The 72,089-nt window shown below is 42.1% G+C and overlaps 2 protein-coding genes and 2 pseudogenes across 3 annotated transcripts; 2 read left to right on the forward strand and 2 right to left on the reverse strand.

Moving 5' to 3' along the window:
- Positions 1-16,437: 16,437 nt before the first annotated feature.
- On the reverse strand, positions 16,438-22,479 carry LOC124859640 (annotated as a pseudogene).
- A 2,215-nt stretch (positions 22,480-24,694) lies between these two features.
- On the forward strand, positions 24,695-35,794 carry gtpbp2a (GTP binding protein 2a). Of its 2 annotated transcripts, none has more exons than XM_047351808.1 (12): positions 24,695-25,151; positions 26,997-27,023; positions 27,286-27,470; positions 27,693-27,801; positions 27,912-28,109; positions 28,231-28,405; positions 30,925-31,144; positions 31,298-31,433; positions 31,561-31,619; positions 31,693-31,864; positions 32,054-32,218; positions 33,415-35,794. In XM_047351808.1, exons 1-12 carry the CDS (start codon positions 24,951-24,953, stop codon positions 33,598-33,600), a joined length of 1,833 nt encoding a protein of 610 aa, XP_047207764.1. In that variant the 5' UTR covers positions 24,695-24,950; the 3' UTR covers positions 33,601-35,794. The 2 variants fall into 2 exon arrangements, with proteins under 2 accessions (XP_047207764.1, XP_047207765.1); XM_047351809.1 differs by having other exon boundaries at positions 25,037-25,151; positions 27,271-27,470.
- A 1,110-nt stretch (positions 35,795-36,904) lies between these two features.
- On the reverse strand, positions 36,905-44,503 carry polh (polymerase (DNA directed), eta). The gene is made up of 10 exons (XM_047350843.1): positions 44,198-44,503; positions 43,046-43,180; positions 42,706-42,953; positions 42,406-42,575; positions 42,220-42,323; positions 41,988-42,107; positions 38,609-38,732; positions 38,462-38,527; positions 38,172-38,344; positions 36,905-38,081 (listed from the first exon to the last, which is right to left on the reverse strand). Exons 1-10 carry the CDS (start codon positions 44,332-44,334, stop codon positions 37,187-37,189), a joined length of 2,172 nt encoding a protein of 723 aa, XP_047206799.1. The 5' UTR covers positions 44,335-44,503; the 3' UTR covers positions 36,905-37,186.
- Positions 44,504-47,833: 3,330 nt separating this feature from the next.
- LOC124859641 lies at positions 47,834-51,898 on the forward strand (annotated as a pseudogene).
- Positions 51,899-72,089: the final 20,191 nt, after the last annotated feature.

Here is a 72,089-nt window from a genome sequence, read left to right on the forward strand (position 1 = left end):
CTGTTCCAGGCACAATCTAGGCTTCTTTCGTAAAGAGTCCTTCTATAGTAAAACATATAATAATGCTGTATATCACTGTAAACAGAGTGACAGGGTTTAATCTATGACAGATAAAAGTTTCAACAGCAGTAATTCTTCTCTTTTTTACATGGTGTTTAAAGTGCCACAAGAGGTATATGTTTTCGTCAAATGTTTACTAAATGTGTATGAATGAGTTATCATACAAACTAACATTCAGATATGTGGTGCAACGCATAGTCTGAGCTGTGACATAACGTAAATGCATAGCCTGTAAATAATGGAACACAAGTAAACATTCCTAAAAGCAGAATAGAATACAATAGAATAGAATAGAATTATCCTTTATTATTATTCAGGTGTAGCAGGAACAAAGGGACATGCAAACGGAAACTGGCAGATTCACACAAAAGGAAAATTATATAAACAGAAAATAAGAATAAGAGACTGTACAGTCAGGGCAAAATGACAGCATAACAAAAATGTGCATTGCAAATAACATTGGGATGGAGTGTTTAGTGGTGGGTTCAGTTAACACTAATGATTTCATTTAACTCTTAATTTGTGTTTAATGGCTTTAATTTACATTTGTAATATGCATTTTGTGTTTACATTAAGTTAAGCCCAAAGTTATTTTTACCCATGGCAGATTTAAGTTTAAAGTAATATTTTTATTCACCAAGATGCTTTTTCTGATTATGTTTTGAAGTTTCATAGCCAAAGTTCCCACTTGAATCATATGAAGGGAGATAAATATTAGGGTTATGGAAAGAGTCTTCCAACCCCAAAAACTTGGAGCCTATCACCTAAGACAGATCGTCGGAATACCCGTGGAAACATGCAAAAAGTAGGTTATATATATATATATATATAACCTACCTATAGATATATATATATATATATATATATATATATATATATATATATATATATATATATATATATATATATATACGCAAACAGCTGACACATCTCTAGAACAACTGTTAAGAGGAGACAGTGTGAATCAGGTCTTCATGGTAAAATAGCTGCTAGGAAACCACTGCTGAGGACAGGCAACAAGCAGAAGAGACTTGTTTGGGCTAAAGAACACAAGGAATGGACATTAGACCAGTGGAAATCTGTGCTTTGGTCTGATGAGTCCAAGTTTGAGATCTTTGGTTATAACCACCATGTCTTTGTGCGGCGCAGAAGAGGTGAAGGGATGGACTCTACATGCCTGGTTCCCACCGTGAAGCATGGAGAAGGAGGTGTGATGGGGTGGGGGTGCTTTGCTGGTGACATTGTTGGGGGTTGATTCAAAATTGAAGGCATACTGAACCAGCATGGCTACCACAGCATCTTGCAGCGGCATGCTATTCCATCCGGTTTGCGTTTAGTTGGACCATCATTTATTTTTCAACAGGACAATGACCCCAAATACACCCCCAGGTTGTGTAAGGGCTATTTGACCAAGAAGGAGAGTGATGGGGTGCTGCGCCAGATGACCTGGCCTCCACAGTCACCGGACCTGAACCCAATCGAGATGGTTTGCAGTGAGCTGGACCGCAAAGTGAAGGCAAAAGGGCCAACAAATGCTAAGCATCTCTGGGAACTCCTTCAAGACTGTTGGAAAACCATTTCAGGTGACTACCTCTTGAAGCTCATCAACGAAATGCCAAGAGTGTGTGGAGCAGTAATCAAAGCAAAAGTTGGCTACTTTGAAGAACCTAGAATATAAGACATATTTTCAGTTGTTTCACACTTTTTTGTTCAGTATATAATTCCACATGTGTTAATTCATAGTTTTAATGCCTTCAGTGTGAAGCTACAATATTCATAGTCATGAAAATAAAGAAAACTCTTTGAATGAGAAGGTGTGTCCAAACGTTTGGTCTGCACTGTAGTTGCAAAGTCCCAAATTCTTCTGCAGATTATTAGGTTAGGTGGCTGGACCTGTGCTAGTTTCTCTCGATACCCTTCTGAGAGTCCCAAATCTGTTGCTACTTGGAACCCTAGGTAGTTCACCTGAAACTGTCCAAACTGGCATTTCGTGAGATTCAGCTTCAAACCTGCCGCTGTGATTCTCTAAACTACTGTTTGCACTCTCTCTAGGTGCCCCTCTTCTGTGTTGTCTGCGATGAACACATCATCTATATACACTGTAGCTCCTCGGTCACCCGAAACTTCCATTACAGCTGACTGGAACACATTAGGGGAGTTCTTGTACCCCTGAGGTAGCCTTTGCCACACATAACTCTTGCCTTTGTGAGTGAATGCTGTCTTGCCTTGTGATTGCTTTGTGAATCTAAGGGAGAAAAATCCATTTGCTAAGTCAATGCAGGACTTATATTTCTTGACTCCGAGTGTTTTCAGTGCTGCTTGGGGATTGATTAGGCTGGCTCGGTTTGCTATGGTTCTTCGATTGAGGGCCTTGATGTTAATTACTGGCCTCCAACCTCCTCCTGCCGATTCTGGTTTCTTTACTGCTTGAATGGGACTGTTAGTGATGGGATTTAGCTCTTCTCTGATGATCCCTAGAGCACTCAATTATTTTACTGTTTTATTCATTTCTTTGACGCACCTGGGTTCAGGGGGTAGTGCCGAACAGGTGGATGTACTCCCCCTTCTATGAGGTGCACATACTTCGGTCCCAAGTCTCCACAGTCGTTCTTGAACCAGGCGACATTTGCTGAGGTGATAATCTCCCGTAGCTTCTCTTTCCCAGACAGGGAGAAGTCACTTTCTTTCAGCTTCTGTTCAGTTACTTCTGGTACAATTACTGTTTTGTACCACTCTTGAGCCCCAGTTCCACTCTGAGTTGGCCCTATTTTTACTAACCTTGACTTTGGCTTGTCCAGCCTTTGTGGCAGGGAGCAACGCTCTTTCCTTGGTCTTTTTAGTTCTTTTATGTCTGTGATGGTGATGAGATGTAGGGAACTTTCACCCAAATGATTCCTTGCCAGGTCCCATACGGCATCTCTTCTATGGTCCTGTTGGCAAGTTGGGCTGTAAGGTATCCTGTCGTCTTTAGGCCTCTGCGAGTCATGGATACGTTTGTCGTACTCTTCTTTAGGGAGAAAGGTGCTTTTCTTCTGTGGGCCTTGTGAAGCCGGTGGTCCGTAAAATCTCTTTTGCATTCTTTCTCTTCTCTGAGGCAATGGTCTTTTAGGGGGGTTGGCTGGAGCTTTTAAATTGGTGGCCTTAGTTGGTAGTTTGGCACCTTGTCCTGTCTCTTTCTTTCTTCTTTCTTCATAAAACTGCTGCTCCAGATCATAAGAAATCACTGTTTGATCCATCTGTGGAACTGTTGTACCTTGCATTGGCATTTTGGCAAAGCCAATTTCTCCTCTCCTCCCCTTGGTTAATTCTCGGAAGGCCTTCACATATCTAGCTGGTGAGATTATTTGCTTAAGCACATGCCACACCAGTGCAAGGCGCTGACCTCCATCCATGCATAGCCTTGCTCTTCTGATCTGGGAGTCTTCATCCTCCATGTCTTCCAGCACCAACCTTTCATAATGACTCTGAGCTGTTCCTTGTTTGTCTAAGGGATGTGCTGTTACATGGCTCAGCCACAACTTCTTAGCTTTGTCACTTTCTGTAGCATTGGTTATCATTGGCCACACATCTTAGATATAATCTTCACTATCTTCTTCTGGTCTTTTCTCTCTGACTATGGCCTTGATCTTTTTGTACTCACGGAAAACATCAGTTTCTGGGCTGGATGCTGTGAGTTGTTCAGGCATTTTTCCTATGGGCTTCCTTGTGGAATGCGGTGCTTGCAGCAGTGAAGGCTCCTCTTCCTCTTTGTCTGCCGACAGCTCATCAACCTGTCGCTCGACCTCTTGTGCATACTTGTATGCTGCTTTCTTTAGTCTTCTTAACATCACATCATGCACAACTCCTACGTAAGCAGTTCTGAATTTGCTGGTCAGGGTGACAGGGTTGACAGGGTTGACAGGGTTGACAGGGTGTGGTAGGATGGCATCATTAAGCCCATTCCCCAACTGTGGCTTTTACCTTGAGTTCAACTTTATCTTCCAGGCGGTCAGCCCATACAGCCGGGATGTGATAGTCTCTCTGTCCGGCTTCAGGGATGTACGCTCAACGCCCATCATTTGCTTGAACAGGCCCCCATGTCAGGTCTCTGGCCATTCCTTCTGAGACCCAGTAGATGTCAACCACTTCCACTGCCCTCTTTTCTCCTCTTCTCTGTCACACTTTGAGTGGCTTGTGTGGGGTTGCCCGCTGAACTGGGATTGAAAACAGGGTTACATTTTCTTCGCTCTCTGCCCCAGAGGTCTCATCCTCTGATGGTTCCTCTTCTTCTGAGCCACTGAATTCACTGTCTTCTCTTTCAAGGTTCAAGGGCTCAATTTTGCCTGCATTTGGGAACTCCTTTTTGGCTGGACTTTGTTTTATCTTCTTTGCTTTTAAATCTCTTGTTGGAACCCACTCTGCTTTACCTGGGTCTTCCAGGCTGCAGTCGTCTAGACTACGTTACACAGCCTGCACAGAGGTTGAAGGGTTCAGCTCCGTCTTTCTTTGCTAATTTTGTTTTTTTCTCTAGGTGGGGAACAGGGTTGGTCTCACTCCTCTACTGATGTCGTTGTTCATCAGGGTGTGGTTTGATTTTGTTCCCCTGTTGTATGTCTGGGTGAGGGGGATCTTTCGGCTTCTTCTGATCCATTTTTTCTACTAATGCCATCTCTCGCTTTCTCCGACTTACCAACTCTCGCTTTCTCCGTCTCTCATGATGGCTAAGGGAAGTGATGATGACTATCTCGGTCAGAGAGGCGTCTGTCAGTAGATTCTTGATTACATGGTGTGCTGTTGCAACGGCCACTTTTTCTGCTGACTCCCATGGCAGGTCATGAGATCTCAGTCCATCTAGGGATATTGTCACTCATCTCAAGCCGTGGTTGATGGCAGCATTCAGTCCCTTTTCTAAGGCTACCCAGATTTTCTCTCTGTAATCTTGCAAATTTTCTCCCTTGTGGTAAGCGGGAATGGGGGAGTGGATGACAGCATAATAAGGAAGGTCAACCCCACTGGTCAGTTGCACTTTACTTGCTTTGTTTTGGCTTACTTGTCTTCTCAGCTCCCGAACCTCTCTCTTGTAATCTTCTCCAGCCTGGGTCCTTAATCTTTCCCTAAATTTAGTATTGTGGATTTTGAAGTTGCCATTTGTGAAATCTAGCAATCCATCTCCCTCAATGTCCCAGGGGTCTCCGATAACCTGGTAGAGTCGAGTCCCATTTAACAGGGAAATTCGTCTTGCAACTGGTGGCATCGGGTCAAGGACTCTTCTCATTGTGACTCTGTCTGACTTTTGAGTAACCTTTCTTGGCTCCTCTTCTTTTACATCTGTCTTTCTTGTCATTCTGCTTTGGTACTTGGTACAGTTCTCTTCGGACTCTTGTTCAAATTGAGAGGCAAGGTCTGTTACTGTTCTTTTTGTGGGGTCTTGCTCTCTGTGGCCTGTGGTATCGACCATACATTCGATGCTTGTGTCAAGCCGGTCGGCAGCCGCTGACAATAAGCCTACCTGTCTGACCGTCTCTTGCCATTCTTCTCTGACTCGTTTAAGTAATTGGAGGAGTTCTTCGCCTCTTGGTTTCACGATGAAGGGGGTGACAAGTGGGTTTCGGGTTGAGTTCATCTTTTCTTTGGTCTTGCTCTTGTTCTGACCTGTTGTCCTCTTCATCACTCTCTGTATCTGCTGTTAAGTCATAACTTGGTATGTATGAATCAGTTCTGTAGTTGGGTTTTTGTTCTTGTCTGCCATCTTCACTGTGCTCTTCAATTAAGCTTTCTTTGTCATCTTCCTGGATGGCTTGGATCTTTTCTTTGAATTGGATTATCTTTTTGATTTCTTGTTCATAATCTTTCAGTCTTGCAGTGGCACTGGCAGTGGGGTTTGTGAGGCACCTGTTCAATCCAGTCTCATTGTCAACCATCTTTACAATCGGGTCATAGTTTTCAGATGGACTGTACAATATATACATATACTATATATATATATATATATATATATATATATATATATATATATATATATATATATATATATATATATATATATATATATATATATATATATATATACATATATATACACCCCTCCTTGTACCGCCACTTTAACGTAATGTGGTGGAGGGGTTTGAGTACCCGAATGATCCTAGAGGCTATGTTGTCTGGGGCTTAAATGCCCCTGCTGGGTCTCCCATGGCAAACAGGCTCTAGGTGACAGGTCAGACAAAGAGCGGTTCAAGACACCCTCATGAGGACTAAACAAACGAGGCATGTGACGTTACCCAGTATGGCGGAGCCGGGGTCCCACCCTGGAGCCAGGCCTGTGGTCAGAGAGCGCCTGGTGGCTGGGTTGCTCCTTGCGGGACCCGGCCGGGCCAAGCCCAAAGGAGAGACGCAAGGCCATCCCCCAGTGGGCCCATCACCTGCAAGGGGAACCATGAGGGACCGGTGCAAAGAGGATTGGGTGGCAGACGAAGGGGGAGACCTACGCGGCCCAATCCCCGGATGCTTAGGCCGGCTCTAGGGACGCGGGATGTCACCTCGCTGGGGGGGAAGGAGCCTGAACTTGTGCGGGAGGTCGAGAGATATCAAATAGAAATAGTCGGGCTCACCTCCACGCACAGCGTGAGCACTGGGACCCATCTCCTCGAGAGGGGCTGGACTCTCTTCTACTCTGGAGTGGCCCACAGGGAGAGGCGTGGGCTGGGGGTGGGTTTGCTTGTTGTCCCCCAGCTCAGCCGTCTCGTGTTGTGGTTTACCCCAGTGGATGAGAGGGTCGCATCCTTGCGCCTTCGGATTCGGACGGGTCTCTGATTGTTGTTTTGGCCTACGGGCCGGGCGGTAGTGCGGAGTACCCGGTCTTCTTAGCACCCCTGACAGGGGTGCTGCATAGTGCCCCTCCCAGTGACTCCATTATTCTGCTGGGGGACTTCAACGCCCACGTGGGAAACGACAGTGACACCTGGAGAGGTGTGATCGGGACGCATGGCCTCCCCGATCTGAATCCAAGTGGTGTTTCATTATTGGACTTCTGTGCTAGTCATAATAATTGTCCATAATGAACACCATGTTCAAGCATAAGGGTGTCCATCAGTGCACTTGGCACCAGGACATTATCAGACATCCGACCGCATGTTTTAGATACTCGGGTGAAGAGAGGGGCTGAGCTTTCCACTGATCACCACCTGGTGGTGACATGGATCCGCTGGAAGAGGAGAAAGCCGGACAGACTTGGCAGGCACAAGCGCATAGTGAGGGTCTGCTGGGAACGTCTGGCTGAGGCCTCGGCCAGGGACGTATTCACCTCCCACCTCGAGGAGAGCTTTGACCAGATTCCGGGGGATGTTGGAGACATAGAGTCCGAGTGGACCATGTTCTCCGCATCTATTGTCGATGCTGCTGCCCGTAGCTGCGGCCATAAGGTCTTCGGTGCCTTGCCAGGTACCGTGAGGCCAAGCGTGCTGCTGCCCGGGCTGTGGCAGAGGCAAAAACCCGGGCCTGAGAGGAGAAGGCATGGAGAAGGACTACCAGTTGGCCTCGAAGCGATTCTGGCAAACCATCCGGCGCCTCAGGAGGGAGAAGCAGTGCTTCGCCAACACTGTTTGCAGTGGGAGTGGGATGCTGCTGACCTCGACTGGGGACATTATCGGGCGGTGGATGGAGTACTTCGAGGATCTCCTCAATCCTGTCATCACGCATTCCCCGGTGGAAACAGAGGCTGGGGACTTGGGGTTGGACTCTTTCATCACCCAGGCTGAAGTCACTGAGGTGGTTAAAAAGCTCCACGGAGGCAGGGCTTCGGGGGTGGATGAGATCCGCCCTGAGTACCTCAAGTCTCTGGATGTTGTAGGGCTGTCATGGTTGACACGCCTCTTCAACATTGCATGGCGGTCGAGAACAGTACCTCTGGAATGGCAGACTGGGGTGGTGGTCCCCCTTCATAAGAAAGGTGACCAGAGAGTGTGTTACAACTACAGGGGGATTACACTTCTCAGCCTCCCTGGTAAGGCCTACGCCAGGATATTGGAGAGGAGAGTCCGGCCGATAGTCAAACCTCGGCTTCAGGAGGAGCAGTGTGGTTTTCGTCCCGGCCGTGGAACCGTGTACCAGCTCTACACCCTCTACGGGGTACTCGAGGGTTCATGGGAGTTTGCCCAACCGGTCCACATGTGTTTTGTGGACCTGGAGAAAGCATTCGCCAAGGGCCAGAGGGGGTCTGGCTTGGGGACCAGTGGATTTCGTCTCTTCTTTTTGCGGATGACGTGGTCATGCTGGCCCCCTGTAGCCAAGACCTACAGCATCCACTGGGGCGGTTAGCAGCTGAGTGTGAAGCAGCTGGGATGAAGATCAGCTCCTCCAAGTCCGAGGCCATGGTTCTCGACCGGAAAAGGGTGGCTTGCCCTGTTCAGGTTGGACGGGAGTTCCTGCCTCATGTGGAGGAGTTCAAGTATGTCGGGTCTTGTTCACGAGTGAGGGAAGAATGGAGCGGGAGATTGACAGACGGATCGGTGTGGCTGCCGTAAAAATGGGGGCACTCTGCCGGTCCGTTGTGGTGAAGACAGAGCTGAGCCGAAAAGCAAAGCTCTCGATTTACCAGTCGGTCTACGTTCCTACCCTCACCTATGGCCATGAACTTTGGGTCATGACCGAAAGAACGAGATCCCGGATACAAGCGGCTGAAATGAGCTTCCTCCATAGGGTTGCCGGGCACTCCCTTAGAGATAGGGTGAGGAGCTCGGCCATCCGGGAGGGGCTCGGAGTAGAGCTGCTGCTCCTCCAAATCAAGAGCACCCAGTTGAGGTGGCTCGGGCATCCATATCGGATGCCTCCTGGATGCCTTCCTCGGGAGGTGTTCCAGGCACGTCCCACCGGGAGGAGGCCCAGGGGACGGCCCAAGACACGCTGGAGGGACTATGTCTCTCAGTTGGTGACATACCAGAGTTCAAAAGAGGGCAAATAGTTGGTGCACGTCTTGCTGGCGCATCTGTGACCAAGATAGCAAGTCTTTGTGATGTATCAAGAGCCACGGTATCCAGGGTAATGTCAGCATACCACCAAGAAGGACGAACCACATCCAACAGGATTAACTGTGGACGCAAGAGGAAGCTGTCTTAAAGGGATGTTCGGGTGCTAACCCGGATTGTATCCAAAAAACATAAAACCACGACTGCCCAAATCACGGCAGAATTAAATGTGCACCTCAACTCTCCTGTTTCCACCAGAACTGTCCGTCGGGAGCTCCACAGGGTCAATATACACGGCCGGGCTGTTATAGCCAAACCTTTGGTCACTCGTGCCAATGCCAAACGTTGGTTTCTATGGTGCAAGGAGGGCAAATCTTGGGCTGTGGACAATGTGAAACATGTATTGTTCTCTGATGAGTCCACCTTTACTGTTTTCCCCACATACGGGAGAGTTACGGTGTGGAGAAGCCCCAAAGAAGCGTACCACCCAGACTGTTGCATGCCCAGAGTGAAGCATGGGGGTGGATCAGTGATGGTTTGGGCTGCCATATCATGGCATTCCCTTGGCCCAATACTTGTGCTAGATGGGCGTGTCACTGCCAAGGACTACCGAACCATTCTTGAGGACCATGTGCATCCAATGGTTCAAACATTGTATCCTGAAGGCGGTGCACCAATACACACAGCAAGACTGGTGAAAGATTGGTTTGATGAACATGAAAGTGAAGTTGAATATCTCCCTTGGCCTGCACAGTCACCAGATCTAAATATTATTGAGCCACTTTGGGGTGTTTTGGAAGAGCGATTCAGAAAATGTTTTCCTCCACCAGTATCACGTAGTGACCTGGCCACTATCCTGCAAGAAGAATGGCTTAAAATCCCTCTGACCACTGTGCAGGACTTGTATCTGTCATTCCCAAGACGAATTGACGCTGTATTGGCCGCAAAAGGAGGCCCTACACCATACTAATAAATTATTGTGGTGTAAAACCAGGTGTTTCAGTTTCATTGTCCAACCCCTGTATATATATATAAATATATAAGTTTTTTGTTTCTTCTAAAGAAACTTTGTTACACCACACCACCGACACAATAGGGCATTGCATTTGATGTGATCTATCATATGCTCGAAAGTACTCTCAAACCAGTGCTTCTGTGTTTTTTTTATGTTTCTGCTGTGTCTTCTCAAACCCCCAGTCATTCATGTCAGTTGCCTGCACACACTGAGCCATGTTCTCATGGTGGTTTTTTGTTAAAATGGAGTCATTCCCTTCAATTATTGCCACAGACATGCTCAGTATTAAGATCACTGCAAAGTTTTCTACTCAGCATAATAATTTTTCCATCGTCACCGCATTTTTTCTGAAGGAGGGATTACGGCAAAGTCAGTGACTCTATACAATTGGGTGTGTTTCCTTTTTTCTGATTGGTGTATTAAACTGAATTTGACTGCATTTCTAACTGGGATCTAATTACAATGTCTGCAACTGATTTGATTATGTCTTTATGATTGGATTGAATTGACCATTTATATCTTTATATAATTTGAATCATTCGTTTGGTGACGTGCATTGAGATGACATTTGTTGTGAATCAGCGCTACATAAACTGAACTGAAATGGAAAATTTAAGTTGAAAATTCATCTTTGAAGAGTCATGTGTAAAAAGAACACATCTTGTCTTTCTTTAAAAAATATGTTTTGTTAGTTAGTAGTGCCTACATTTTATTTTATGACCATTTGAGTAAAAGTCAATCAAAATCTAATCAAAACAGTTAATGACCAAATATCTCATTGACTACATTGCATAGAGCTTTTTAATACCTAACAAGGTAGGCCTCATCATCATTAACTAGACACTGGATCAGTTCTTTTAAACTGGACTAGATTTTGTCTAGCCATCTTTATCTTCCAACATATTACTTTTTTACTTGCACCAGTTGAAAATTTTAGACTAATGCTTCAAATGACCCCATAGTACAAGTAATTCCGTGCATTGTTATTTAAGTCAAAAAAACTTTTAAGTTAAAGGAACTGATAAGGGATGCTAGAATATTCTAAATGAATTGTCTTTTGGCTCAAGGTTGCTCTACACAACAGGACCTGCTGTCTGAAAAACGCACACCCCAACCTCAGTCTGAATCTTTGTGTAACCTTGGTGACAGGCAAAACAAAAGGAGAGAGGAATTGGTTTTCTCCAATGGTGAAGGTGAGAACACAGTTCCAGGAAAGGAACAGTTTTATTTAAGTGTGACAGAAATGTAAGTAGTAAGAGATGAGGAAAGAGTTGTCAATATCCAGTCCGTCTGTAAATTGAACACTTTTTGCCCATGGCAATCCTGTTTCTGCAGCATCACTTAAGTAGAAGGCTTCAATGCAGATTGTGGCTACCTATAACAAACTTGAAGGTCTTTATATTCAATTCAATTCAAAAATACCTTAGTCATCCCAAAGGGAAATTAATAAATGAATTATCATTTATATTTTGTAACAACTGCAGGTTCTAAAACATCTTTACATCAGTACTGGGAGTGGGCAAACATCGAGTGAAACACTGATCTGTTTTGATGGCTGAGCTCACAAGAAATTAAATCAGTATTTTCTTTATGTGGTTGTGTGACTGAAAGCATTTGGGGAATTACACTTGCTTAAACAATTATATGAGTCAGAGATAAAACACGTACATGGAGAAAACACCACTAAAAGACACCTTTAATTAAATAACAGTGTACATACAGTGCTTTGCAAAGGTTTCCTGGAGTCCCTGGCCGGGTATGTGGACGGGTGGCTTTGGTGGCTGGGGCTTGTTAAGCTGAGGGTGTGGGAGCATGGGTGGGGCAAAATAAGGTCTGGGGTTGGGAGGGGGTTAAGGGATTATGGTTGTACCTGGGTCAACAGTGGGGTTTGGAGGCTGGATGCACCTGCCAGGGCTTGTAAGGTGCCTGAGGTGTTGGCTGGTCTCTAGGTCCTGGCTGTGGGCGTGCTTTGCTTGGCTGGACCAGGTTCTCCCAGACTGTTCCTGCCCAAAGAGGTTCTCGCTCTGTAAAGACTCCCTACGGTATCTTTGGGGATCTCTGGGGTAGGGTCTCCTGGCCTGGATCGGTGCTGTATTATGTGGGGTGATTTGTGCCAGCACCTTGGCGCCAACCCCCTCCTCCCTAATGTATGCAACATCACACATCAGTAGGGCTGCCTCCCTGGGTGTGGTGGGCTCCAGACTGGCTGCCTATAGCTCCTGAGGATGTGTCAGGACTGCTGTGGCACACTAAAGTGGGCCCTGGTGGGGATCCTCCTTCTTGACCTCCCAGGTGGGCTATCTCACCAGGTGGTATAGTAATGTGCCCTCCCTACCATGGGCCTTCCAAGTTCTGGCTGGCGAGGTGGGCTGGTGCCTGTCTGCCGTGATGGGAACTCTGGGGTCTCTGGGATGGGGCCTCTTTGTGCCTCTTTTTCCTGGGGGCTGATGCTCCTGTGCTTCACTGACAATCTACCTCTTTTCAGGGCATATGGCTGCCCTGGGTTCATGCCCTGTGTCTGTTTGCATGGGTCTGCGGTGGGTGTCCACCTGTCCTTTGCTGCTCCTGGGTGTTGTGTGTTGCAGGCCTTCTATCGTTCTCACTACTCTAACAACTGTGTACCTCGAGTTGCCAAACTTGCTCACATACACCTAATCAACACAGACACATGCCTTTCTACACCTACGCTCACACACACAAATAATCCAAATAGTTGAAGGTCATACAAACACAGGTTACTTTTACATCAATGTGGCCTGCCTGCTTTAATGCTGAATCCAGGCTTGATTTAATAAAGTCAATCATGCAATTAGGATTCCGTCTTAAGATATCCTTTTTGTAGAGCAAATCTGCACTGGCATATGAAGAGAACCGGTATGCCTGAAATGCCACGACAGGACAAGTGAAAAAAAAAGATTGACAAATACATTTTGAAGTGTAGACACCATTAATCAGGTGTCTCAAGCTTTAATGACAGATTCATGCCAACTGCGTGATTGATTGATAAATTTGTGCAGGCAGAGGGCTGGCATTTTCTGACTTTAACTCTTGTTAAAGTGCCTTGAAGACAAAACCTGTTTTGCTTTAGGTCACAAAATAGGTGCACAAAACAGAAACTCTTCCATTACATTTCAGAAAAGCAAAACAAAAGTCATTGTCCTGTCCTGAGTACATACCTTTTTTTCTCAGGAGAACAATGCTGCTTGTTTGCACACAAAAAATGAGCTCCTTCAAGCAAAAAAAAATACTTATCCTGAGTCGTCCTCCATCAGGGAAGATTCACATAATTAGATGGTCTTCTTTTCACTCCCTTCTATTCAGGTGAATTTCCAGTTCAATCTAAGATAGATGGTGCTTTTTTGTTTGTTCAGTCTAGACTCAGTGGATATTATGTCAGTTCCCTAGAGTGTTTTGCTTGTTTGTGAAATTATCCTTTGTTGTTTATCTCTAACAGAAGGCCAGAAAAAGAGATTTCAGGAGAATGAAGCAAAGGGCTCATGTTTTGTGCGTCTAAAATGTGCCTCAGATATGCTAACCAGACCAGCAGGTCTCTGCTGCTGGCAGTAGAGGTGTGAGTGTGACACGGGATGGAACAAAAGAGAGAGGGCAAAATTTACCATAGCTTGTGTGTTGCAGCTGCTCCTTTAAGCTCACACAGTAAATCCACCAACACACACATCCAAGCCTGGACATGCATCAATCTCCTATGTCAGAATATCCCTGCCTGTTAAGATGGAAGCACCCAAAAGCTACAGCTGTCTCCTGAAAGACTGACTTAACTTACTGTGATGTGTCTGTTTTTCATGAAAACTACACATGCACACTCAACCTCAATTTGCAATCAGCTGAAAAGATGCTGAGCTTTCTAACTCTTTTGGATTATTCAGAGCAATCAGTTCTTTGAATACTGTTCAATGATCCCAGTTTGTTGCATGGTGAGGCATTCGGCTTTCCTTCTCTTATGTTTTTTTTCTTTTTACCATATTCCTTGGACATGCCTTAGGTGTGCTTCTGCAGTGACATTTTGTGGGAGGACATTTAATGCAGTTTATTGATTTGAGCCGAAAGAGGACAGGAGAAGATCAATGCTACATTTGACAGCCCTGTTTCCTAAACTTATAAGCAGTCCTTTCCAAGAAAGCCTCAGGTAAGATTGGAAGAAACTAATGAGAATAAGCTGTCTGCCTTGACTTCAGAAACTAAAGCATTAAGTTACCACATAAAGTTTTGTGACATGACAAAGAAATAAAATTGTCTGTATAACACCCAATGAGTGGGGTTTTATTTAGATGTTATATTCAGCACCATATCTGGATTGGTGCTTTGACAGAGAAAAATAAGATACCAATCAAAAATGATTTATTCGTTCTTTGAAAAGAACCGTAACAGCAACAATATGTCAGGCTGCATTTAATCATGATTATTCTTTAGGAGCTCCATGTAGGTAGGCGGATGCATGTGTAGTAAATTGGCACTCAAACACGATAAGTAATCATCTTGGGAAAAGGATAATTATACATCTTAAATCCTTCTAAAATTGTGTAATTTTTATGTTTGATACAAAATATTTTAAAGGAAAAAAATGTTAGTCAAAAATATGAAGCAGCTTTTAAATGTTTTTTATGGGGCTCCTGTTTGATCTACAGTGGCTTCCAAAGGTATTCCCTGAATCTTTCCACATTTCATCACATTACAACCACACACTTCAATGTATTTTATTTGGACTACACATGATAGAACAACACAAAATTGTCCATAGTCACACAGTGGAAGAAAAATTATACAATTGTTTTACAAAAATGTTTAAAAATATATATACTGTGAATTTGTATTTAGGCCCCCTTGTAGGACCACCTTTCACTGCTATTACAGCTGCAGGTCTTTTGGAGTATGTCTTTACTAGCTTTGCATATCTATAGATTTTCTTTGTAAAATAGCTCAACCTCAAATGGACTGGATGGAAGGCATCTTTGGACATAATTTCCAAGTTGAATCTCATTTGTACATAGCCAAAAAAGTTCAAAGTCATCTGACCAGAGCAGCTTCTTCCACAAGTTTGCTGTGTCCCCTACATACAGACCTTTTTATGGTTTAGCTGAAAACAGATTTTATTCCTGCCACTCTTCCTTAAAGACCAGATTTGTGGAGTGCACAACTAATAGTCGTCCTGTCCACTGATGCTCCCACCTGAGCTCTGGATCTCTGCAGCTCCACCAGAGTTACCACAGGATTCTTGGCTACTTCTCTGATGAATGTTCTATTTCCCTGGCCTGTCAGTTTAGGTGGATCGTTATGTCTTGGTAGAATTGTAGTTGTGCCAATTCTCTTTCCCTTTTCAGGTGATGGATTAAACACTATAGTGTTCATGGTGCTGTTTAATCACTAATGATCACTAATCACTAATTTCATAGGTAAGATGTAATCTTTCAAATACTATTCACTGAATTCCTGTCAACAAACTATAGTAGTACGTAATGTAGAGAGTGGAGGAAATGTGTGAAGAATAAATAAGACCATCATAGCTACTAATTACTAATGATTAAAAATTATTCTTCCAACTTTATACCTACCCAGATTAAGTTCATGGGAAGAAAATAAACCAATAAAATGTCCTCAAAGTTTAAAGTTATTTATTTATATAGGCTGAAGTACTGCTTCACCTTCAGCTAACATTCTTTGATACCTCCTATAAAACAATTATTATGCACATATATATCCATAGGCATGTCACTCGACCACCTTGATATCAGATGTACATTTTCAAATCAGTATTTGTGCATTAGATTTTGTGTTGTCTGAATTTCTCATCTTATTGTTGTTTCTTACCTCATGCCTGTATGTGGTGCTTATAGTTATTGGAATAACTGTACATAAAGTATGTATATAAGCTTATTATTGGATTTAATTTATGAGTCAACTTTTATGTCTGTCTGGATGGCTGTGTAAGGATTTGGGGCCTTTCCTTTGTTCTTCACAGCAGTCATGGCATCTTCGTACCACACAATTATCATTAAGATAACAAGGTTGTATAATGATTAATACACATCTCTTGTAAAACCGTAATCTGAACCATCCAGTGTGATGGTATAATTATGCCATTTTGAATGTGGTAATATATGTACAGTGTGACAGAAATGAAAAATTGCCCAATTGCCATCCCTCAAAAGAAATCTGTTCTTTTACTCTTTTTCATTTGGACTGACATGAAATGTTAACTATTTTGAAAAATTTGTCAAATGTGTGTAGGCAGCAAGGGTAGAAGAGCCACAAAGAAAGAAGAGACTAAAGTATTCTAGCTAAATGCAAAACATCAGAATCCTTTGAACCATTATGCGATATACAGGTTTGACAGAGACACTATGCGCTCTTTATAAAAGACAGGATAATTAAAGGAAAACTCTAGAATACTCAGTCTGCTGTCCCCTAATCACAGTAGAAGTCCATATCCTGAAAAAGACAAAACATTAGATTAAGCGCCACAATATTCACTAAAATACGTTGGTAATATTCTAATAAAAAATAGATACTCACAGTGGTCTGCATCCAAATTGTGTCACCTGTAAACTTCTGGGTCTCCTTCACCATAGGTGCAGGGAACTATCCCATTCTACCCATCTGGTCCACATACCGCTCACTGTACAGGTCCTTCTCAAAATATTAGCATATTGTGATAAAGTTCATTATTTTCCATAATGTCATGATGAAAATTTAACATTCATATATTTTAGATTCATTGCACACTAACTGAAATATTTCAGGTCTTTTATTGTCTTAATACGGATGATTGTGGCATACAGCTCATGAAAACCCAAAATTCCTATCTCACAAAATTAGCATATTTCATCCGACCAATAAAAGAAAAGTGTTTTTAATACAAAAAACGTCAATCTTCAAATAATCATGTACAGTTATGCACTCAATACTTGGTCGGGAATCCTTTTGCAGAAATGACTGCTTCAATGCAGCGTGGCATGGAGGCAATCAGCCTGTGGCACTGCTGAGGTCTTATGGAGGCCCAGGATGCTTCGATAGCGGCCTTTAGCTCATGCAGAGTGTTGGGTCTTGAGTCTCTCAACGTTCTCTTCACAATATCCCACAGATTCTCTATGGGGTTCATGTCAGGAGAGTTGGCAGGCCAATTGAGCACAGTGATACCATGGTCAGTAAACCATTTACCAGTGGTTTTGGCACTGTGAGCAGGTGCCAGGTCGTGCTGAAAAATGAAATCTTCATCTCCATAAAGCTTTTCAGCAGATGGAAGCATGAAGTGCTCCAAAATCTCCTGATAGCTAGCTGCATTGACCCTGCCCTTGATAAAACACAGTGGACCAACACCAGCAGCTGACACGGCACCCCAGACCATCACTGACTGTGGGTACTTGACACTGGACTTCTGGCATTTTGGCATTTCCTTCTCCCCAGTCTTCCTCCAGACTCTGGCACCTTGATTTCCGAATGACATGCAGAATTTGCTTTCATCCGAAAAAAGTACTTTGGAGCACTGGGCAACAGTCCAGTCCTGCTTCTCTGTAGCCCAGGTCAGGCGCTTCTGCCGCTGTTTCTGGTTCAAAAGTGGCTTGACCTGGGGAATGCGGCACCTGTAGCCCATTTCCTGCACACGCCTGTGCACGGTGGCTCTGGATGTTTCTACTCCAGACTCAGTCCACTGCTTCCGCAGGTCCCCCAAGGTCTGGAATCGGCCCTTCTCCACAATCTTCCTCAGGGTCCGGTCACCTTTTCTCGTTGTGCAGCGTTTTCTGCCACACTTTTTCCTTCCCACAGACTTCCCACTGAGGTGCCTTGATACAGCACTCTGGGAACAGCCTATTCGTTCAGAAATGTCTTTCTGTGTCTTACCCTCTTGCTTGAGGGTGTCAATAGTGGCCTTCTGGACAGCAGTCAGGTCGGCAGTCTTACCCATGATTGGGGTTTTGAGTGATGAACCAGGCTGGGAGTTTTAAAGGCCTCAGGAATCTTTTGCAGGTGTTTAGAGTTAACTCGTTGATTCAGATGATTAGGTTCATAGCTCGTTTAGAGACCCTTTTAATGATATGCTAATTTTGTGAGATAGGAATTTTGGGTTTTCATGAGCTGTATGCCAAAATCATCTGTATTAAGACAATAAAAGACCTGAAATATTTCAGTTAGTGTGCAATGAATCTAAAATATATTAATGTTAAATTTTCATCATGACATTATGGAAAATAATGAACTTCATCACAATATGCTAATATTTTGAGAAGGACCTGTACACCTGCCAGCAAACACAATAGACTCTATTACAAATACATTGCTGTACATTCAGACGGACAAAAAAAACAAAAAACAAATATGTTAATTGAAATTTAGAACTTGTTACAAGAGATAATATAAAACGCGTTATATATTAAATCTTTGGTAACTAGAGGATTTAACTGTGCAGCTTGCTAAAATGTGAGTTCAATAACAAAGCACCTACATTTCCAGACCAGAATACTCCAGTGCCATCTGCTGGTATGCGTTTAGAATACACATAAACCATCTGACCCCTTTTAATATTGATGAATCTGCAGTCAGGAGCTATGAAGTCATCCAAAGCTTCGGCCACGGAAAGAACATCTTATAAAGCATAGACAGAACATAAGTTACATAAAGAATGGGTCATTCAATTATTGATTTAAACACAGTTTCAGGTTTCTACAGTTTTGCAAAACATTTTCTGACTTACATGAACATTCTGCATCAGTTTATCCATTAGGACAGCCATTGTGGTCTGGTGCAGCAGTCCAACAAAGAGCAAACTTATCAATGAAGAGCTCATGGTGTTGAAACAGGAATAACTACCTAGAGGTTTTGAGTTGGAATGTGGAGCTCGGGAAAACTGAAAAGGCTTAAAAATCCAAAAACACTTCCCTCATCCAAGAAGGAATGGCCTGAGCCCCTACATCACAGGATTTGTAACCAATCAGAGTTGATTTTCACAAATGCCAGAATTCATCTCACTCATGGGAACTGGCTGACCCTTTCTCAAATTTCCTTCTTTTTGCAGTAACAAGCAGTGACAGTTCATGTGAACACTCAAAAAATATGGTTTAAATGAATCTGAAAGTGAATTAGGAAACCTTTCAGTTTTGTTTTGCTACTGAAATGGCAGTACATGCAAAGCAGAATATAATACAGGTCAAACAACATGACAAACAGCAAAACACTGTAAACAAATTAAACGAATATTCTGTACACATCAAGAAATACACATGATCAATAATACCACAGATCATATCTTATTTACAGGCAAACAAATTAGCAATCTAATATAACGCGCTACAGTATATATACAGTAAATATAACATAATAAACATAAACAAATTGACAGCGAAACTCTCATATAATACAAAAGCTTTATTATTTTCTGTCGGGGTCTGGGAAACTTGTTGCCTGCTGCTTACTGTGCTTACTCACCAGATGGCACCGGAGCTCCTTGGAGGTGTGCACAGGTGTCGCTCATCATTAAGTAGGTCCTGAGGTTTAAAAGGAGTCAGCAGTCAGCACTTCGTTGCCTGAGAGTTTGCCAATAGTGGTAACTTACTGGCCAAGTTAAGCTTGCTTAAAACTCTTGAGTTTCTTTCTCCCAAGAACTTACCTTTTGTGTGTACTCTTCCTCAGGTCTTCCTGACCTCCAGGGTCCAGTCTTGGTGTCGTTCCTAGTGATGTCAAAATGAGGCTTTTTGAAGCATAGAATCTACAGGGGTTGAACAATGAAACTGAAACACCTGGTTTTAAACCACAATAATTTATTAGTATGGTGTAGGGCCTCCTTTTGCGGCCAATACAGCGTCAATTCGTCTTGGGAATGACATATACAAGTCCTGCACAGTGGTCAGAGGGATTTTAAGCCATTCTTCTTGCAGGATAGTGGCCAGGTCACTACGTGATACTGGTGGAGGAAAACGTTTCCTGACTCGCTCCTCCAAAACACCCCAAAGTGGCTCAATAATATTTAGATTTGGTGACTGTGCAGGCCATGGGAGATGTTCAACTTCACTTTCATGTTCATCAAACCAATCTTTCTCCATTCTTGCTGTATGTATTGGTGCATTGTCATCCTGATACATGGCAGCGCCTTCAGGATACAATGTTTGAACCATTGGATGCACATGGTCCTCAAGAATGGTTTGGTAGTCCTTGGCAGTGATGCGCCCATCTAGCACAAGTATTGGGCCACGGGAATGTCATGATATGGCAGCCCAAATCATCACTGATCCACCCCCATGCTTCACTCTGAGCATGCGATAGTCTGGGTGGAACGCTTCTTTGGGGCTTCTCCACACCGTAACTCTCCCGGATGTGGGGAAAACAGTAAAGGTGGACTCATCAGAGAACAATACATGTTTCACATTGTCCACAGCCCAAGATTTGTGCTCCTTGCACCATTGAAACCGACGTTGGGCATTGGCATGAGTGACCAAAGGTTTGGCTATAGCAGCCCGGCCGTGTATATTGACCATGTGGTTCATCCTTCTTGGTGGTATGCTGACATTACCCTGGATACCGTGGCTCTTGATACATCACAAAGACTTGCTGTCTTCGTCACAGATGCGCCAGCAAGACGTGCACCAACAATTTGTCCTCTTTTGAACTCTGGTATGTCACCCATAATGTTGTGTGCATTTCAATATTTTGAGTAAAACTGTGCTCTTACCCTGCTAATTGAACCTTCACACTCTGCTCTTACTGGTTCAATGTGCAATCAATGAAGACTGGCTACCAGGCTGGTCCAATTTAGCCATGAAACCTCCCACACTAAAATGACAGGTGTTTCAGTTTCATTGTCCAACCCCTGTACTTTGAACCAATGTGTCATAAAGTGTTTCACTACCCGAAGGTTCATTCAATTCCCTTGGGTGACATCTACTGGTAGTAGTGATTATTGCACCAAATAAAGCCCTGCGAATGTGATGCACCTCTTGTGTAAATAATTGCACTTATGTATGTATATATACGTGTTGTACAAATGTGTTTTTAGTAACCCATTAAAGATTCTGAGTAATTAGCTCATAAAAAAATTTAAAAAATAATAATTTAAAAACAATATGAACTGTAGGGGATTACATATGAAAAATAGCCATTAGGCTAATTCTGGCTTCTTTAACTTGAATTGTCATTTGTTTTATAAAATTCCACTGTCCCATTTTAAATAAATAAATAAATAAATAAATGAAGTGAAAATTATTCATTTGTCATTCATATTTACTTTGGGAGTGTGCTTGGTGTACTGAGTGTTGTTGGACATTTTGCTTGGTGTAATAAAGAGGGTGCTTGTGTTACTTCAGGTGTTTTTATTCAAGTAATTTCTGCACAGTAGAAGGGCTCAAACGGTTTCTTTTTTTTAGACAATTTCTCCAGCTTTGGAAAATACTCTTTCACGGGGAACAGAGGAGTCTGGTGTGACTAGGAACTGTTTGGCTGGGTGGTATAGGTTTGGAGACAGAGAAAGGCTGGGAGACCTTCACCATGAAGTCCACAAGAGCTTCATCAAGCTCTTGCTTCCTGGATCCTAAAAAAAAATTAAGAAGATAATAAAGAAAAGTAACTTAATTTTAACTTACAAACATTTAACTGTGATTCTTTCTAATTCTGCCTGTATATCTATGTTATGATGACCTTGATTGGTGGCAGGAGGCTGAATGTTCTCGTGTTTGGCTGTATAATGCCTCAGCATTGATGACGTATTATTAATATACGTCAGCAGCTGCGGGCAAAGCAAACACTGCACCTGTAAAACCAAGATAACAACCCGTTACAGCACCTCTTGCATAACATGATCCCCTGACTATAACACTACTGCATAGTATAAGCTATAGGCTTTCTAATAAACACTTTGAATGTACATTACCTTATTACATGGCACCAAATCGAAATATTCCCACTTGGGAATGCTTCCTAGATGGTTGCTCCATGACAGAATAATCCACCAAAACTCAGAATATCCAAAAACGAGAGCTGTTCGTAACGTATAATACGTGTAGAATGGGGATGTGAACCGGGCCTTGAGAGCATCTTAAATACACTGAATCGCGCCAGATGTTTGAAACTCCACCAGTCAACTCGAAGCAGTCAGCTGACTCGGTCTGAATGAAGCAGTGAAGTGGTTCACACGTCATTGGGGACGTCACATGAAGCAAGCAAACCTAGTCCACTGAGTACAGAATCCACCACCAAGTGCACTCACCTCACTCTGGCGTCGTCTATCCTGGAAAGGCAATACAAGCTTGTGTTCCTCCAAACCATTCATCTGAGGATTTCAAGTCCTACCTGCACAACAGATATCCACCAACCTCCCAGGCTCCGCTTCATCTTTCCCCCCCTCTGAGGACTTCCTTCAGCTCCACTCTGTAAGCAAACAAGATCTTCAAACTTCTAAATTCACCTCTGAATCCCTCATCCACTTACCCGTTCTCCCTCTCCATACAGCTGGTGTGCTTCCATTCCCGGGTCCATTACCTGAAGTTATCTGTTAAAGGAAAATAAACTGTTAAAACTTTTCCTGTCTCCTGAGTGTTATCTGCATGTGGGTCAAAGCAGTTAAATTTACCATGACATTTTCAGCTTTTAAATGACAAACATTCAAACACAAAGAAACCAAAGGTAAATTCCAGATCATTAAATATTGTGTTTTAAAATTTCACATACCTTCTCAGTTTTATGGCAATGAAAATAATAAATTTTTTGTTCTACTTATTAAACGTTCTCTATGGCTGTGAAATCGCTTGGAATAAAAGTGTTTGTCATTCAATTCTGTATACTTGCACATTTTAACCAACTCTGTAAAATTAAGAATTTTTACTTTTTTTTTTAAGAAAAAGACTGCCTTGCATAAGTGTCTGCTGTAAGACAACATGAATTACTAATCCAACCTGTTATTCAGTTAAATGTTTAGGTATCTGTCACTTAAGAACTGCTACCTAATGATGCCAACATGTTTTAGTCTCAAGGATAGAAGGCCATAGAAGCCATCAGGTTTGACAAATCCAGGCTTTCTACGACCGAGGTTCGGGTCGGTGACTAATGTGTCCTTAAAAGCCCTAGCAGTGACCTACTCTGACCTATCAGGGTTATTGTTCTTGCAGCATCTTAAAAATCTGATACTTCTCATCAGACTTCTTGAGTACAACCCCACACACTCCCTCCCCGTCCTCAACAACACCGCCTATTTTGAAACCCTTCTGGTTCCTAGTAACCACCATTTCTCGGGACTAGAGATGGTCCTCACATAGACACTTTTCGGAAGAAGGCCCAGCAGATGGTGTACTTCATGCAGCAACTCAAGAAGTAAAACCTTCTGCAGTAGCTGCTGCCGGTCATCTTCTACACTGTCAGTTATTTAGTTCGTCCTGTCCACACCCATTAATGTGTGGTTTGACTCATCCACAAAACAGGACAGGTCCAAACAGTAACAAAGAATCAGGACTGAACCTCCCTCCATCAAGAACATGTACAGGTCTACTGTTTAGACCACTAAACAGTTTGTATCCACCTAGTGGATACCATTAGGTGGATGCTATAGAGCTCTATTTGCAAAAAGGAGTGTGAGATTAAAAAGTAGGGTGAGATTAATACAATGCATATTTACACTAGTTCAATGTTATCTTCCTCTTTTGTAAAAAACATCTTATATACACAAATTTACAAGAAAAAAAACTTTTTATTTGCCAACAATTATTTTTATGTATTGATATTTAAATTGTCTTTATTGAGATCAAAGTGGAACTGAAGCCAAAATCCTTGTTTGCATGCACAAACTTGGCAAATAAAGCTGATTCAGATTTTTCATGACTGAAGAAGGCTTTTTGGGGGACAGATGAGACACCTTGAAGAAACAAAAAGAAAATTCAGTTAAGTTCTGTCATTATCATTGAGTTCTGAAGGCAATTGTTTTTTGTTTTTGTTTTTTTCAATTTATTTTTCAAAATAAAAGGGACTGACAACAAATTCCCGCTATGCTTTGCATATTTTTATTGGTAAAAAAAAATACAAATCACAAATCACTTCCCTCCCCTCTACAATTATTTGTTCCTGTTTAAAAACCAAATAAAATACATTCAAGTTAAATGTGAAAATACTCGACAGATACAAATACTAAAGAAATGCACTTTATAAGTCCCAGTACTGGTTCCCAATAAAATTGTTCTTTATGGGGCTTTAATTCGACTTCACAGTAACCCTAATCCTATAAACATATTTCTTAAAACCCTTTTAATATATTTTGAATGTAAAATGTTCTTATTCTTTATGCTCTATTCTTCAAGTGGGTCGTAATTATTTTCATTTACAGAGAGTTGAGTGTATGAGGAAGCATTACATCATTAACAAATATTTTCCCCCTATGAAGTACATAAAAAGAAATGAGGCATATTTCATAGAGTTTACACATTTACTTCTTGTTGTGAACATATAATATGATTTGTCTTTGCCATTTATTACTAAAGAAAACCTTTAACTTTCGTAATCTTTTGTAAACAAAACATACTTTCCTATGTAGTCTGACGCAAAGCCTCGTAAATCGGTGTAAGTATGCGGGAATGTTTTGCGAATCTTTGTAGTTACCCGGGTGGAGTTTAAACCCATGTAAAGTACCGTGGAAGTTGAACCGCTCACTCGCGCTTTGCTGTTCAACAAATCAGGCGCACCCCTCTACTTTTCGTACTGTGACGTAGGTAACTGAAACTTAAAAGGTTACAGCACTTTTAGGGTCGGGGCTGGTGTTATTGTTCGAGCTGAAGAGTTTGGGGGAAGCCGAGGCTTTGTTAATTTTGTGGGGGATGTAAGCTATAATTGGAAGCATGATTTGGTAAAAAATTAGGCGCACACATGCTTGACCTGGATGTTACTTTTGATATTATAGCAACACATTTAGACAGGCTGAGGTAAGCTAGCAAGCTCGGTCCCAAAAGAAGCCGATGGATGCGCGGGTATTGGAGTTATTTGGGTCAACAAGCGGGCACGGCTCCGGTGGATCTCAGGGATCTGCGTCTAACCACAAGCCGGGAAATGGCAACGGGGTTATCTCGAAAAAGGCTGGTGCAAAGAACAAGAAAGCAAGAGCTCGATTCCCTCGAAACTTCAAACCAAGCAATAACACCCCATATCTACCCCCAGAGGTAATACTGATATTACTCTCTAAAGTACAGCTAAATCAGTCGAAATAATGTCATACGAGAAACACGAGAAAAGTCGAGTAAAACGGGAAACTGATGTCTCCTAGCTTGCACTGCACAAAGGGTTTTCGTTGTGTTTCCTGTCGCTGGGGCTAGCTTTTCTATCCGAAACTACAGTGACACGTAGCTGGTCGACAAAAGAAAGTGTATGAGGGGGTTATGTTGGGTTAAACTGGGCAATTTTTCACTCATTGTTTATTATATAGTACAATTGTATTGAACAATTACCTTTCATTATTTAGCAGGGAGCCAGATATGCTAATTAGACTTGATCATTTCTTAGTGGGCTGGCTAGCCTAAAACACGAACAGCTGTGTTTGTAAATACAGGGGAGGCGGGCGGGTACGAAGCTGCATCGACATTCATTCGTGGTGGAAGTAAGCTGTAATTTATTCAGAAAAAAAATAACACTTTTTAGTTTGCAGTAACGTTACTAAAAAGAAACAAATACAAAAAAACAAACAAATGGGGATTGAAATATCTATAAGATGAGATAGACTTTATTTATCTCACAATGGAGAAATTAACTTGTTACAGCAGCTCTTAGTAGCACACAAGTAGGGTGCAGATAGTTAGGAAAATGTGTAGTCAAAGAAGAACAAGATAAATGTGCAAAAACAATGTTTGTAATACTCGTACTCGTCGTCTTCCGCTTTATCCTTGACCGGGTCGCGGGGGCAGCAGAGACGCCCAGACGTCCCTCTCTCCAGACACCTCCTCCAGTTCCTCCAGGTGGAGCCCAAGGCGTTCCCAGGCCAGCCGAGAGACATAGTCCCTCCAGCGTGTCCTGGGCCGTCCCCTGGGCCTCCTCCCGGTGGGACGTGCCTGGAACACCTCCCGAGGAAGGCGTCCAGGAGGCATCCAGTATAGATGCCCGAGCCTCCTGAACCAGCTCCTCTCGATGTGGAGGAGCAGCGGCTCTACTCCGAGAGCTCCCATCTCTAAGGGAGTGCCCGGCAACCCTACGGAGGAAGCGCATTTCAGTCGCTTGTATCCGTGATTTCGTTCTTTCGGTCATGACCCAAAGTTCATGGCCATAGGTGAAGGTAGGGCTGGGATGAAGATCAGCTCCTCCAAGTCCGAGGCCATGGTACTCGACCGGAAAAGGGTGGATTGTCTTCTTCAGGTTGGAGGGGAGTTCCTGCCTCAAGTGGAGGAGTTTAAGTATCTCGGGGTCTTGTTCATGAGTGAAGGAAGAATGGAGCGAGAGATCGATAGACAGATCGGTGCGGCTGCCGCAGTAATGGGGGCGCTGTGCTGGTCTGTTGTAGTAAAGAGAGCTGAGCCGAAAAGGAAAGCTCTCGATTTACCTGTCGGTCTACGTTCCTACCCTCACCTATGGCCATGTTTGTAATAACAATGTGTAATAACAAGGAGTGAACAAATATCGAGTTGGAAGACATGGCTTAAAGTCACTGCCAACAGGTTATTCCGGAAATAACAACTTTTTTGCTATCTCCATTTCATCCATTAACACCTATTTTAATTGTTCTCAGGGCTTCAGCCTCAGATCCCTGAATATAACCAGCTCTGTATTGCAGTAATCATAAAGTATTGTTTGTCCCAAAAATAGTTGCCCTTTACTTTAATTGTTAGGATTTAGACATTGTTCCTAATAAAATAGAAGAGGGATGAATAATAAAGGTAACTGGACTTGGTGGCCAATGTCAGCCTATTCACAGCACAGCATTTAATGCTCATTCAGTCAGATTGGTTTTATTTTTATCCTCTGTCTGACACCTTTTGTTCCACTTCTGTCTCTCTCTGTTTTACTATCCTGTCTCTCAGGCTGAAGAGGGAAATATAGAGTACAAGGTAAGCAAGAACCTTGTCTAATGTTTGGTTTTCTTAAAAAAAACAAAAAAAAACTAAGTAGGTCACTAAATACTGTTAAAGAAACACACGTGTGCATCAGTCACTTAATTGACAGTATGGTGTCAACGTTTGCTTTTGTCCTACTCTAAGCCTACTTGTTTTTATTATTTAGTTTGTTTGTAACTATTATTTAACTATTATGTAACTTTTGACGGATTGCTTTTAAGTCCAACAATAATTTCTAAAGCTTTTGTCCTTCTAGCTAAAGCTGCTAAACCCCACACAAAACCGCTTTGAGCACCTGGCAACACAAATGAAATGGCGCCTGCAGGAGGGTCGTGGCGAAGCCGTCTATCAAATAGGTGTGGAGGACAATGGCATGCTGGTGGGACTGTCAGAAGAGGACATGAGGGCGTCACTGAAGACACTCCATAGGCTGGCCGAGAAGTGAGTCCAGGAACCCTGTTTTATATTTCTATGTTTCTTTTATTATGCTTGCATTATCAGATTTGTTTGTTTATGCTTTGTTTTATGTCAAAGGCAGTAATATTACTGCCTTTGACATAAACCAAAATTTTCTTTGTAGAATAAAATCCATGTAATACTTGTGTGATATGACATTTCAATACAATTCTGTTTCTGCAATACATTTATTTATGTTTTTAATAGAGTGGGTGCTGACATCGCAGTTCTTAGAGAACGGGAGTTAGATTGTGACTCCGATGTTCCTCGGAAGATTGCTGAAGTTCTCATAAGAAAGGTGCCAGATGACCAGCAGGTTAGTTCAGTTCCTAAAAATACATGCTGTTTTTCAACTTTTTAATTTTTTTTAATTCTCTGGCTTTTTCTTTTTAAATGATTGTTATCATTGCTTTTCTTTCTTTGCAGTTCTTAGACCTACGAGTGGCAGTCCTGGGTAACGTGGACTCTGGTAAGTCCACTCTGTTGGGTGTTTTAACACAGGGCGAGCTGGACAATGGACGGGGAAGAGCGAGACTCAACCTCTTCAGGCACCTGCATGAAATCCAGACTGGGCGCACCTCAAGTATCAGCTTTGAGATCCTTGGCTTCAACAGCAAGGGAGAGGTGAGAAACGATTCCATTGCAAGAGCATTAATACTGTCTGCATTAGTTAGGTAATCAAACTAATACTTTATAGGCTGCAGTATCATTAATGATAATCACATCCTTCTTCACTTTTTCCTAGGTTGTAAATTACAGCGAGTCTCGGACTGCAGAGGAGATCTGTGAGAGTGCCTCTAAAATGATCACGTTCATAGATCTGGCCGGTCACCACAAGTACTTGAAAACTACCATTTTTGGCCTCACCAGCTACTGTCCAGATTTTGCTATGCTGGTTGTTAGTGCAAACACCGGCATTGGTACGTTAATGTTCATTTCGTGCAAACTTTATAAACATTCGATTCTCCTAGATTCTAAAATGTATGTTGGTCTTGACCTTTACAAATAACCCACGTAAAGAGTGGGTCTATTACATGGTAGCAACACACATTTCCATCATGACACATCTAAATATAGCTGTACTCTCCACATTCAGAGGTGTTACTCATGACACTGCAGATATGTAGTAACTGGGCTTACATAACGTACCCACCTTCCAATGGTCTTCTCTGCTTTCACCCTCCTCACCTTTGCCAGGCACTACTAGTCCCAAAATATCTCCAACAGCATCCATTTTATAAAAGCTATTTGACACACAGGATATAGCTCTGTGCCTGATCTGATCCTAAAGTTGGCTCCTGCAAACAAATCAGTTAAAATCCAGATATATTTTTAATATCCTTAGAACAAGCCTACATTTATAAGACTGCAGTACTTTATAAACAGCTTGTGTTATCTGTAAATTATTAAGCTTTTACTAAGCAATTAGACTTGGAGCAAGAAGTTCATATCCAGGAAAGAAGCACTCTGAAACCTGAGCTTCAATGCTGATTAAGCAGACAAGAAAGTTATCTTTGTTGGTGTATACTGTCTGTTGACTTCTGTTGCTGTGAAAGAAAACACATTTAAATATAGTTTAAATGTGACACAGATGAGAAAATCTAGAAACGTTCTGTTTGTCCAGTTAGGAAGCAGTTTTCTAAAGAACAAATAGCATTAGGTTGTTAATAAACCTGTAGTGTGTTCCTTTTGCAAATGGTAAAGATCATATATGAAAGCTGAGCATCTGAGGGAAACAGATCATAGCCTGCTTGAGCTATCCTTCACCTTGTTACTATAAAGTCTTTTGTTTTGTTTTGTAAAAAAACTCGATCAAGATGCAAATTGAATCCCCTCTCCAATCAACCGTCCACTCTGGCCGGGTGCGGGTTGCAAATTTTGTGACTCGATGCAATCAACTTGACTTAATTCGATAGGTAAATGTTTACCAGTTGCCATTATAACCTGAATTTGACTGCACTGCGGTGTAAGAAAGATCAACTTGGAACATATGTAAGTGAAAATGAATCTGCCTATTTGATCAGGTAGGTTTATGTTGATCTAATTATATGTTTCCGCATATGAGTTGGACCTGCGTGTCCTACAAAGTGCCATGATATGACATTTGTCTTTAATTAATTGAATTTAAACAAATTAAATTAAAAGAATAATCAGAATAAATGGCCCACAGCAATAGAGGTTTTATATTGGATTAAAATAGCTTGATAAAATGCTTGTATTCTGCTGTTTAGCTGTTTGCTTTTGCATAGTTTAAGTCCTTAAACTATGCGGTGTACTTCTGGTTCTCTGTAAATTTGGCAAAGGGACTGCCACCAAACCAATGTACTTTTTCTAAATTATTTCAAATTTTCAAAGTACATTAAATATTCCTAAAAACTCTCAACGGTATAATTTTATTCTGATAAATATATATATATCAACTGTTTTAACATACTTGTAGATTGTATGTCCTCAAAAATGTTATGTATAGGGAAAGAGCAAACTGATTTATTCATATGTGAGATTAGAACTAAATTCCCCGTTCCGTTAACCATTTTATATGCAGTTTACTTTTCATAATTGTTGCACTGTATGTGTTGCTGTGAAACGGGAAACTTGGGCAAGAATGAGGTCAGGAATGAGCACCATCTGAGTTACGCCGTAGACAGGACGGTGTGCAAACCGAGACCTACAGCTTTAATTATGAAACAGAGTAATGGATCCTTGTAAAGCATTGGGATCACGTTGGGTTATGGGTCGGAAGCCCAAAAGCCAAACACAAGCAATCATCTTTACTTTCAGGAATGGTTTAATGTTTTGTCTGTAAACTTTAGCTGCAGCCAGAATTAAATTAAAGGATAAAGAACAGTCTGTATTTGTGCTGCATGTGCTAATGTTAGGAGTCAAACTGTTTTTTAAACAGTTTAACTGCTGTTGAGCTGACAAGAGATCTGGGTGTTTTAATTGGCTGTTGGCTTGTACATATATCCTCTGGAACAGAATTCTCGAGTGCTTTGGTAACATGGAACAAGCCGGGACCTATATCTGATCTGTGAAAAAACCTACTATGCACATTACTTTAGAGTAAATTTCTGCTTTGTTTATACTTAAATGCAACTCGCCAGCATTAACCAAGCCAGCCACTGCCATCTCAGTTACAAGTTACTTTAAACGTAAGACGTCCTACTGTAAAGACTGTAAATTTGGGTCATTGTTTAGTATATATTCCTGGAATTCCTTTTTGATAGTTTTCTCTGATGTAAAAAAGAGATACTTAATTGGAAATTCTTCCTGGCCTCATATATGCCTTCCCTTGATCATTTTCGACTTGTTTAAAGCAGCTTGCTCTTCAGATATTGATCAAATAAACATTCCCCGAAACAGCTAAAAGCTTCTTTATTGACCTGAAATCAAACAACTATTTAACCACTGTGTCCCACTTCTTCTCATTATGTTTCAGCTGGTACGACTAGAGAACATTTGGGTCTCGCCATGGCCCTGAAGGTGCCCATCTTCATCGTTATCAGCAAAGTGGACCTCTGCACCCGAGCCACTGTGGAGCGCACAGTGCGGCAGCTGGAGCGCGTCCTGAAACAACCAGGTTGCAATAAAGTGCCCATGGTTGTTAGCAGTACAGACGATGCAGTCACAGCAGCGCAGCAGTTTGCGCAGTCGCCCAAGTATGACTCAAATTCTTTACTGTCAGTGCATGAACCTATATGTTTTCCTTTGCTATCAGACCTGCTTTTCCTCTGTAGTTCATAGTACTACTTACAACAGATGTTGGAATATAAAGCTTTAATTAATTTTGATGCTTGTCTTCTCCTTAACAGCATCACACCAATCTTCACCTTATCCAGCGTGACTGGTGAGAGCTTAGACATGCTCAAGGTCTTCTTTAACATCATCCCTCCTCTCAGCAACAGCAAGGAGCAGGAAGAGCTTATGCAACAGCTCACTGAGTTTCAAGTAAGTCTGACATAAAGTCTGTTGTTGCAAGTGTATTTACCAGCTGGCTTTGATGCAGACTCCTCCTGGTGCAATGTAATTACACGGATAGTTTTGATTTGATTCATGGCTGTGTGCTTTTTTTCAGGTCGACGAGATCTACACAGTTCCAGAAGTGGGGACGGTGGTAGGAGGTACTCTGTACAGGTCAGTTTGGGAAAATGAAACACACAAAACTTCCTGAGCACAAAATCTGACCGTTTTCCCTCTGGTCATGCAGCGGTATTTGTCGTGAGGGGGATCATCTTGTGGTAGGGCCCACCGAATTAGGCCAGTTCCACAAACTGACTGTCGGCAGCATCCAAAGGAACCGCTCGGCATGCAGGGTACTCAGGGCAGGCCAGGCTGCAACGCTTGCTCTGGGAAACTTTGACCGCTCGCTATTGCGCAAGGTTGGGACTCTACCTACTTTTCTATGTTGTTATTATTGTGTGATTTGTTTAACAGGCATCTGTCTTGTTTGATTTTTCCACAAACAATACTGTTTGTTCAGCTGGTTAATTTACATCAATTTGTGTCAGTTGCTTCAATAAATACAGTGTCATCATGTGACACATTTAAGTTTTGGCTATGTCTTATAGGGTATGGTCATGGTGAGTCCAGAGATGGATCCTACCATCTGTTGGATGTTTGAGGCTGAGATCGTCCTGCTTTTCCATGCCAAGACCTTTCACAAGGGCTTCCAGGTCACTGTGCACATCGGCAATGTGAGACAGACCGCCACAGTGGAAGCTGTGTATGGCAAGGTTAGTTCATCCACTGAGCTACTCTGAAAATTTTTAGTGTTTTAATAAGTGTTTGGATAGCAATCAAAAACCATATTTACAGTTTTTTTTTTTATCAATGATTGCCTGCATACTTATTTGTGCAAAGTGTTTTTTATTTACACCCCTGGCAGAATGAGTTTTAAAGTTATGTTTAAATTTTACTAACATGTTGGCAGAGGTGATGGCAGGGAGACCTTCTGATCCTAAAGACTAGGATCTTATCACCAAAGATATTCATGTTTAACCTTTTTTATCTTTTGAGAGATGTTCATCCAGTTTCCTATTGGAAACAAACTTTTTGGTTGAATGAAAATAGTTTTAAATCTTAATCTCCCAGTGGTGAAAATAATTTTAGCAGCACTGTAAACGTGTACACTTGAACCTTCTGAAGATAGAAATAAAGCTGTAATGAAAAGTGTGAAGGGCTACACGGTGGCACAGTTGGTAGCACTGTTGCCTTGCAGCAAGAAGGTCCTGGGTTCGATTCCCGGCCTGGGGTCTTTCTGCATGGAGTTTGCATGTTCTCCCCATGCATGCGTGAGTTATCACTGGGTACTCCGGCTTCCTCCCACAGTCCAAAAACATGCCTGTTAGGTTAATTGGTCACTCTAAATTTCCCTTAGGTGTATGAATGAGTGTGTGTATGGTTGTATGTGTGTTTCCCTGCGATGGACTGGCGACCCGTCCAGGGTGTACCCCGCCTCTCGCCCATAGACTGCTGGAGATAGGCACCAGCTCCCCCGTGACCCACTATGGAAGGAGTGGTATAGAAAATGACTGACTGACTGAAAATGCGACATAATAAAATAATCTGGAAACGTTTTTGAGTCTTGCAGCAGCCAGATTTGTATATTTGTATAACTGATTGTTCTGGAGTTGCATTGAAGGTTCTCAAAGGTTTTTTTTATTTATTTCAGAGCTGCTTTGTATGTGGGAATGTCCCCACTTTGTTTATGAGTATAGACATAGCTCACACTTTTTATATTGGTAATTTTCTGTTTAAATATGATTATTGCATGTATAAAAGACAATTCGGAAAGCTACATTTAATTTCTAATAGTTAAGTGCACATAAAACAACACAGTTTGATGGATTTGTACTGTAATGATCTAGCACCCCTGTTAATAATGCTCTTTGCTGTGATTATTTCCTTCTACTACATCACTGCACTACAGGAAGAGTTGAGGACAGGGGAGAAAGCAGTGGTTCTCTTCAAGTTCATCAAGCACCCGGAATATCTGAAGGTGGGGGCTAAGGTGCTCTTCAGGGAGGGCGTGACCAAAGGTATTGGTCATGTCACCAATTTACAACCCATTTCCCATCATCACCAACATTTTCATGGGCAAGATGAGAAAGCCTGAAGTTTTTCAGGCAACCACAGCTTTGAAAACTCCGTCGCAGCCCAAAAAACAAGGAGCTTTATTAACTACATCCCACCTCCCAAAGACCACTGGGAACTCTCCCAGCACAGTAAACATCTGCTGCAGAATCTTGTTTTTGTCAACTTTTTCCAAAGCCTCCTTGTTTTATCTTCTTCAAAATTTTAAATTTCTGATCATTTTATTCCTATACTGGTATTCTGGTTCAAATTAGTTGCATTTCTTGGCACTGATATAAGGAACTTCCAGAAGCCCAACACCACATCCCACTGAAACATCTCAATAATGTTGAGGGGAAAAAAAGAGAAACAGAAACGATTTCACATCTGTGTTAAAGAGCAGCTAATAAAGTTTACTCCAAAATGCCCTCCACACACATATACACACACTGTTCTGCATTGAACTTAAAAAGCCAGCAATGATAGCTGTGTGGTAGATAACTCTTTGCTAAGAATGAGCTGCTTTAACATTAATGTTTAATTGTAAAAGAAGGCATCATCATCATCAGTGACCAACAGAAACTGATCTTTTACCAGCATAGTGCCTGATAAACCTCTGATCATAGAAAATACTCAAAAGGTGTTTTATAAACCAAAACTGCCTTGGAGATCCAGCTTTTGGGGGGAAAACTGTATTTAGACTGCAAAGATAGCTTCCAACTGCCAACTCTGACCTACAAACTATCGGCTGTCAAAGAGAGCTGGAGTAATTTAAAATGATGAATCTAGATTAAGATAAAATGTTAAATGAAAGAAAAAAAATAAGATGGAGTCAGAGGAATTTAAAGTTTAAAACTCAGAACTACCATTGTTTTATAGGTGTTTGCTTGTACTTTGCTTTTGCATACTACAGAATTAATGTGTTATGCTGGATGGCCGATCAGATGGATCTGAATCATCAGCAATAGCATCATAAAAAAACACGTTGACCTGGCTAGGAAATAAAAGCATTTAGGGTTGAGGAAGGGAGGATTTACAGCTGCGTTACAAAAACATGAGAGACACAGTTTCAAAGATGTTTATAAAGTCTAAACATCCCCAACAACTTCTTTCTTACTCCCAGTTAGTCAGACCATATCCTGTTAGTAGACTTATTTAAGGGTAAAAGCAGACAGTATATTTGTGTCAGGCACAGCTCATCAGAGTGAAGATGCTGCTGATGAAGAGGGCATTTAAAGAATATGAAGAGGCTATATGCAGGAATCTGGTTGAGGTTGCGTATCAGTTTGTAAAGATTGCTTGGGTTGTCTAGGTTTATCTGGTGATATTTGTTTGTTAGAATCTGTTTTTATTCACAAGTAATGCCTCACGATAGCATGGTGAGATTGTTAGAATCTTGCCAGCTATCTCTCAAGTGCTTTAGTTACTCAGGGCAGCACAGACCTTATAGTAGTGACAGCGTTCCGTTTTTACAGAACCTTTCTGAGGTTTCTGTTGCTGATTGGGGGAGTCGGTGATCTGAGGAAAGCCAGAGAAATTTCTTTTTCCCAAAGATTATGTGCTGTTCATTAGTGCGTGAAACCGGCTCCTGATGCAACTTTCTTTCAAAGCAATGATCTTGGAGGTACTTGAAGTCATCTCTTTAGTTATGTTACTCATGTCACAATCTTGCAAGGGTTTCAAATACAGTGCCTAGTGGAGCTACTGCCTAAGTAGCCCTCCAACACACCCCACAGTTTTACAACTGGAGGGATTTTATTATTTTTGTTTTTGGCTGGTGCTACAACCAGAAAGTTTCTGATATTTCTGACAACTTTAAAAGTGAATGTTATTCAACATTGTTTTGTGTTGCATGTTGGGCCTGGTTTCTACTCACATCTTTGTTTCGTAGCACAGATATTGTAAACGTACCATTTATGTGCAAAGAGGAGAAAATTTAATAACAAATTTCAACCAAATTGTTTATAGCATTAACAAAGAGTTCAGGTAATAGTTTGTTTTTAATACATCACAGTTTTGATATTATGGATTTCTAGTAGTTGAAGATTTTGCAGTTTTTAATCGTTGCTGTCTTTTAACACCAGCACATTTTGGTTCTCTTTTAAAATCAAGTACAAGATCTGTTTTTTCTTTTAATTGACTTTAAAATATTTTGATAATTATCTGGGTGAAATGCAATTGTTATGTACAGATCCAATTCATTGTGTTCATAAATAAAAACTATATTACCTCCTGAACATGTTTGTAGTTTTTTATTTTGAACTAAGGATTTCTCATTGTTTTCAGTTATATCATCATACTCTATATGTTGGTTTTATGTCTGTGTCATAAACCCATGACTCATTGGAAATGTGAATTGGTGGTCACTGTTTTGACTGGGTTCCTCATTCTGATGCAAGACAGAAAAAAAACGTCACACCCTTGATCATTTTCTCACTTTTTTTTCACACTAAAAACATAAACGTTAATGTATTTTAGTGCGATTTTATGCAATAGACTTTAAAAGTAGCATGTACTTATTCAATTTATTTATATAACGCCAATTCACAACACATGTTGTCTCAAGGCACTTCACAAAAGTGAGGTACACACATTCCAATTAATCCTAACCATTGAACAGTGCAGTCAGATTCAGTTATTTATTCAAATTGGATAAAACGTTTTTCTATCTAAGGAAACCCAGCAGATTGCATCCAGTCAGTGACTTGCAGCATTCACTTCTCCTGGATGAGCATGTAGAGACAGTGGACAGTCACTGGCGCTGACTTTGCAGCAATCCCTCATACTGAGCATGCATGTAGCGACAGTGGAGAGGAAAAACTCCCTTTAACAGGAAGAAACCTCCAGCAGAACCAGGCTCAGTATGAGCGGCCATCTGCCACGACCGACTGGGGGTTTGAGAGAACAGAGCAGAGACACAAAGAGAACAAAGAAGCACTGATCCAGGAGTACTTTCTATGGGAAGGAAAAGTAAATGTTAATGGATGTAGCTCCTTTAGTTGTTTCACCTAGAAAGAAAGAACAGATAAACTCTGAGCAAGTTTTCAAGGTTAGTTTATGAAAGAGCACAGAGTTTGTTACAGTTAAGCTCAGTCAATCGCCATGTCTAGGAGAGAGAAAGGGTTAAACACTAAAAGACAGGGCTATGTGGATCATCGGTAGAGGGTGAGCATTAAGTTGTTGCCAGCAGAAGCTTGGACAATGGCTCCCTCCAGAAAGGTGTCACAGGTAGACACAGAGCCAGGCCAGGTTCATTTTTACTGCTGACATATTTACAGTTGTGTCTGAATACCTCACCAGCAGTTTCATTTGAATTTCAATTTCAGTTGCATAAAAAAGAAAGTCACTTCAAGTTAGACTCCTGCTTTAATGTCCCAGTATTACAACACAATGCAGTGCACTGCTATGACGTTTTAGAAGCAACTTTAATTGTTGAAAGTTTATAAAAAATAAGCTTATTAAAATAAAATTAACATGATTCAGAATAAATTATATCTTTACTCTGCAGTTGTTTCTTTGAAGTACAATTTACAAGGTCATTCTGCTAGGTTGCTTTTTCATACATGTGTTCTGTTAGATTAATTAAAACAGATGAATGTTTTTACTGCAGTCAAAATACATTTGTGTCATCAGTTCTTTTTGAAAAACGAATCCAGAGTACCCATACTTCCTCCTTGGGAGCGCTGTCTTTTCGGAGCAGGGCCTGACTGGCCTCTTGTATTTGTTTTGCCCCGTGATGACAGCGTTGTGCATCCCGCTCTAGGAGTCGGAGAAGCATTCGAGGAAGAAGAGGTGTTGGAACTGGAAGTGACGGCTGCTGAATTTATAGATGAAGACAGTGATTTTTGGAGATCCAGGGCAAAGTGATAATCGTTGTGTTCCGGCATTTCCCAGACCGGTACTTCTTTACCACAGCGTCCGCAGGTTATCAGGTCTTCTACAGGTACACTGGGAGGTTGCCAGTCGTGTTCTGGTTCACTCTCTGGATCCATCCTTTCATCTTTACATCGTGGCTGATGAGGTTCATACTTTGCAACAGCAGCAGAATCTTTACAGCGATCTCCATCTATGATTTCAGGTTCTGATTCAGACGTGGTCATCGGTAAGGCTGAAGGTTTTGAGCTCTTTTCAAGGCTTTTCTTTTGAAAGAAAGAGGAGATGCCAGAGCGGGGACTCTCTGAGATGATTTTAAAGTTAAAAGGACCATCAGTGGAAAATTGCTCATTCAAGATGGAAGATGAAGAGATTTCATCTGAGCTTGCACAGTCATCTCGCTCTTCTTCATCCTTTAGAACCTGTTTTTGTTTCCCAGATGCTTTTTGAAAGAAGGACTGTATAGTTCCAGGTTGACTGCACAGAGACCCATTTTTTAGATCTGATGGTGGCTGAGTGGGGCTCCGAGTTGCAGAGACAAGGGTCTGTGTTGAGGTGACATCACTGGACAGAAAGCCAGTGATCCCCCCAGTGGATGGAGCGTCACTGAATTTGCTAGCTGAGAGGTGTAGCAGGGTGAGAGGCGGAGTCCTGAGGACATGGAAAACAGACGGTCTAAATCACACAGCATTCCTTCAAGCAGTACTTTAAATATCACACGGCACCACTGCTCTTAATTACCATGCGGCTTGGTGGTTTCCTGCTGTGTTGAGACTCTTGATAATGGCAAAGCTGTCACTGGATATTTTGGTCGCCTCGTAGCGTACTAACGCACAACATCGAGAGAAGCTGCTTGGCCTCTTGTCACCAAGCTGGCGAACGCCGACTGTCAACAGCTTTGCCACTCGACCGTTCTGTATGACAGTGAGAAAACACTGATGTGAAATGAGCTGGAAGCTGTGGAATAAAAATAGGAAAACAGCACTGTTTCAATGCAAAAAAATTAGAAACCTGATTCTGGTTTTTCTTACCACATCTCTGTCTTTGGTCAACCTCTCCTCCAGCTCAAGGGCCAGTTGATGAAGCCAGTACTGCACCTTAAAACAAATAGAAATTGGATTTTGAAATATTTGAAGTATGATTCTGCAAAACAGAAGGCAGAGACTGATGGCCTGTACCTGCTCTTTCGTAGCCAGTGATGTTTTACCAGGGAAGTTCTTACTGCAGCCAATGGATTTGGGAAGCTGTCTGGGTTTCACAGCTTCAAACTCAATCCCCCGACACAAGTCATACAGCCACTGGCTACACAGCAGAAACATTACAGAAGTCTCATTGTTATAAAGGAACATTTCAAATTCTCAAAAAAAGTACCACAAAGTAATTTAGTGCAACTTGTGAAAAGTAATGTAGCCAATATCCAGACTATTTAGTTAAAATTGTTTATTTAAAAAAATATTTTAATGTAATTATTTAATTATGCATTCACCCTTTAAAATAATCAAGTTGTAAAAAATATCTCTTATTTCCAGTTGGGTGTTGTTTGAAATCAAGCTGACTTAATTAATCTGTTACAAATTTTGTTTGCTCCAGGATAAAACAGCATTTCTGCTTTGCTGCTAAAGTGCCCCCTTTCATTCTGTCTATAAACAAGGAATGCCTTGAAGGCTATGGGCAACAGGAAGCGGGGTCCAAATGTAGATATTAAAGTGCATGTGACATTGAATTTTCATGATAAATCCAATTACATTTATGGAAAGGAAACACTGATGCAATATTTTAAAAAGTAAATCATGCCACTGAAATGAAAAGTTGTTGAAATACAGGTCCTTCTCAAAATATTAGCATATTGTGATAAAGTTCATTATTTTCCATAATGTAATGATGAAAATTTAACATTCATATATTTTGGATTCATTGCACACTAACTGAAATATTTCAGGTCTTTTATTGTCTTAATACGGATGATTTTGGCATACAGCTCATGAAAACCCAAAATTCCTATCTCACAAAATTAGCATATCATTAAAAGGGTCTCTAAACGAGCTATGAACCTAATCATCTGAATCAACGAGTTAACTCTGAACACCTGCAAAAGATTCCTGAGGCCTTTAAAACTCCCAGCCTGGTTCATCACTCAAAACCCCAATCATGGGTAAGACTGCCGACCTGACTGCTGTCCAGAAGGCCACTATTGACACCCTCAAGCAAGAGGGTAAGATACAGAAAGAAATTTCTGAACAAATAGGCTGTTCCCAGAGTGCTGTATCAAGGCACCTCAGTGGGAAGTCTGTGGGAAGGAAAACGTGGGGCAGAAAACGCTGCACAATGAGAAGAGGTGACCGGACCCTGAGGAAGATTGTGGAGAAGGGCCGATTCCAGACCTTGGGGGACCTGCGGAAGCAGTGGACTGAGTCTGGAGTAGAAACATCCAGAGCCACCGTGCACAGGCGTGTGCAGGAAATGGGCTACAGGTGCCACATTCCCCAGGTCAAGCCACTTTTGAACCAGAAACAGCGGCAGAAGCGCCTGACCTGGGCTACAGAGAAGCAGCACTGGACTGTTGCTCAGTGGTCCAAAGTACTTTTTTGGGATGAAAGCAAATTCTGCATGTCATTCGGAAATCAAGGTGCCAGAGTCTGGAGGAAGACTGGGGAGAAGGAAATGCCAAAATGCCAGAAGTCCAGTGTCAAGTACCCACAGTCAGTGATGGTCTGGGGTGCCGTGTCAGCTGCTGGTGTTGGTCCACTGTGTTTTATCAAGGGCAGGGTCAATGCAGCTAGCTATCAGGAGATTTTGGAGCACTTCATGCTTCCATCTGCTGAAAAGCTTTATGGAGATGAAGATTTCATTTTTCAGCACGACCTGGCACCTGCTAACAGTGCCAAAACCACTGGTAAATGGTTTACTGACCATGGTATCACTGTGCTCAATTGGCCTGCCAACTCTCCTGACCTGAACCCCATAGAGAATCTGTGGGATATTGTGAAGAGAACGTTGAGAGACTCAAGACCCAACACTCTGGATGAGTTAAAGGCCGCTATCGAAGCATCCTGGGCCTCCATAAGACCTCAGCAGTGCCACAGGCTGATTGCCTCCATGCCACGCCGCATTGAAGTAGTCATTTCTGCAAAAGGATTCCCGACCAAGTATTGAGTGCACAACTGTACATGATTATTTGAAAGTTGACGTTTTTTGTATTAAAAACACTTTTCTTTTATTGGTCGGATGAAATATGCAAATTTTGTGAGATAGGAATTTTGGGTTTTCATGAGCTGTATGCCAAAATCATCTGTATTAAGACAATAAAAGACCTGATATATTTCAGTTAGTCTGCAATGAATCTAAAATATATGAATGTTAAATTTTCATCATTACATTATGGAAAATAATGAACTTTATCACAATATGCTAATATTTTGAGAAGGACCTGTATATGGTCATAAATTTCACTAAAAAGGCATTTCCAGACTATTCCTTTGCGATTTTGTGGCGCTCTTTTATGACATCAGAGGGAAACCCTGCAGGAGGAGACAGTCAGCTGTCATCAGACGGCAGAGCATAAGTGCTGCGGCGCGCAGACGGCCGTCTAATTCGACCATCTAATTCTATTTTTGCCGGATGCCGGAGCGCAGCCTGAGTCAATATGCGTGAATCATACCTCACCACCAGGAAACACAACCAGCACAACATCCAGATTTTCAAAAATAGTTCAGTTGTTTTGGACTTGCTAATGCATTTATTACTGGCTTTTATTGCGTGATCTGCATATGGTTCTTGGAGCTCCTCTGGGCTTCGCAGCGGACCGGACCGGAGCAGACACAGTGAATGACCGGAGACCTCTGACGTCACTTCCTGGCCACTTTAGACTTGCAAAATTTAACAACGAAATACGCCTATTTTGTCACACAATTGTCTTCGATGCCAATATGATGTCAACTGCTGCCCAATTTCTTAAATATTAAGATATTTCTTTTCAATATTTGCTTTTGAGTGAAGAGCGTGTCACAGGCACTTTAAGTCTATTTCACTTTCCAAGGTATGTCACTCTGCTAAACTCTAGAGCTGCATCTGAAGGCAGGAAAATCTAGTGCATCAAAGACATAACAGCACAGATACTCTGCACAGAGGGTTTGTTTGGACAGAGGCCTTTCAGTAGAAAATCAAGACAGAATAAATTTGGACTTTGTATTGAAATGGATGTGTAACATCAATGCATCATTTTAGTCAAAACGTCACAAAGTGAGATGGAGGCAGGGCCTAAACTAGCAGTTCTACAATGTGACTATAAATACTTACTTTTGACATAATTATGATATAGAATTTTGGTGTAAGACAACATTTGCATTCTGTTTACACAACAAACTAATTGTCCTACAATTCTTACTGAACCCCAGATCTATACCAGTTTTTGATAAATAAGGCTTGATGTACCCAAGAAATGCGATGCTCTTTTATTTAAATGACGTTTTCTCTCAGGTGATTAATAAAAAGGTCATTTAACTGATTTCCTCAAGGTTTGTTTTTTTGTAAACATTTTATGGTACCGTCTTTCCTTACCCTGTTTTTTCTCCAAAGTGCTGCCCCAGCTGAGCTTGAGAGAACTGAGTTAGATCTCCCATGTTGGCAACTCCCAGAGTTTCTGTTATTGATGCACCCATCTTGCCCCCCAGGTTACGACTGCACAGGGCAAATAAGTCAAATGGGAGTGCATGATTTTATTAGTCACATGTTGCACTTCTGCATCAGAACATCTGTGTAATTTGTAGGGGACAGTGATAATGAAACTCACATCTTGCTGATAGGCAGCGTGCTGAACAGTTCAGCCACAGAGTCCAAAGGCAGAACAGTTTGTCTGTTCGGTTTGTTCAGACCGCAGGCCAGCTTGGCCAACACCTTGAACAGTGGAAACTTAAATATTATGACGGCAACAAAAGTCTGTGGTCTTGCATCCGAATAATGTGAAGTTTGATCCCACCTTGTTGTGTGATATCCCTGCTGAGCAGCGGAAGCCTGTGTGTTTCTCCACAGCTGCTCTCATTTCTTCAACAATGAGCGCACCGACAGTTAGCTGCATCTCTGCAGAGTTCTGCTCTCCTATGGATGAGGACGCCAACCACTGCTGGACCCCTATGGACCTTCTCTGCTCTGAGAAAAAAAAAAAGGTAACAGGGATAACATTTATCTAAATTTAGAAATTTAAGAGTGTCACTTTCCGACATCATTTTAATTTATCCTGAGGTATAATAGTACAATGAGTAAGTAATCCATAGTTTACCTTTATCCAAGATGGAATCATCAACTTGGCTGGAATCGTCATCTGCAGATGGTTCCTGTCCACTTTGTGGATAGCCCTGAATGTAGGTAGTCCTAAGAAGGCATGGGTTGATCTGTTGATCAGGCATGTTTTTCCACCGCTGCTGGACAGCTGCTGTCAGATCCATGTAGGCCTCATCAATGCTGGCTCTCTCAATCACAGCAAAACGAGACATCACCTCAATCACTTCCACACTTGCTTCTCTGTAACTACAAACATTAGTTAGTAGGACGATCAAAAATAAACTATTTATCCAACCACCAGAATATGGAAGGTCGCTGAGCATATTAGCAGCACTTACTGGGTTAGATCCGCCTTCCCACGAGACTCTCGCACTCTGGCCACCTGGAGATCTGGGCACAGCTTTTTTGCATCATCCACCCACATGTTTCTGGTGACACCGTGGGCCCTCGCCTCATAGCTCACAGCTATGATGCTATTAAATAAAGACATATCACTCAGGACCACAAGTTTAATGCATGATTAAAAAGCGGAACAACACGTCGACTGTAAAATCAAGTGTTGTATCTGTGGGCGCAAGGGGCGGAGAAGTTCCCAACACAGAGACACCAGTTTAAATGGTCAATGCAACTCAGTACAAGTAAGGTATGTTGAAATGCAATGTCATACAAGTCCACCCACATCACAGTCTTCTCATGGATCAACGATCTAAACCAGAATCAGTGGATAATCAGACTAAATGCAGGACGTTATTTCTAATTTGAAACAAGCACAGCCCGTTATACCAAAAATGGGTCAGAAGGATGCTCCTAACTCCACTACTTTCAACAGCCACCTCAGTTTTACTATTTATAAATAATAAAATTGGGGTGGCAGCTATAGATCATCAATATACGGTATATGATACTGTGTATATTATTTTTAGAGTAGTTTATTTAAGGTATATTATCTAATATACAATGTAATTTACTTTTATTAACTTGTAGGGTAAAATTTACCATAATTGCTCAGCTCTGTCAGTAAATACATAATGACGGCCCTGAGTTTGCTCAGGGGTTCCCAAACATTTCAGCCTATGACCCCCAAAATAATAGTACCAGAGACTGGCGACCCCCTAAAAATACATATCATTATTTCACTCAATATTTCTTTATTTAAATAAGAAATGTAGTTTCATAATTTATATTAAATTTTTTAATAATGTATTAAATAAAGAAAAGGTACAATTAAATGATCTATTAGGTCACTTAATCATACAATTTATTTATGTGATGGTTTATTTATTTAGTTTATGATGTATTTAATTTTGTTTCTTTTGGCCTTCCATTCCTGACATTATAATGATTCTGAAAATCATCTCACGACCCCCGGGAGGTCTCGAACCCTACTTTGGGAACCCCTGAGTTAGCTAACAAATGTTAGGATGACTTCCGGGGTCTGGATAAGCAGTTGCGTTGTTCACCAAAACTGTTTCTCTGTGTCAGAAACTCACCTGCCTCCTTTCCACGTCTTGTACTGAGCCACAACGCATGGAGTGTTCCTCAGAGCTGGATTCAGTCGCTGCTCCACCTGGACGTAAAAACAGTCCATGTCGACCAACGCCACCACTCTCTCCTTCCCGTAGTCCATCTAGAACCGGGAGGGTCCGTCCCCTGAAAACAAGGGAACGAGTCTGATAACGTAGATGGACCAGTACCAGGTCCACGGAGATCCTTATGTTAACTGAAACTAAGCAAGGCGCCCAAATAGAGATGGTCTTGTCGCTTTGTACTTCGCGCACAAAATTGCAGTTACATAATAACGTCATCAACACGCGACATAGGCGGCTACGTTAACTGATTGGATTGGACTACAAATACAGCAACAACAAAAAAAATCTCCACTGCTAATGTACAAATAAACTGTATTCCAGCATGAATGAGGTATTTTAATAAGGCAATGGTATTAGGACAAAATAGAAAGGTGTGAGACGAGCTCTGACATTATTGAACAGCAAAACTCTGCACACACATGGAATGAATTCACACCATTTCTTAAAATACAAGAATGTATTAACAAAAATAAGTCAACTCAAAGTCAAACATATTTCAATCAACAAACTCTTTACTATGCTAAAACAATCCAACTAAACTACGAAGCAGAATTAAAGAATAGAGAAGACTGATGGGTTATGTATAATATAAACAAGTTGATTAAAGATGGTTGAAATCATGACCAAAAGAGTGATGCAACATTACCATGCAATGTTATTTATGTTTGACAACCAAGGATTATCTTGAAGAATCTGTAAATGAAGTTAAGTTAGTCTTGGAACTAACTTATGCAATAATCAGCAAACGTTTAGACAACCATTCACAATGCAAGATCAGATAAAATATTTTAATAAAATAATGTTTTAAAGAATGATCGGCTGAATAAAACCAACCTTCTGGATGACCAACTCTCAACGGTGTCTAATTAGCTGCCTTTATTTATTGAAATAATATTTGAAGAAATATTATTAAGAGAGTATTTTGGAAACGAGCCAAATCTTTCAGGAGAAATGGGGCTTAATGGTATTTACTTAGTTATCAAATCTAGTAAATGATGTTTAGGGACTATTATTTACTGGATTGAAGACTAGACCTTTTTGGGTAAATATTATTTAGTGTCACGGTTTACTTGATATAGGATCCCAGAATGCAGACGAGCAGGCATCGTGATGGTAAGTGAAAAAAAGGTTTAATTACAAAAACTCACACTCAGCAGGAGGCAGGAACAAAACAAACGGGCAGGCAAGACAGGCATGGCATGATCAAAAAAACAAGACTTGGTTTGAAAACAAGACATGAGCATGAGAGATGCTTCCGCAACGACTAACAGAACAGGTGTGAATATATGACGTGAAAACCAGGTGGAGCAAGGAGACAGATTAACTTGAAGCAGGTGAACCGAATAAACTTAATTAACAGAACAAAACGTGACTGGAGCAAAACAGAGACTCTTGAACACAAACTAGAAAAACATGAAGCAAAAGCATAACCAGATCCGAAAACCAAACTTGTCAAAACATGAACAAGACGACAAAACAAAAAGCATGACCAGGAAAATAAACAGAAACATGATTTAAAACTTGAACAGTGAAAAACATAAGGAAAAAACCCGAAACCAAAAACCAAACAACCCCAAATCATGACAATTTAACACCAGAATCAAACACACACCTTTTAAAAATAATAATAAAAGGGTTAAAATGCATAAGCGCGTTATGAGCAATCTTCTGTGTTTAAAATCACCCTTCAAGTAAAGTTTGACTAAACTTAAAAACACACAAACACAGAACACAAACAGGGCACGTGTGCTGTGGATAGCCTGCTAGCACTAAGATAGCTGAGTTTCACACACACAAAACCAAACTTCATAGAATGAAAACGTTCAGCCTAACTGTTATTCTGCCCAAACCTAACCTCTGACCATGGTGAGGAAATGTTGTCCAAGGGGCGAAATTTTAAGAAACGTCCACAGTAGCTACGCGGGGGTTGGAAAGTGCGTTCGCTCTGTGAACAAAAGGGTTAGCTCTGGAGCTGTAGTTGGGCAGCCCGTCCTGTCTGCTGACCACACGGGTTAACACAATGATGCGGTCTCTGCGGTCTTCCTTCCAGACTGGGAGACCGCGTCTTTGCAGGGGCTTCTCTCGAACACCGTTTGCTTCTGCAGGGCTCGGAGAGAAAGTCAGCAATGCTTATACCTAAATTTCCCCTCTTTATGAATGAAATCACTGGGTACACAAACAGTGCTTCACTCATACTGAACTTGTGCATATGATTGCGTGATCTTATGAAGCTCATCAACAGAATAACAAGAGTGTGCGGAGCAGTAATCAAAGCAAAAGGTGGCTACTTTGAAGAACCTAGAATATAAGACATATTTTCAGTTGTTTCATAATTCCACATGTGTTAATTCATAGTTTTGATGCCTTCATTGTGAATCTACAATATTCATAGTCATGAAAATAAAGAAAACTCTTTGAATGAGAAGGTGTGTCCAAACGTTTGGTCTGTACTGTACTTAAAATAGAGAACTTGGTGAAAAACCAGACACATTTTCCACTCTAAGGTTAAAGATGTTGCCTGTGGAGTTAGGTATTGACAAACTGAAGAAGAGTATAAACTGAGTGTAATTTAGATACAGTGGTGTGAACAAGTGTTTGCCCCCTTCCTGATTTCTTATTTTTTTATGTTTGTTAAACGTAAGTGTTTCAGATCATCAAACAGTCAAAGACAACTCAAGTAAAAAAAATGCTGTTTTTGAATGAAGGTTTTTATTATTAAGGGAGAAAAAATCCAAACCTACATGGCCCTGTATGAAAAAGTGATTAATTCCTGAACGTATTAACTGGTTGGGCCCTTAGCAGCAACAACTGCAATCAAGCATTTGTGATAACTTGCAATGAGTTTTTTACAGCGCCGTGGAGGGATTTTAGCCTACTCATCTTTGCAGAATTGTTGTAATTCACCACATTTGTCAGAGATCCAGTGGTTGTCTGTCTGTGTGCTCTTATCCTCCCGTTCCTGGTTGCTAAATTTTACAGAGGGTTTGCTGAGCTCCTGCTGTAACAAATCATCCTCATCAGTCTCAGCGCTGGAGCATAAGAGGAGCTAGCTGCCAGTCATTCGACGCCTGAGTGTCAAACATGGTGGTATCTGTAGCAGGCCGTGTCTTGTTAAACATATTTCCTTGTCTTCTCCAAGTCCTGGTCTGACCTGACTTTCTGCTCCCTTCTTCAATGTTAACTCTTGGTTTCTCCTTGGCTCCTTCACCTCCGTGAAGTACAAGACTCCCTGCTTAAGCTTTCTGGTTTATTAACCTCCCGGATCTCAGCTCCGATGACTGGTAACCTTAAGGCTTCTCTTACTTGGTCCTATTACTACCTGCCTGCCCTCCATCAAACATCTGCACACCAACATCTCCCACGGAAAAACCCCACTAGACTAGAAAAAGAAATTATGAAGGGGCAAACACTTTTTCATACTATTATATGCATAGTGAAGATGTGGCAGTTAACTTGGAAGTGATGCTTTGATATCTTATAAGACATTTCAAAAACAAGGAAGTGGTGGCTCAATGTTACTGAACCAGTGGATGTTATTGCTGTCCTCACATCAAAATGGCTGTTTCTCTGCATTTTCTTCTTATTCTTACTCTGATAACAGGTCAGTGCTTTAAGATTACTCTTTGTTTATAATATGTACACATTATCTTTGTGAGCCTAAGCTCTGGCCATATTGGTTTCAGTTATCATTTGGAATAAATTAGAAGTGTTTAACTTTTTATATTTCAGAGTTATCTGTCATAATTCTATTTAGTGGTGGACCAAAAGGCAGACAAGCACAGAGAAAAGCAGAGAGGTGGTCGAAAACTCCTTTAATTTAAAGTGAGTCCACTTACATGCAGGCAAAGTACTGGATGACAGGATAATCCTGATTACAAGGCATCTTCAAAACAGAACTTAACAGGATCCGCAGCAAGAACAAAATCCAAAGAGACATAACGACACCGCGTGGAACAAAGGACGAAGGCAAACTTAAATACAGACAAAGGTGGACAAGAAACAATAGGGCAGGTAATCAGAGGAACAGGGAACAGGTGACACAAGGAGGCTGGGAGGCAGAGGGAGCAGGTGAAACAGATTAACCAATAAGGAGAAACACAGACCCAAGCAGAACAGGAGACTACGGTAAAATAACCAAAACATAAGAAATCTAGAATAACCAGAAGATAGAGGAAAACAGAGGAATCTGGAAGGAACAGGAAAAAACAGAAACCTAAGGCCTAAGAAAAAGGGGACCGTAAAGAAACCCTGACTACAAAAGCAAACACTGAAAGAACAAACTGAGAATGAAGCAGGAGAAAAGATGACTAGAATAAAAGTAAACAGTAACTAAAGCTAACCTGTTAAAGGAGGAATTGGAGAATAAAGATAAACAGAAGAAACAGAGCTAAGAGGGACAACGAATGTAAAGGGAACAGAAACTGAGTAAATAACAGCTAAAAGAAGAAAACTAATGATGAGAGGAGAACAGACAGGGAGGCAAAAGGAAACCAGAATTGTCAGAACACAAAGTGATGAACAAGAATACAAAACTTCAAACAAGAGCATCTAGTAAAACAAAAACACCAAACCACAAACAAAGTCCAAAATCTCACATCTTGACATTATCTATAATTTGACATCCTAGAAGATCACTACAATTCACAGGTAACTATTTCTGCTTTACAGAAACATATTGCTGTAGATAGATAAAATAGCTTATTTTCTTGCAGAGTCTAAAAGTGTAAACACAGTCAGTAAGTATCGTGAAGACTGGAGCTTCAGTTCCCATCCTCTACCAAAATATTCTACTAGTTTTTAGTATTACGTGCCCTGAGCAACTCAATACTTTATGTTTCATAAATATTATCAATATGACATGCAAAACAGACTCTTTCATAGTATCTTTCTCCCCCAGGAACTGAAAGTGCTGGTACAATCAGTAAGGTATCAATGAAGGCTGGAGCTTCAGTCTCCATCCCCTGTCCTTATAGCTCACAACACAGAAATAATGTGAAATATTTATGTGAAGGATATTATTGGAATTCCTGCTCATATGCTATTAAAACAAACTCACAACATGAATCAGAGAAGTATTCAATTTCTGATGAATTCAAAGAATCTTCAATGTTACTATAAAACGGCTGACAGTTATAAACACTTATTACTGGTGTGCTGTGGAGATCAAGAGTGGACCTGATGACGGACAGTACTTTCATCTGTCAGTCACCAAAGGTAAGCGCTATTTCTAAACACTCAATTCAATATCCTGTAAAATAATAAGAATAATGAAAATATAATAAAACCAAAATGTTCATGATCTTTTCCTATTACTATTCAAAACAAATAAGAACTTTTTAAAGTGTGAAGGCTGCCAAATTGTGTGTTTGTATTTATTTGTTATCAAGGTACACCCAGTCTATTTGTGGATGATCAGAAGGTGACAGGATTTATTGGAGAAAGCATGACCATAAACTGTCACTCCAGAACCTCCGGAATAATAAAGTGGTGTAAACTGCACAGCACATGTGTGGCCGATGTGTCTGGATTAATAGATGGAACAACAGTAACCATCAACATGAAATAAACTAATGTATTCAGTGTGACTATGAGTGGACTGAGGCCAGAGAGCAGTGGTTGGTATTATTGTACCAAAGGAGACTTTCAGATGCCAGTTCACCTAACTGTGACTACCAAACCCACTGGTAAGTGATCACAGATTGTAACTTGAACTGGGGTTGCCCAAGTACATCAGCTAAATATATATGTCAGCTAATATTAAGTGTTGGACCACTTGTTGCTGAATATTGGACTACTTGCACAGACACCAGGCCTCCTGATGCTTGCGGCCATTTTGTATCCCGGACAGTCCGCGCCTCCATATCCCGTCGAGCATCACGACTGTTATGACGGGGCGTCTCAAGTCTGACGTCACAAGACGCTATATAGGAAGGCGGACATTTTAAAACTCGCTTTCCAGCTGGCAATCTTGACGGGGTCGCCACGCAACTGGAGCGTCCTTGGAAGTAACAGAAATCCCACGTGGAGTTTCCAGTTATTTATTTCTCTCGTTGGCCAACGAACAATTCATAACTGAGGTTTTTGGACTAAGAAGACCAGGAATTTCACTTTGCCGATCGAAGACGTGAGTTAACACGTAACTAAAATACGGAGTTCGAGGAAACGAATCGCCATCGTGTTTCATCCCTAGTCGACTGCTGATGGTCAGATCCTATTTTTCCTTTTCGTCAAGAAGACCAAAGGACGGGACTGACCGCTCTCTTGGTGTAACTGCGGACGCGCAACAACACTCAGCCCCCCTTTTTCCTCCCACTCGCTGCCCCGAAGGAAGCTTCAACAAGTAAAACCCATCTTTTATTTAATCTTTTATTTCTTTATTAGAAGGCCTGGGCAGGGTCAGAGGTTGTAGAAGCGATCAGAATCGCTGGTTAGGATCTCATGTGTTCTGAATGATATGTGCATGTAACCTTGCTTATTGAAACTTTGATGTGTTATTTTGATATCAGGATCCGTCGCGGTCCTAGAGCTGCTTGTGTTTACTATCTGAGAGTCAACGCGGGTGCGTTGTAAGACTGGACTGTTAAACGACCTCATGGTAAAATTCTCCATTTCCCCTTTGTCTTCAATCTCACTGTGCTAGCTTGACGCCAAAAGTTAGAATCCTTTGTGCTCAGGAGTTGGGGGGAAGTTTTATGATCAGGAGATCATAAAGGACAGTCGGAGCTGCGCTCCAACCCCCCACCACTCGCCACCACACCACCTTTCATATTCTCATTATCCTTCTTCTGTTTTGCCATAAACTGCTGGTTGATTCAATACATACCCACTGCCGTTTGTTGAATTTTGCTTATTTAGATGTGTTACCCTTGTGTTTGTAGAATTTTGCATGTTGAGTAGGTGAAAATTAATAAATATTCACATAGATGAAGAGAGAGCGTTTTGTGTTCATTGTGTGCGAAAGTGATTCATCAGTCAAAATAAGGTTAACACGTTTCGACAGAAACGGTCGATTAAACAGTGACATCTCCGGCAATAGTTATTAATTATTATGGAGTATTTAACGGTTGTAATTGTCAAAGGTGTTGAGCCGCGATTACAACACCAGAAACATCTCTGGTCTCGATTCATAAATGAGGATTTTGGTTAAGAAATTGATTTTGTCAAATTATGATTTTTAATTATAATTATTGATCAAGATTAATCAATCAATAATCATAAACCCAACATAAGCTTCTTGTCTTCTCATGATTATTCAACAAAGTAGATAACAGTAACTAATGGCAGATGTCAATCTTTACCTTGTGTGTCCTGGTAACTCACAATAACGTATAAATAATTATATTAATTAATTCATGTTTAAAACAGCTTACATTTGAGTCATTCGTTAACAGTTGGTCCAATTGTAGTAACATGCCAAGTGAGACCAGACTTTTGAACTTTCATATTACTGGAATGTAACATTTATGAATTATTTATGCTGTTCGTGTTTGACTTGTAGCTGCCCCAACTACTGTTACAGGAGCGAGAGAAAATGCAACAGAAGGGCAAAACCAGAACACTGCACAAGATAAGTCAGTACTCTTCAAAGTGCTGCACCATTAGGCACAGTGGTCATTGGGTGTTTGATAACATGTGTCTTAGTTGTAGATATCATCAGTGTCTGCGGATGAGGACATATTAAAATGTGTGTTTCAGATCTTTTCCTGTTACAATAAGCCTCAACATCCTTCTGCGTTCGCTGATCTTCATTGTTATTGTTGCTTTATCATTCCTGTTTATACTGAGGACAAGTAAGTGTAACCGGACATCTGTTTCCACTTGGTTTGTAATTATTAAATTCAGACTATTTAGGTGTCAAAATGCATAACAGCAATATAATGTTTTACAGAACGTCCCAAAATCCAGGATTCAACAGCCTCAAAATTGGTTAGTGATATTAAAACAAGTGGATAATAATGGCAACATTAATATGATTAATTATCTACTTAAAAAATATTTCTTTTTTATAACAAGCTCGTGTCTATGATTAAATTGTCATTTCACAATATTCTGTTTTGTACCGTGTGCTAACTAACAACTGATGTATTTTTTAAGCTTGATCTTTTATACTGATTTTAAAATTTGCTAATTTACAGAATGAAGAGGAACTAATATTTAGACGTCAAGGCAGCTCAGGGAAAGTGATGTAAAATATTTGAACAATTACAGTTAGTTTTACCGTTAGTTTAGAAAGAGATTACTGTAAACCAGACCATTACGAGGTGAGCTGCCATTACCCAGCCTCCTATGGTTGGGTAAGAACGCAGAAGTCGGTGACTGATTTGCACTTTTCAAATCCATACTGAAGTAAAGGGCTGCTTCACTGTTTTTTTTAAGAATCTGAACCACATTTGATGATCCCAAGTTTAAAATCCAAAACACTTTGAAGTATAGTTGGTAGAGTGGCTGCACAGAGTTCAGGCGGGCGACCAGGAGGTCGTCCCCAGCAGGCACAGAGTTCAGGCAGGCGACCAGGAGGTCGTCCCCAGCAGGCACAGAGATCAGGCGGGCGAACCGACCTGCCCCAAAGACGTGGAGGCCGACAGAAGCGTAGAGACCGTGGCGGCCTGCAATGGGAAACTGCAGGTAGATCAGGAGGCCGACTGAGCAGAGTAGAGGACTTCCCAGAAACTCTGTGGAACTCCGGAGGCGTGGAGCCTGGGGAACCCTCAGAGGCTGAAGCAGAGCCTGGCGAACCCTCAGAGGCTGAAGCAGAGCCTGGTGAACCCTCAGCTCTGGGTTCAAAAGCCAGAACGAGGACAAAACGTTCCTTAAACCCCTGCAGACTAGGAACAGGAGCTGAGGCGTCAACGGGATCCTCAGTGACGTGAGCAGGAGCTGAGGCGTCGGCCGGACCCTCAGTGACGTGAGCAGGAGCTGAGGCATCGGCGACACCCTGAGTGACGTGAGCAGGGGCTGAGGCGTCGCCGAGACCCTCAGTGACGTGAGCAGGGGCTGAGGTGCCCCTGAGACTCTGAGTGACGTGAACAGGGGCTGAGGCGTCGCCGAGACCCTCAGTGATGTGAGCAGGGGCTGAGGTGTCCCTGAGACTCTAAGTGACGTGAGCAGGGGCTGAGGTGTCCCTGAGACCCTGAGTGACGTGAGCAGGGGCTGAGGCGTCGCTGAGACCCTCAGTGGCGTGAGCAGGTGGTGAGGCGTTGCTGAGACCCTCAGTGGCGTGAGCAGAGGCGTCGCCGAGACCCTCAGTGGCGTGAGCAGAGGCGTCGCCGAGACCCTCAGTGGCGTGAGCAGAGGCTGAGGCGTCGCCGAGACCCTCAGTGGCGTGAGCAGAGGCTGAGGCGTCGCCGAGACCCTCAGTGGCGTGAGCAGAGGCTGAGGCGTCGCCGAGACTCTCAGTGGCGTGAGCAGAGGCGTCGCCGAGACCCTCAGTGGCCTGAGCAGAGGCGTCGCCGGGGCCCCCGATGACTTGAGCCGGGGCATCCCTCTTACAACGTCCTCTGGTGTGGAGGGAGTTGAGGCTGACTTAGGGTCAGGTGTCATCCCAGGCTGTGGTGTGTCTGGCCTGGAGTCAGGCTGAAGACCTGGCTGTGGACCTGACGTGGGCTGCTCTGCAGCAGCAGCAGCAACAGCTCCCTGGAGTCCTGGCGTGGGCTGCTCTGCAGCAGCAGCAGCTCCATGGAGCCCTGGCGTGGGCTGCTCTGCAGCAGCAGCAGCTTCATGGAGCCCTGGCGTGGCCTGCTCTGCAGCAGCAGCTCCCTGGAGTCCTGACGTGGGCTGCTCTGCAGCAGCAGCAGCTCCCTGGTGTCCTGGCGTGGGCTGCTCTGCAGCAGCAGCAGCAACAGCTCCTTGGAGTCCTGACGTGGGCTGCTCTGCAGCAGCAGCAGCAACAGCTCCCTGGAGTCCTGGCGTGGGCTGCTCTGCAGCAGCAGCAGCTCCCTGGAGTCCTGACGTGGGCTGCTCTGCAGCAGCAGCAGCTTCATGGAGCCCTGGCGTGGCCTGCTCTGCAGCAGCAGCTCCCTGGAGTCCTGACGTGGGCTGCTCTGCAGCAGCAGCAGCTCCCTGGTGTCCTGGCGTGGGCTGCTCTGCAGCAGCAGCAGCAACAGCTCCTTGGAGTCCTGGCGTGGGCTGCTCTGCAGCAGCAGCAGCTCCCTGGAGTCCTGACGTGGGCTGCTCTGCAGCAGCAGCAGCTTCATGGAGCCCTGGCGTGGCCTGCTCTGCAGCAGCAGCTCCCTGGAGTCCTGACGTGGGCTGCTCTGCAGCAGCAGCAGCTCCCTGGTGTCCTGGCGTGGGCTGCTCTGCAGCAGCAGCACTCCTGTGGCTTGGTGTGGATGAAGGAGGATGGCAGTAAAACAACCTTACTGCCGTTTCATACTCCATCTCTATCTGCCTTATCCTCTCCATCAGCTCAGGAGAGGAATACAGGTGGATCTTTATTTTGCTTGCAGTGAACCTCAAGCGCTGCTCCAGCTCGGCAGGTGTTGCCCCAGAACACCGGGCTGGAGCGAGCGCAGACGGCATGGGTGGAGGCGTTATGGCAGACCGTGCTATGGCAGACCGTGCTATGGCAGACCGTGCTATGGCAGACGAAGATGCGGGCTCACTTGCTGCAGCCCTCACGTAGGCTGGCTGAGAAACCACCTCCTCGCCAGCCGACCGGTTTGGAACCGCTGCATGCCAGCGTTTCTTGTGGCGGGAGGAGGACGTGGGCCTCACTGCCGGACCAGAGTGCACAACCAGGGGAGCAGGCGGAGAATGGCGACGAAGGGGACCTGTCCCTGGAACTGGAATCGCCAACCTGGATCCATCATAAGCCGACTGCGGCACTGAGAGCCCCGCAGAACGGCGCAACAACTTCTCCGCCTCCCGAGAAAGGAAAGTAAGGAGGTCAATGGAGCTAGCCTGAGGCTCCTCCGCAAGGTCCGTTGTTGGCGGAAACATTCTGTTACGGTTTACTTGATATTGGACCCCACAATGCAGACGAGCAGGCAGCGTGATGGTAAGTGAAAAAAGGTTTAATAACAAAAACTCACACTCAGCAGGAGGCAGGAACAAAACAAACGGGCAGGCAAGACAGGCATGGCATGATCAAAAAAACAAGACTTGGTTTGAAAACAAGACATGAGCATGAGAGATGCTTCCGCGACGACTAACAGAACAGGTGTGAATATATGACGTGAAAACCAGGCGGAGCAAGGAGACAGATTAATTTGAAGCAGGTGAACCGAATGAACTTAATTAACAGAACAAAACGTTACTGGAGCAAAACAGACTCTTGAACACAAACTAGAAAAACATGAAGCAAAAGCATAACCAGATCCGAAAACTAAACTTGACAAAACATGAACAAGACGACAAAACAAAAGCATGACCAGGAAAATAAACAGAAACGTGATTCAAAACTTGAACAGTGAAAAACATAAGGAAAAAACCCGAAACCAAAAACCATACAACCCCAAATCATGACAATTATTGAGCCACTTTGGGGTGTTTTGGAGGAGCGAGTCAGGAAACGTTTTCCTCCACCAGTATCACGTAATGACCTGGCCACTATCCTGCAAGAAGAATGGCTTAAAATCCCTCTGACCACTGTGCAGGACTTGTATATGTCATTCCCGAGACGAATTGACGCTTTATTGGCCGCAAAAGGAGGCCCTACACCATACTAATAAATTATTGTGGTCTAAAACCAGGTGTTTCAGTTTCATTGTCCAACCCCTGTATATCGTCATCACAAATCTGTGTGTGCAAAATTCATAGCACAATGGACTGTCTGGAGTGCAATAATTAACTAATATATTCCACGTGTTATGAACTTGCTTTTTACCTGCTAATTTACTATTTAGCCTTCTGGACAGTGTCTCACAACACCGGGTGCTCACACGGGACACAAATGCAAAAGGTCACAGGGTGATGGAAGCACAGATAAAAAGAAGCTTTTCTAATCCCATGAAGCCCTAATAGTTGAGTCCTGTATAATATTTGTTTTTTTTAGAAATTACAAGATCCATTTCAAACACATCAATACTTTTGTAATCTTTCTGATAAGTTAAATAATATTATTATTATGTTATTTTGTTTCTAACAGAATAAAGGTAATCTGAGGAGTGGGTGTGTGTTTTCTTATGTGTGGGGATTGAGATACAGAAGGTTAGGCTCCCCAAGGTTGGCATTCATGTGAAAACTGGCTCTGGTTACAATTTTCAACAAAATGTTGTTTTCATTAAAGATGCATTTGTGAGTATATCACTGTGAAACTGTTGAGAAAATAACCTGAATCACGTGGTGAAAAGAGCAACTCTGGAAAAAATAACACAACACATTGTGGTCAATGACCGTGCCTTCAGAGGCGATCGACGAAGCTAGAGAAATACAAAAGATTTAGCAATCCTTGCTGGTTCATATAAGCAATTGGGACAAAAAGCCAAATTATATTTGCAACCATTCGCAGCTTCAACCCCAGGACCAACAGAACCAAAAGTCCAGCACATCACAACACATGCCCCCTCCCACATCTTTTATTGAAGGGACATAAAAATGTATATACCTTGAGTTATTTGCTTTTCGGAGAGACTGTCCTATTTTTCATATTGTAAATTGCTTGTATTTGCTGCTGTCAGTAAGATAAAAAAGGAGTGGTTACCTGTGTTCTCGCCCATCTGCTGGAGATAGGCACCAGCTTCCCCTTGTCCCACTATGGAATTAGCGGTAGAAAATGACTGACTGACTGACTGACTTACCTGTGTGCTTGCATTTTGATTTTCTATTTTATCTGAGCATACACAGGTGGGAGCAGTCAATACTGCAACCCAACCATTTGTCATTGACATGTATGTACATTGGTGGCTCATTTTTAAGTAAAGGTCACCCAAATATTTCCTTTTTCATTTTATTTATTTGTATAGCCCTTTCAAAACTGCTGACTAGGCAACCAAAGTGCTTTCCAAAGCATACATAAAGGGGAAAAACATATCATAAAAGGAAAGGTAAAAAACGACCAACAGAAACAGCAATTAAATAATACAAATGCTGATGTGGATAGATGGGAGATAAACCATTTGAAGCCATAAAAACAAACAGCAGAAGCTTACAACCTATTCTAAAATAGACATAAAGCCAGTACAAAGAAAATAAAACAGGAGTGATGTGCTCTCATTTGGTGGTACCTGTAAGAAGCTGGGTAGCTGCATTCTGGATTAGTTGCAGGTGATCGAGTGACTGACACCAACATAGATGGCAGATAAAAGCGTGTATGGCCTTCTCAATATCTGAGTGGTTTAAAAAAGGCTTAACTTTAGCCAAAAGACGTAAATGATAAAAGCTCGACTTGACTACTAAATCAATTTTCTTACTAGACTTAAAATCCTTATCAAACCCCTCAATTTTATTATAAAAATGGTTGTAACTGGATACATTTTTTCCAAGAAATAAGAAGGGGAAGTGGGAGATTGGTGTAAAATTAGATAAAATCAGGTGATCAAGGTGCAGTTTTGTTTAGAAGAGGTCTAACAACAGCATGTCGGAAGTGAGCTGGCACAAGTCCTAAATTTAAACAGGTGTTAAAAAAAGATGAAATGACTTGTCCTATGGTATTAAAAACATCTTTCAATAACTTTGTTCGAAGAAAGGGCAGTTTGTAGTTTTCATGCATTGCATAATTTGCTCAGAAGAAGAAGGAGATACTGATTCAAACTGTTCGAAGAGAGCAGAACATACTGTAAACTCTTCCGCTGTGTTCTACTGGCTGGAGAGGGAGATACAAATTTAAAGTTGATGGGGAAATGATCTGAGATAGCAGCCTCAGAGATTTCACAGCAAGTGATAGACAGTCCATGTGTAAAAATGGATCCAGAATGTGCCCAAGGTGATGAGTTTGTCCATTTACTAACTGACAGATTAAAAGATACCAGAAGCCTCAAGAACTCAGCAGCCTGCGGCTCGTTCAGGACGCAGATATGGATATTAAAATCCCCACAAATTAAAAGATTGTAAAATTTTAAAGTAAAATCAGCAATAAATTCAGAGAATTCTTGAATAAAATCATTTCTGTATCTTAGCGGGTTGATAAACTACAACACATAAAACAGAATGAATGAAATCAGCTGCAAACATCCAAAGTTCAAAAGACCACGGTGGAGGAACACACCGAGAGGATGTTGAAGGAATATAAGAATCCAGGCCAAGTGTGGAGGAGGAGGTGTCTTATAATGCCCATTAAGCCCGTGAGCTAGTTTTTCTACTACAGCACATAAATTCAAAAGGAACTGACGATCATAAGCTAGCAGAGATGACACACTCCAGATAAGACTCCAAAAAAACAATATAACAAACAGAAGACTAGGCAGAAGTAAATGACAGGCCATGAACAATGGTGCCATCTTGTTCATAAGTTAATTTGTCATAGTTTTTTCGATTCTTTTGACCCACATGCAGAAACTTGACACAGCTGATAATGTAAGGGTTTTTATTTTGTGCCAAAAACGATATTTGGTTATGGCAGGAAGTCTCAGGAACTGGGTCAGCCTCGCCATCTAGAAAAGAGAAGCAGAGGTGAGATAGTTGGCCAGAAGCGGAGAGGAATTGAATGAGTGGATGGCTGCTTACGGTTGGGAGTGGAGTTTAGGTCCGGGAAGGTGCCAGGTCCAGGAGACAACTTGTCTTGCTTGTTGGCGGAGGTTTGGTTGGTTGTAGGGTGGAGAGGGTGTTGGAAGATTTGTACATGAATTATCATTGCTTAGTTTAAAAAGGTCTCCTCCTTGAACCACCACCTTAACGTGGTGGAGGGGTTTGAGTGCTCAAATGATCCTAGTTGTCTGGGGCATAAATGCCCCTGGTAGGGTCTCTCATGGCAAACAGGCTCTAGGTGATGGGTCAGACAAAGAGCGGTTCAAGAATTCTTCGTGAGGACTAGTACATCAAGGCACATGATGTCGCCCGGTACGGCGGAGCCGGGGTCCCACCCTGGAGCCAGGCCTGGGGTCAGGACTCGCCGGAGAGCGCCTGGTGGCCGGGTTGCTCCTCGCGGGACCCGGCCGGGCCAAGCCAGAACGAAAGACGCGAGGCCATCCCCCATTGGGCCCACCACCTGCAGGGGGAACCGTGAGGGACCGGTGCAAAGAGGATTGGGTGGTGGATGAAGGTGGAGACCTCAGCGGCCCGATCCCCAGATGCTTAGGCTGGCTCTAGGGATGTGGAATGTCACCTTGCCGGGGGAGAAGGAGCCTGAGCTTGTGCGGGAGGTCGAGAAATATCGACTAGAAATAGTCGGGCTCACCTCCACGCACAGCGTGGGCTCTGGAACCCATCTCCTCGAGAGGGGCTGGACTCTCTTCTACTCTGGAGTGGCCCACGGGGAGAGGCGGCGGGCTGGGGTGGGTTTGCTTGTTGCCCCCCAGCTCAGCCGTCTCGTGTTGGGGTTTACCCCAGTGGATGAGAGGGTCGCATTCCTGCGCCTTTCGGGTTGGGGACAGGTCTCTGACTGTCGTTTCGGCCTATGGGCCAAGAGATAGTGCGGAGTACCCGGCCTTCTTGATGTCCCTGTCGGGGGCGCTGGATAGTGCCCCTCCCGGGGACTCCATTATTCTGATGGGGGACTTCAACGCCTATCTGGGACAGTGACACCTGGAGAGGTGTGATCGGGAGGAATGGCCTCCTCGATCTGAATCCGAGTGGTGTTTTGTTATTGGACTGTGCTAGTCACGGATTGTCCATAATGAACACCATGTTCAAACATAAGGGTGTCCATCAGTGCACTTGGCACCAGGACACCCTTAGGCAGGAGGTCAATGATCGACTTTGTTGTCATATCATCAGACCTTCGGCCGCATGTTTTGGACACTCGGGTGACGAGAGGGGCTGAGCTGTCCACTGATCACCACCTGGTGGTGAGTTGGATCCGCTGGAGGAGGAGAAAGCTGGACAGACTTGGCAGGCCCAAGCGCATAGTGAGGGTCTGCTGGGAATGTCTGGCGGAGCCCTCGGCCAGGGATGTATTCAACTCCAACCTCCAGGAGAGCTTTGACCAGATTCCGGGGGATGTTGGAGACATAGAGTCCGAGTGGACCATGTTCTCCGCATCTATTGTCAATGCTGCTGCCCGTAGCAGTGGCCGTAAGGTCGCGGCGGCAATCCCAGAACCCGGTGGTGGACACCGGCATTAAGGGATGCTGTCAAGCTGAAGAAGGAGTCATATCGGCTGTGGTTGGCTTGTGGGACTCCTGAGGCGGCTGACGGTTACCGTGAGGCCAAGCGTGCCATGGCCCGGGCTGTGGTAGAGACAAAAACCCAGGCCTGGGAGGAGTTCTGTGAGGCCATGGAGAAGGACTACCGGTTGAGAGAATGGCCTGTCTCTCCCAAAGATAACTTTGACTCGCTTGTGTCTTCTCTGACATTTCTTTTGGTCCTTTCGAGCTGGATCACAGGTGTCTGCCGTTCGGAGGAACCCGGTGCCTGACTGAGGGTTAAGTCTGCATGCAGCATCCAGAACTAAAATCCTCCACAGTGAACTCTGTGTGGGTAACCGCTCCATGGGTCGTGCGACTCCGGACTGTGGACCAACGTGATCCCGAACAGAGGTGTGATTGAACGCACAAGGTAAAAAGTTAAACCTAGGTAAAATGCAGGCAGATGGGCCTGGCGTAGGAAAATTGTAGGCAGGTAGGCCTGGCGTCCGCAGTAAAAAGAGTAAAAAGGATAAATAAATCTCGGCTTAGGTTTCGTTAGCTTCTGATCGCTTCCTTAAGCAGCACAAAAGCCGCTGCCGAGGACTTGGTTTAAGGTTTTGATGGTTCCTGTAGCTCCCTTAAAGAGCACAAACGCAGCCACCAAGGAATAGGGGTCTTGAGTTTAGATGGTTCCCATAATTTCCCGTAAGGAGATTCAAAAGCCACTGACCCCATAAAAATAAAAAAATAAAACCCTTACTCTAAAAAGAAGTGGTGCACAAAATACAGAAAACGTAGTCTAGGTAATTGAGGCCTATGAGTGACTGTGTGTTGGTGCATGTGAGTGTGTGTCTGCAGAATCATGCAGCACTTTCAGTTAGACAACCCGAAACCTTCGCGGTGTGAACATAAAGTTGCTCTCCACTGAACCTGTGCTGTAGGGAACTCTGATTTGTATTTTTAGGCATTTTTACCAGTAACAGTCTAAAACCTCTTTTACGTCCAGGATTAGAACCTTAAGCAGAAAACCGGATGAAAACTAGGTTTTTCATCTAGAAGCCTGTTTTCCGGGTGGAATTGAAGGTCCGGTGAGAAATTCTGTTTGCTGGTGGATTCACATACATATTTTATGTTCTGAAAATAAATGAGATAATAATAAGTTGGTAAATCAGAAAATAAATAAGATAATAATAATAATTAGTTAAAGAAAGATAATAATAATAATAAATAGTTAAAAGTTATTGATTAGGAACTATTAATTAAAATATAAAAAGTATATACACCTTCTCCAAAGATGGGCGGCTGCGTCCAGAAGCAGCCCCCATTGGAGGGAGATGCAATGTTCATGCATTCAAAAGATCCAGATACAGTGAAAAACCTTGCTAAGTGGCAGAAAGATTATAATTTTAAAGGGGACCTCTCAGTTCCTGCATGCACACAGTTGGTAAACACATTAAAACAAAAAGATAAAGGCTGCTCTTGCTATTTTTTAATTTAACTAACACAAGCCATAATTCTGAGGCCTATTGAAAAGCACAGGGCAGAACATTCAGTTTAACTGAAAACTGAAAACAAAAAGGGGGGGCAGACCGCCACCCATCCTAGTTCAGAATATCAAGGTAGCCCCAAATTATTGAGAGGAAGAGGTGGTTTTAGAGGACGTGGCAGAGGCAGAGGACAAGAGAGAATTTAAGTGCACCCTTTCATCAAACATTTTGACAGGTGGGCGGGACTTCCGGTGAGGGCGGGACTTCCGGTGGGGGCCATGTGGGCGCCATGTGGTTGCCATGTGGGCAGGGGGGTGTGTCCAAGGGGCGTAACAGTGGATGTTGATTGGTTGTCGTCATTAGGGGCGATACCTTAAATGAGTCAATTAAAAACACAGGGGTGTGTTTAAGGGTGTTACGGGGAAGGCCTTAAATGAGCCAATTAAAACACACAGGGGTGTGTTTAAGGGTGTTATTAATAATCCGTATGTTTTTTCAGGCGTTAATACATCTAAAAAACAAAACAAAAAAAAAGACATGCATCCTTTTATATTTTAAAGGTATAATCAACTTAATATTGACCTATCACATGAAATCCTAATAAAGGAACTGTGTAACCTGACAGAATTGTAAGTTAATTTTGCTTTACAGCAGGACCTATTTGTTGAATATATGAGCCAGTCTAAATCCGTTCAAAATAGAAAAGACCTAAAAAAGTAAATAAAAAAAAATTGTGCTTCACTACATCGATGGAACGAGAAAAACCTTCAGCTTCTGCGTCAACATACTGGAAAAGCAGCTGAAATAGGTAAGACGAATATGAGATTAACAGAAAAAAAAAAAAGAACTTCAGTATACTGTTTCCAAGTTACAAATTGACTCTAGCAATGATGTGTTTGTTTTTGAATCATGAGAGACTCCATTTTAGGAAAAAAAAAAGGAATGATAATTTTAGTTACCTGTAGCTTTTCTAAAACATTTTACTTTTTCATCTTAGAGTTACAGGGTTACAACTGTTAGGGGCGATGTCAGGAAGGGGCAGTTACGTCTGTTTCTTAGATAACATCACCTTTGAACTCAAGAAGGGTTTTGGTCTTAAAAACATAGTCTTTGCAGTTGAGATAACACTGTCATGTTCTGGTATAAATACTGTGTGTAAATGTTGGGGCTCTGTTTCATTGGTTAACCTCAGTGTCAGGGTCTTCAAATGCTGAATGTCTTTGAACCATAACACTTGTTACATTGAAAAATACCAGTACTGACAAGAAAAAATGTCGGTAAATATTTCAGGAAACCCGGAAATTGTGGCTTCTACTTCTGATAATTCACAAAAGCACAATGACATCTTAAAACGTAAGTAAGTAAGTAAGTATCATTAAATGCATGTGAATGTTCTCAAATTTTGTTTATATATATTGTTTATATATATATATATATATATATATATTTGTTTCTTTGTCATAGAACCCACCGCTGATGACCTTGATGATTTCATCTTGACACAATCAGATTATGGTAAGTAAATGTTAAATGCAATAAAATATATATATATATATATATATATATATATATATATATTATAGTTAACCCTTGACAATGTTTCAATTTATAGATTTGATGAGAGAGGTAAACCCGAATGATCAAGTTGGAGGGTTCAGCGGCTGGAATCGACAGTCAAAATTGAGAAGGCGAATTATTTCCAAACAAGAAAAACCCGCAACAACTGAACTTTCTTTTAACACAGAAATTAAAACTGATTCTTTGAATACCCCCCCGTCAATTATCATAATTTCCCCTGAAGACACACCGGATAAGTTACCAGCACCACCAGAAAGTAAGTCCTAAGAACTATCTATTTTTTCTTTGAGAGTGAATGTATTTTAAACCTCAGATAAAAAACTGTTTACAGATTCGACTGAGAGCTCTGTGGAAGACATAGTTGTCGAGCAGGAGCAAGGTAAGGAAATAAAAATTAAATAAAAACAATATATATATATATATATATATATATGTATTTTAAGCATAGTTCAATAAAATGTCATATAAACCTGTTTACAGATACATCCAAAGATGCCACATTGAATCCGCCCACCAGAAGGTCGCTTTTCAAAGATCAAGACAGCTTTCAGCAGAACGGCACCGTTTCAGTCCAACAAGAAGTGAAATCTGGAGGTTTTACCGCAAAGAATCGGAGTAAGATAAAAAAAAAACTTGTGTATTTTAAAAACTATTTTTCGTTTTATTTATGAACGCTGTGCTGCGCAGCGTAAGATAACTTTTATTGTCTTCTGTTTTTACAGAATATTTAACCCCGGCCAAAAGACAGCGACTCTTTGCGCTACAAAGCAGAGCAACACTAGTGAGTGGTTTAATGAATGGTAAGTTTTAATTCATACATACATACTGAATTAATTTGAATTCCACTTTTTTTTTTTTTTTTTCAGCTTTAATGTGATTATTTCATTATTACATATTTTTATTTATTTATTTTTTGTTCATTCTGCTTACAGAGGTAACGTTGATGGTAGGACAGATTGGATACAGAAACGGACAACACAGGAAGACAGTCTCTACAGCCTCACGGGATCTTCGTAATAAGGCCTCATCGTTAACGCTTCTGGCAGCATGTCAGATTCTGTTAAAGAAGCATTTTGGTGACATCAAGGTGATTTTAAACTGAACTGATCACTGTGTTTTTGTTTTTTTTTTTTTTTTTTTTTTTTCTGTAAGTTAGTTTTATTTTTATTTTGTTTCTTATGTTCATAGAAAATGGATAACCGAATCAGACTTGCCCTGGATGAAATAAGAAATTTAGTTAATGAACTTAACGAAATTCCCTTTAATGCAGAAGAAAATAGCACACCGTCTCCACACAGCATTGAGCAAAATTATCATAATCCTTCTACGTCACACTCCGCAGATCGGCACGGGGGTCATTTTAATACGGATGTAGCAGTTAGTTCTGATCAAGTAATCAGACTTGCCCTGGATGAAATAAGAAATTTAGTTAATGAACTTAACGAAATCCCCGTTAATGCATCTCCTGCTAACAGTGAAAATTTAATAAATGAACATCAGCACGGTGACGTTTTAAACGTAATCAATCAGGCTCTTTCCGATTTGAACAGCGAGCCGTCTCCACACAGCAGCATTGAGGAAAATGATCAGAATCTTTCTACGTCACACGCCGCAGATCGGCACGGTGACGTTTTAAACGTAATCAATCAGGCTCTTTCCGATTTGAACAGCGAACCGTCTCCACACAGCAGCATTGAGGAAAATGATTCACCTGACACTCATCAGAATCCTTCTACGTCACACGCCGCAGATCAGCACGGGGGTCATTTCAATACGGACGTAGCAGTTAGTTCTGATCAAATAGAGCGAGATCCTCCAGCTGTGGTTGAACGTGAACATTTTAATAACCATGAAATAAGGAGACCTTTTACCATACCGCCGCCCTGTCCAAGTAACGTTCCAGATTTAGCAGCATTCTATACAGACATCATGCGTATTATAATTGAATTAGCCGACGCTGCGAGATCGTTAACCAGACGTAACGACGTTGTGCAGCTGGAATTAGTGGGTGAAAATCTCAATCGTCACATCACATTTACTGTTACAGATGATGGAAATATGATCCTGCCTGCTTTCGAAAACGTCCTCGACGATTTAGTAAAATCGAATGCACATATACCTGTAGATAATAACATGGAATTTGTTCTTCAGGTTGTTAATGACCCAGCAGGAGGTTCTAAGCGTAAAGCTGCAGGAACGTTAGACTGTGAACTGTTTAATAAGAAAATGCGTCATTTGTATATTATAAACAATACCGGTAATCAGTTATGTTTTGCAATCAGCCTCGCACACGTCTCTGATCCTGAGCTCACGGATCACCGTGCTGTAGAACTGGGGAGGAGATGGCAGCATCAGGCAGGCCTCGACGAGCAAACAGCAGTTACTTTTAGTGATATTGGTAAATTTGAAACCATTCTGAAGAGAAAAATTGTAGTGTTTCACAGAACCACGGGCTCTACTGCTCTGTGTAAATTTGAGACCAGTTTCCCCGATCGTTCAAACCCTCTGTTTTTGCTGTTATTTCAAGGTCATTACTATGGGATAAAAAATCTCAAAGGTTTTATGGGGTGCAGATATATTTGTAATTACTGTTACGCCAGCTATCAGAATGCCAATACACACCATTGTGAAGGTTATTGTCCAGTGTGTCGAACATATAAATGTATGCAAGAGATTAGCAATCCTGTAAGCTGTGCAGGCTGTCAAAGAATCTGTTGTAATTCTTCATGTTTCAGCAGACACAGGGAACCGCGCATCAGAAATAGTGCTGAAAGGCCTATGAGTGACTGTGAGTTGGTAAAACTGTGTAAAGTATGCAAACGGATATACGTTATTCCAATCAGTAAACCGAATAAACCACACGTGTGTAATGTAAAATGCAGTATTTGCGGTGAAAATGTACCCCCCAGCCTAGACATTACATGCGATGATCATAAGTGTTACATTCTGCCTTGCAGTGCAATTAATCAGCTTGATGATAAACTGATTTTTTATGATTTCGAATGCCTCGTCAATGAGAGCGGCGTGCATACCCCCTTTCTGGTCTGTGCTAAAACGTTGAAAGGTGATGAATGGTACGCTTATGGACTGAATTGCACCCAAAAATTTCTCCTGCATTTCAGGAGGCCAATGTACAAAGGTTACACCTTAATAGCGCACAATGCGCGGGGGTACGATGGTTACCTGATTCTCACAGCAATGCTGCAGTTAGGGATTAAACCTCATATTGTCATGGTAGGAAGTAAAGTCTTCTGTTTAACCGACCCTGATTACAGGTTAAAATACATTGATAGCCTGTCCTTCATGTGCATGAAGCTTAGTGCCATGCCGAAAGCGTTAGGCTTTACCGATCAAAGCAAGGGTTTTTTTCCCCACCTATTTTCCTCTGAACAACATCTCCAGTATGTGGGGGCTTTTCCTCCTCCATCCTGCTACGCTGTAGAACGCATGAGTCTTCAAGAACAACAGGTGTTTAGCAGCTGGTACAGAGAAGCGAGCAAAGAGGTCTTTGACTTTAAGAAAGAAGCTATTCGTTATTGTAAAAATGACGTTGAAATTCCTTTTCAAGGATGCTTAAAATTCAGAGACGAGTTCTTTAAGGAGACAAGTGTGGATCCGTTTAAAAGTATCACAATAGCATCAGCCTGCATGAAGGTTTTTGTAACCAATTTCCTTCCTCCTCAAACCTTAGCCATTCCATCACCTCTGGACTACAGACGTAGCAGTAAAACGTTCTCCAGCGCGTCTATTCAATGGCTCGGCTGGATTGCAGACAGCAGAGCCATATTTATCGAGCATGCATTAAATAGGGGTGAAAAGAAAATCGGGCCATATTCAGTGGATGGGTATGCAGAGATTAACGGTGTCAAAGTTGCGTTTGAATTTTATGGCTGTTTTTTCCACGGCTGTAAAAAGTGTTACATGCCTCATGACAAGTGTCCGTTGAGAGGGGCCGCATTTGAACAGTTTTACGCAGCCACTGTTGAGAGAAGCAAGGTGTTACAAACTGTGTACGGCCTTCGTCTCGAAGTCATATGGGAGCATGAGTGGATTGAAATGAAAAAATCAGACCCAGGGGTGATCAGCTTTCTTGAGAAAGTTAATGCACCCGAACCGCTATCCCCCCGGGATGCGCTGTATGGTGGACGCACCTGTCCTATGAAGTTGAGGTACACAGCGGAACCGGATGAAACTGTACACTATGTGGATTACACATCTCTGTACCCTTATGTAAACGCCAACTGCGTTTTCCCCCTCGGACACCCCACCATCATTTACAAAGATTTTGATGACCCCAGCAGCTACTTCGGTATAATCAAAGCTGTGGTCTACCCACCACGTAACCTGTTGTTCCCTGTTTTACCTTACAGAAAATCCCAAGGTAAACTTGTGTTCACTCTCTGCCGCTCATGCGCTGAATTAAATAACCAGTCAGGTCCCTGCATGCATAATGATCAAGAAAGAGCTTTGATGGGAGTTTGGGTGACTGCAGAACTATGTAAAGCTTTGGAGTGTTGTTATCGTCTTGCTAAAATCACAGAGGTGTGGCATTTTGAAAAGAGAAGTGATACAATCTTTAAAGGTTACATTCATTGCTTTTTAAAGGGTAAGCAGGAGGCTTCAGGCTATCCGTCTGAAGCAGTGGATCAGGAGAGTAAGTCAAAGTATATAAGCGACTACAAACTGCATCAGGGCATCCAATTAGACCCTGAGAAAATCGAGATGAATCCTGCCAAAAGGCAGGTTGCAAAATTGTGTTTAAACAGTTTTTGGGGGAAATTTGCGCAAAGAAGTGATCTGTCTCAGACCACAGTCATCACTAACCCTGAAGACTTTTTCAGCTTCATGTTCTCGAGTAAATACAGGGTTAACTATTTTCATTTTTTCAACCCTGAAATGTGTGTAGTGCAGTGGAACTACAGCAAACGTGTCATACATCCACCAAGTAAGACAAATAATGTGTTTATAGCAGCATTCACCACCGCTTATGCACGTTTAAAACTTCTCAGCAGCATGGAGAAGTTACAGGACAGATTGATTTATATTGACACGGACAGTTTGATTTATGTGACAAAAAGTGGTGAAACTCCTCTGGAATTGGGGAATTATCTGGGTGATCTTACTGACGAGTTAGATGGTGACAGCATTTCGGAGTTTGCATCGACAGGACCCAAGAGTTATGCATACCAGACCAAAAACCGTAAAAATGTAATGATACGTGCTAAAGGCATCACTCAGACGCATGAATGCAGCGAGAGGGTCAATTTTGACAGCATCAAAGGGCTGGTCGAGGGCTACTTACAGGGGTCAAGTGAGGGTGCCATTGAAATCCCCCAGCACACGATCAGGAGGGATAAAAAGAGATTCCGTTTGACAAACGCGACATTTCTTAAAAAGTTTCGACTGGTGTATGATAAGAGACGTCTTTTTTCTGACGGGACAACTCTGCCTTTCGGTTATTAGAGTTGAAGAAGAAATAAAATAAAAAGTCACATGGATTTACAGGAGATTGATTTTGATCCTAGATTTAGAGCACCTTTCTCTTGTATGATAGTTGGACCCAGCGGCTGCGGGAAAACTTTCTTTGTAAAAAGTATTTTACAAAACTGTAATCATGTCATGGATATTGTTCCAGAAAATATTGTATGGATTTACACATCTTTTCAACCCATGTATGCTGAATTGCAGAAGATGAATAAAAATATTACCTTTGTGGAAGGATTGCCTCATTCTTTTGAAGATTAAAACCTGTTTCCTCCTGATCAGAATCATCTGATTATTCTAGACGATGTTATTGCTCAAGCCTCAGATGATGAAAACGTGATGAAGGTCTTTACCCAGTTTCGTCACCATCGTAATATGAGTGTTATGATGTTGACTCAGAATGTTTTTCATCAGGGAAAGTTCAGTCGCACTATTAGTTTGAACTGTAATTATATGGTGTTGTTTAAGAACCCGAGAGATAAGCTGCAGCTGAATATACTGGCCCGCCAAATGTTTCCATCTCAAAAGGGTCTCTTCTTGGAGAGTTTTGAAGACGCAACGAGAGAAGCTCATGGATATTTAATCATCGATTTTACGCCTACCTGCCCAGAACATTTCAGACTGAGAACGGGGATACTTCCTCAGCAGTGGCCTGCTGTGTACGTACCCAGAACACAGTAAGTCATCATGTCAGCGCGTATAAAAAGGAATTTACCATTATTCAGAGCTTTGTACCAGGCCTGTCCACAGAAACGTAAAGATATTCTCGCACACTGCTCTCCCGACTTTATTCAGGCTCTGTGCGAGATTGCACTGAATATCCTAAAAGGTAACATTAAACTATCACCCTCTCAACACCGACAATTGAAGAAACAAAGAAATATCATCAGATTGTTGGGTGATAAAAGAACCGGGATAAAAACTAAACAGTTGGCTCTCAAAAAGCAACGAGGTGGTTTTATTCTGCCCATCTTAACGGTTCTTGCACCCTTGATCGGTGATCTAGTGGGTGGAATCATCAGAAGATAATGTCTCTCAGAACATCGCAGAAGATGTTTCTCATTTCACCTCATCAATTCAAGCGTCTGACCCAGTCAGACACGTCCATCAGGCAGACGGCGGAGGAGAATTTGGATGCTGAAATGAGAGCGATATTAAACGAGCCGGGTTTGACTTCTTATGAAAAAATCAAGAGATACGATGCTCTTCTCCAGAGGTATCTGACTTTACTTAAGCAAGGTGTCAAAGAAGAAAAACAGCAGGTCAGTTTAACGCTGCAGCGTGACACAGAGGTTCCTGAACATGAGTGGTCCCAAGAAAAACAAGGCCCAGGGCAGGACGAGGCCCCTAAGGATCAGGTTCTTACGGAAGTACTGAAAAGCCTTCCTAAACACAATCGTAAAAATGCCGAGTACATTTTGAAGAAATTATCCGAAAGAAGTGAGAGTTGGACTTCGCGAGGTGAATTTGTATTTAAAGGAAATGTTATAAAAGGGTCCCACATGATTGATTTGTTGAAAAATCTCATGCTTCCGTTTAAAAAATCTGGAGCATCACAAACCCGAGGATGGTCTGATTTTCTACACTCCATGTCAGAAGTAAACATCCCTATATCTTCAGTCATTAACCCTTATGCTCGTGAAGAATATAGACGTTTCAAAACAGAGGGTACATCTATTGAAAATGGGGGTACACCCCCCAGCGTTAAGCAGAGAAGAAAAAGAAAAAGAAGGCAGATAACTCATTCTCCCTACTGGTCGAGATCTGAGCTGGAAGATCCAAAAAATGCTGATGGGAGATCAAAAAGGTCTCTTCGTAAGACGACACTACCACCCCGATGGATTACATTTTCACCATAAACCGTTATAAGAAAAATGAAACATGTAGTCTATTTCTTTTATTCAATAAAATATTTATTGATTATATTTTTCAAGTCTAACTTCGTTCTCTACTTCACACACTAACATATGATATCATTACACAAATATTAAATCATAAGAAGAAAAAAAAAAAAAACAATGAAAAAAAAAATAAGACATTTTAAATTCCATAACAATCCAGAAACATCTCCAAAGAGCATGTTCCGTGAGTATAAAATGTACAACTTTGATTAATGACACATTTCTGATATTTTTTCACAAAGTTAGATACCATTAAATCATTCTTAATCACATCTCCGGTGTATTTCGACAACACTTGCTGCATTGGTAATCCGCACGCTCTATGACATAGATAAAAAATGCAATGGTGACCGCACACAGTGGACAGAGTGTTTTGAAGCTGATTATTATGATACAATATTTTTGAGGATCTGTCTTCTAAAAATGTTACGATGCTTGACGGGTAGAACTCGAAATCCGGAGAGAATCCATAAGAGTCAAAAAAGCTGGATTGACCATTCTCATCCAATGTCAGAGCTAGCCAGTGTTCCCCCGGCATGTGTGAAGGATGTGTATTCACGATAAAGTAGGCCGGCCCTGGGAATTTGTCAGCTAGCAGCGGCAGCTGGTCGCACGGCCACACACCGCAAAACAAATCTCCCAGCAGATGACGCATCAGGCTCTCAATTTCATGATTATTCATGCCTGATTAGATTAATAATAATCCACCAGCTCTTTGAATCAATCTCTAAAATAGAATCATAACAAGCGTAGATGATCAGCGTGGTGGTATATGGCAACGGGTTTCTGAAGCGCATTTCCAATCTTAAATTCCCACTGGAAACTGGAGATAGAGCATCTGTGTCCTCACCCGGGTTAAGATTAAATGTGAATAGAGAGTATCCTTGATTAAATTCCTGACGTGATATACTCAGTGGAAGATCTTTTAGATGTCGTCCTGTAGCCGTAAACAAGTTGTAATACTCTCTCACTGAATGACCTTGGTTAAAATTTGGCTGGAAGGCTTTAGCAGGAATTTGTCTGCCATCCTTACACAAAGCTAAATATTCCATATCAAAATGATTAAAGTCAAACGGATTGAGATTGCGTGTTCCTGTAAAAGCGTCATGATCCAGTAACGCAATCACCACATACTTGGGAAAGATGCCTAAGAAAAGATTCTCTTGGTTGCATACCCTTGAAT

Source organism: Girardinichthys multiradiatus, chromosome 22 (genome assembly GCF_021462225.1).
Source record: "Girardinichthys multiradiatus isolate DD_20200921_A chromosome 22, DD_fGirMul_XY1, whole genome shotgun sequence".
Taxonomy (NCBI): Eukaryota; Metazoa; Chordata; class Actinopteri; order Cyprinodontiformes; family Goodeidae; genus Girardinichthys; species Girardinichthys multiradiatus.

Coding starts and splice junctions, on each gene's coding strand:
- gtpbp2a (XM_047351808.1), top strand. CDS start 24,951: ATGGATGCGCGGGTATTGGAGTTATTTGGGTCAACAAGCGGGCACGGC. Junction 31,620..31,692: donor GTAGGAGGTACTCTGTACAG/GTCAGTTTGGGA, acceptor CTGGTCATGCAG/CGGTATTTGTCGTGAGGGGG. Junction 31,865..32,053: donor ACCGCTCGCTATTGCGCAAG/GTTGGGACTCTA, acceptor TATGTCTTATAG/GGTATGGTCATGGTGAGTCC.
- polh (XM_047350843.1), bottom strand. CDS start 44,334: ATGGACTACGGGAAGGAGAGAGTGGTGGCGTTGGTCGACATGGACTGT. Junction 43,181..44,197: donor AAGACGTGGAAAGGAGGCAG/GTGAGTTTCTGA, acceptor TTTATTTAATAG/CATCATAGCTGTGAGCTATG. Junction 42,576..42,705: donor TGATTCCATCTTGGATAAAG/GTAAACTATGGA, acceptor TTTTTTTCTCAG/AGCAGAGAAGGTCCATAGGG.